Source organism: Osmerus eperlanus, chromosome 4 (genome assembly GCF_963692335.1).
Source record: "Osmerus eperlanus chromosome 4, fOsmEpe2.1, whole genome shotgun sequence".
NCBI classification, from domain to species: Eukaryota; Metazoa; Chordata; class Actinopteri; order Osmeriformes; family Osmeridae; genus Osmerus; species Osmerus eperlanus.
In genome coordinates, this window is record NC_085021.1 from 19,477,152 (window position 1) to 19,545,023 (window position 67,872).

The 67,872-nt window shown below is 47.8% G+C and overlaps 8 protein-coding genes and 1 non-coding gene across 24 annotated transcripts in view; 5 read left to right on the top strand and 4 right to left on the bottom strand.

The window, feature by feature from the left end:
* Window positions 1-2,656, top strand: part of LOC134019278 (nucleolar protein 4-like) — a 4,410-nt gene extending 1,754 nt beyond the window's left edge. Inside the window, exons 2-3 of the mRNA XM_062459986.1 lie at window positions 513-717; window positions 960-2,656. Of these exons, the coding sequence (XP_062315970.1) occupies window positions 513-717; window positions 960-1,177 (423 nt within the window). The 3' untranslated portion in view covers window positions 1,178-2,656. The remainder of the gene's footprint in view (window positions 1-512; window positions 718-959) is intronic.
* Window positions 2,657-7,501: 4,845 nt separating this feature from the next.
* On the top strand, window positions 7,502-14,000 carry srms (src-related kinase lacking C-terminal regulatory tyrosine and N-terminal myristylation sites). The gene is given in 8 exon segments (XM_062460009.1): window positions 7,502-8,315; window positions 9,558-9,678; window positions 9,888-10,054; window positions 11,071-11,227; window positions 11,308-11,466; window positions 11,738-11,919; window positions 12,181-12,337; window positions 12,633-14,000. Coding segments are annotated over 8 exon segments (1,494 nt in total). The 5' UTR covers window positions 7,502-7,964; the 3' UTR covers window positions 12,833-14,000.
* Window positions 14,001-14,694: 694 nt separating this feature from the next.
* On the top strand, window positions 14,695-20,959 carry LOC134019284 (protein-tyrosine kinase 6-like). Of its 3 annotated transcripts, none has more exons than XM_062460004.1 (8): window positions 14,695-15,193; window positions 15,998-16,119; window positions 16,583-16,743; window positions 17,811-17,976; window positions 18,442-18,603; window positions 18,767-18,948; window positions 19,538-19,691; window positions 19,801-20,959. In XM_062460004.1, exons 1-8 carry the CDS (start codon window positions 14,790-14,792, stop codon window positions 19,983-19,985), a joined length of 1,536 nt encoding a protein of 511 aa, XP_062315988.1. In that variant the 5' UTR covers window positions 14,695-14,789; the 3' UTR covers window positions 19,986-20,959. The 3 variants fall into 3 exon arrangements, with proteins under 3 accessions (XP_062315988.1, XP_062315989.1, XP_062315990.1); XM_062460005.1 differs by having other exon boundaries at window positions 18,442-18,600; window positions 19,801-20,957; XM_062460006.1 differs by lacking the exon at window positions 16,583-16,743 and having other exon boundaries at window positions 15,053-15,193; window positions 19,801-20,957.
* A 9,212-nt stretch (window positions 20,960-30,171) lies between these two features.
* ppdpfb (pancreatic progenitor cell differentiation and proliferation factor b) lies at window positions 30,172-32,157 on the bottom strand. Of its 2 annotated transcripts, none has more exons than XM_062460002.1 (5): window positions 31,983-32,157; window positions 31,389-31,480; window positions 31,169-31,246; window positions 30,710-30,809; window positions 30,172-30,586 (listed from the first exon to the last, which is right to left on the bottom strand). In XM_062460002.1, the coding sequence occupies exons 2-5, from the start codon at window positions 31,441-31,443 to the stop codon at window positions 30,481-30,483; spliced, it is 339 nt and encodes a 112-aa protein (XP_062315986.1). In that variant the 5' UTR covers window positions 31,444-31,480; window positions 31,983-32,157; the 3' UTR covers window positions 30,172-30,480. The 2 variants fall into 2 exon arrangements, with proteins under 2 accessions (XP_062315986.1, XP_062315985.1); XM_062460001.1 differs by having other exon boundaries at window positions 30,172-30,589.
* A 265-nt stretch (window positions 32,158-32,422) lies between these two features.
* On the top strand, window positions 32,423-32,494 carry trnae-cuc (transfer RNA glutamic acid (anticodon CUC)). Its single transcript has one exon. It is a non-coding gene; the product is annotated as a tRNA-Glu (tRNA).
* A 654-nt stretch (window positions 32,495-33,148) lies between these two features.
* On the bottom strand, window positions 33,149-45,313 carry tpd52l2b (tpd52 like 2b). 13 transcript variants are annotated; one of them, XM_062459990.1, is made up of 10 exons: window positions 45,049-45,313; window positions 43,108-43,259; window positions 42,605-42,753; window positions 41,975-42,034; window positions 39,907-39,954; window positions 37,708-37,809; window positions 37,093-37,119; window positions 36,676-36,717; window positions 35,583-35,631; window positions 33,149-35,099 (listed from the first exon to the last, which is right to left on the bottom strand). In XM_062459990.1, exons 1-10 carry the CDS (start codon window positions 45,065-45,067, stop codon window positions 35,019-35,021), a joined length of 729 nt encoding a protein of 242 aa, XP_062315974.1. In that variant the 5' UTR covers window positions 45,068-45,313; the 3' UTR covers window positions 33,149-35,018. The 13 variants fall into 13 exon arrangements, with proteins under 13 accessions (XP_062315974.1, XP_062315972.1, XP_062315973.1 ...); XM_062459988.1 differs by having other exon boundaries at window positions 33,149-35,105; XM_062459989.1 differs by having other exon boundaries at window positions 36,676-36,720.
* Window positions 45,314-45,415: 102 nt separating this feature from the next.
* LOC134019283 (tripartite motif-containing protein 55-like) lies at window positions 45,416-54,381 on the bottom strand. The gene is made up of 11 exons (XM_062460003.1): window positions 53,733-54,381; window positions 51,047-51,201; window positions 50,583-50,757; window positions 50,358-50,453; window positions 49,980-50,213; window positions 49,858-49,880; window positions 49,609-49,730; window positions 48,938-49,302; window positions 47,347-48,615; window positions 46,588-46,736; window positions 45,416-45,969 (listed from the first exon to the last, which is right to left on the bottom strand). Exons 1-9 carry the CDS (start codon window positions 53,904-53,906, stop codon window positions 47,731-47,733), a joined length of 2,229 nt encoding a protein of 742 aa, XP_062315987.1. The 5' UTR covers window positions 53,907-54,381; the 3' UTR covers window positions 45,416-45,969; window positions 46,588-46,736; window positions 47,347-47,730.
* Window positions 54,382-54,713: 332 nt separating this feature from the next.
* dnajc5ab (DnaJ (Hsp40) homolog, subfamily C, member 5ab) lies at window positions 54,714-59,518 on the bottom strand. The gene is given in 5 exon segments (XM_062460008.1): window positions 54,714-57,744; window positions 57,932-58,103; window positions 58,541-58,754; window positions 59,343-59,417; window positions 59,419-59,518. Coding segments are annotated over 5 exon segments (591 nt in total). The 5' UTR covers window positions 59,448-59,518; the 3' UTR covers window positions 54,714-57,643.
* A 5,759-nt stretch (window positions 59,519-65,277) lies between these two features.
* adrm1 (ADRM1 26S proteasome ubiquitin receptor) overlaps window positions 65,278-67,872 on the top strand; it is a 3,179-nt gene continuing 584 nt past the window's right edge. The window contains exons 1-8 of the mRNA XM_062460007.1: window positions 65,278-65,389; window positions 65,778-66,023; window positions 66,112-66,228; window positions 66,366-66,489; window positions 66,641-66,727; window positions 66,844-66,925; window positions 67,021-67,286; window positions 67,639-67,796. Of these exons, the coding sequence (XP_062315991.1) occupies window positions 65,814-66,023; window positions 66,112-66,228; window positions 66,366-66,489; window positions 66,641-66,727; window positions 66,844-66,925; window positions 67,021-67,286; window positions 67,639-67,796 (1,044 nt within the window). The 5' untranslated portion in view covers window positions 65,278-65,389; window positions 65,778-65,813. The remainder of the gene's footprint in view (window positions 65,390-65,777; window positions 66,024-66,111; window positions 66,229-66,365; window positions 66,490-66,640; window positions 66,728-66,843; window positions 66,926-67,020; window positions 67,287-67,638; window positions 67,797-67,872) is intronic.

Below are 67,872 nucleotides of genomic sequence, written 5' to 3' on the forward strand. Positions count from 1 at the left end.
AATTACGCCCCAAAACTATGGAACAAATTACCCATAAATATTAGGGAAGCAAACACAGACATTTTTAAAAGACAGCTTAAAACCTACCTTTTTACCGAAGCATTTAAGTAATTTTATCTCAAAAGGGTTTTCCTACTTTTATTAATTATATTATTGTTACTTTTAAGATGCATGTTTAAAGTTGGTTTCTCTCTTGAACAGAGATCTTATTGGGATTTTTGTTTGAATTGTTTATCACTTGTATTATTGTTTTTATTGATTTTATGTAAAGCACCTTGAGCTGCAATTCTTGTATGAAATGTGCTATATAAATAAAGTCTTACTTACTTACTTACTTTATTCTCCCCTCTTCCCCCTCTCCTTTGTTCCCCCCTCTCCCCCTTCTCCTCTTCCCCCTCTCTTCTCCTCTCTCCCTCTCTCCACCTCTCCTCTCCTGTCTCTCCTGTCTCCTCCCTCTCCTTCCCTACCCCATCGTACCACCCCCCCCCCCCTCCCCCCCCCCCCCCCCCCAGGAGGAGCAGATTGCCCTGGACAAGCCTGTGTGTCGTGAGCCAGCCTCCCTAGCCCACTCTGCCTACTCCCTGGCTGCTTCGGCCTTCTCCCAGGACCAGCTCTACATCAACGGCGGCCTCAACTACAGTTACCGTGGTTACGGCGGCCTGGGAGCCAGCATGCAACACCCGGTCTCCCTGACAACAGGCACTGCTCAGAGCAACGGTGAGAGACTTGGAGAAAGGAAGAAAGTGTTTCTTTCTTTGGCTGGTAAATGGCCATGTGGACAGTCTGCCATAGGCCTGCTCGACCTCCCAGCCTGAATAGATGTATTTCTAACAGGGAGACCTACATACATACTGGTGGAATACCAATTGTGTCAGACTTTCACTGTGTCTTGACACAAGTCTGTTTGTCTTCTCCTCTTCTCTCTCCCATTCTTCCTCCATCTCTCTCCTTCCCTACAGGCCCAACAGACCTGAGCATGAAGTCTCTGGGCTCCAACTCCTCCTCCTCCAGCTCTAACAGCCACGGGGCCCGGGGCGGCGGCGGGGCGGCGGGCGCTCAGCTCAGCCCCACTGAGGTCACGGCGGTGCGCCAGCTCATCGCCGGCTACCGTGAATCAGCAGCGTTCCTGCTGCGCTCAGCCGACGAGCTCGAGAGCCTCATCCTGCAACAGAACTGAGAACGGAGACCCTCACCTCCCTCCCCCTCCTCCCCTCCCACCCCCTCCTCCCTCCCCTAACCCCCCCCCCCTCCCCTCTCACAGCACCAGACCTGCTCCCCCGTCCCCTGCTCCACCAGGCACCACGTCCATCCTCTCTCTCTCTCCCTCTCTCTCAGGGGGCAGGCCCACTGCATTCCATCACCTGTCTCACCCCTCTCACTTTTCTCAGCACTCCTTCACCCAACACCCCCCCCTCCCTCACACCTTCACCCTTGTCACCAAAGCTGCTGTGAGGGAAGGAGCACAGACGAGAAGAAGAGGCAACAGGAGGGCGAAGAGTTGGACAGAGAAGATGACAATGGTAGAACACTACAAGGCTGTGGTGTTTCTAGAAGAATCTATAAGTGACTGGAACTGGATGAACCAGGGCAGGGGGATAAGTTGGATAGACCCCCCTCGCCAACGACATCCCATAAAAAACTATGGAAATATAACTGGCTAACTAGTACAAAAAAATTGTTAATGATAAATATGTTTGATTTGAAGGTAATGTGTTTTGTTTGGAAATCTACTGAGTTTCTCCGATCGCGCGCTACTGAAGAAGGTGTCGGACTGATCCAAAACACAGCTCCGTTTTGTGAGCAGACGCTCTGAACAGAGGCTGAAGAAGAACGAGAAAAACACAGAGGAGAGGGGAGGCAACCTGCGCTCGCTGTAAATAAGCTATCCGTGTCCTACAGCACTTTCCCCACCCCCGCCTCTCCCTCTCCTCCATTCCCCTCCTCCTCCTCGTGGTGCATCACTCCAGGGAGACACCTCAGACACCTCCTTCCTGTCGCTCTGCACCCCCTCACACACACACACACACACACACACCCCACACACTCCACACCCCATTCCAGGTGCCAGACAGCCTCTAAAACCTGCCTGGTGTTTTCAGGCTTGTCACACACACAGCCTTTCTACAGCGAGACAGGTCGATGGTGACCTCAGCCTCAGTTCCTGTCCCTCCCTCCCTCTCCTGCTTTCCTGTGTTGTGTGTTCGTCTGCGCCTGTCGCCATGGAGATACTTTAACCACCATCAGGACCGCTGACGGATGGGCGGACGGGAGGCAGGGATGGATGGAGAAGAAGCGGGATGGATGGATGGATGGATGGAAGGATGTCATTTCTGAGTGGTCCAACATGTTGACCAACCACCCAGACTCAGTCTTCGTTCTTTATTTCTCTCTCTTGTTCTCACTGGTTCTGTGTTCCTCTGCTCCCTATGGACCTGTCACCCTCTGCTGTGTATCCTGTGATCCATGCCCAACGCAGCCCAGCTGTCAGGTGCTGTCCAGCCCAGGGTGGCCTGGGGTGAGCCTGGGCCCAGCGGACCTGGGGGTGGGCCTTGGCCCAGCGGACCTGGGGGTGAGCCTGGGCCCAGCGGACCTGGGGGTGAGCCTGGGCCCAGCGAACCTGGGGGTGAGCCTGGGCCCAGCGAACCTGGGGGTGGGCCTGGGCCCAGCGGACCTGGGGGTGAGCCTGGGCCCAGCGGACCTGGGGGTGAGCCTGGGCCCAGCGAACCTGGGGGTGAGCCTGGGCCCAGCGAACCTGGGGGTGGGCCTGGGCCCAGCGGACCTGGGGGTGGGCCTGGGTCAGGGAGGGACCATGTGTTTGTCTGTAGACTCTTTGGAGATGGCCACGATTCCTCCTCTTCTTGTTCTCCTAACATGGACCCGTACTGCTGCTATGAACCGGACCTTCTGCCACCGACCTGAAACCTCAAGCCAGGAGGACTCCTGCACAACCACAGCACCTCAACAACCACAACAACAGCCAACAATAAACAGGAAGTCGTCGCAGGAAGTCTCACGCGGGCGGCTGAGTCTTCATCTCACGGGTACTCTCTTAAAAAAGAAAAAAAACCACGCCATCGTGTGTGGCCATAACCCTGCTGTCTGGTTGTTTGACGTGTTCGTTATGTCATATAGGGCTGTGTTTCTGTTTCCTACTGTCAACCTTCTTCTTTTTTTTCGTTTCTACTCCTGGGCAGAGCCTCTGGGGGCGTCTAGGGGACGAGCGACGAGCTCCTCTCTAATCCTCACACACACACACACAAACAAACTGTGCGTCCTCTTCTTACGGTGCACATGCAAGTAAGCGTCTGGGAGCGTGTGAGTGAGTGGGGGCGTGAGAGGGAGAGATGCACCTGTTGTCTCCCTGCGAGGTGGGGGGGGGGGGGCGCTGTAGACCACGCTGCACCTCTAACTCGCTCCCTTTTGCACACTGAAGTAGCAGAATCTGTGACGGGGGAGGGGCCACCCCCCCACCTTGCACTGGTCAGGTGCGTCCTTCTGAAGGAACCAGGAAGACGTTTTGCAATGCAGTCGATAATCATCACCCTGGCCCATGACGACGGCACGCTGACCGAGAACACACACAGACAGACAGACAGACAGACAGACAGACAGACAGACAGAGAACATGAGCCTACCACTAACACACGTTGTACACACACCCGCAGCAACAAACCTCTGGCCGATGTTCCGGCTATTTATGAAAAAAATTTGGACAACTTGTTTAGTAATTTAATTTATTCAAATAACAATTTTTATTTAATGATAATTGCGTATAGAATTGAACTCCCAAGTCTGTCAGGGCTAACGAGCTCCAGGATTTAGTTTAGCGGCTCCAACCAACAAGAGAATTATGCAAGGTGTCCCCAGCCGGCTGCTCCTCACCCTTGGCCTGTCTGCAGGCTGTCAGGACGGTGGCTTCCCGGGGTAGGTGACGTCCTCACCAAAGAGACGTCACACACCTGGCTCCAGACAGAACCTGTGAGCCCCCCTCTCTGGAACCCTCTGAAACTCTGGCTGCCAGGGAAACAGAAGTTCTGGGTAGAGTCTGATTCCGTCGTCTCTGAACCTTCCCCTCCATCTGTTCCTTGTCTGCTGAGAGTGAGTCTGCAGCTCTGTGTGACCTGGGGTCTACACGGACCACCGCAGCCAGAGTTAACCTCCCTCGCCCCCCTCCCAGCTCTTCTCTACTGTGTAGGTCTGACAGCCTCCCAGAGGATCTCACTCTCCTGTCTTCAAGCTGCCTTGATGCTCCTGCTGGCCATGCCCTCGGGATAGCCAGGAGACAACACACAGTCCTGTGGCCACATAACTGGACACAGATGTAGTCATATACCTCACCATATGCACACAGTCAATACGGCCATATACCTGGCCCCACTGTGAGCATCAACATAGATTTACAGTATACCTGTATAGGTGATACAGTATACCTGTATAGGTGATGAGCTTGGAGGTGTGTGGGTGTGTGTGTGTGTGCGTGTGCGCGAAATTGCGAGTGTGTATGTGTGTGAAAGTGCAAGTGTGTGTGTGTGTGTGTGTGTGTGTGTGTGTGTGTGTGTGTGTGTGAGCAAGGGACAGAATGCCCCTAGTTCTTAAAAAGACCGACCCGTCAAGCGCTGCTCACCTTTTATAACGTCACACGCCACAAAACGTTGCTTTGTTGACAAAAACAAAGAAGATTGTGATATAGTTATGCATTTGTATTATAGACAAGGGACAATTCAATGTACAGTTCCAATATGACGGTCTTAAGAGGAGAGATTGTTCTACAGCAGAGGCTCTCGCTAAATCCTACTCCACCCTCTGTTTGCACCTCTGGGGAGTCAAACCAACAGGACTACAACCCATAACTAGGCAGATGACAATCTTGGAAAGGTGTAATTTGCTCACTGTTTGATTTCCATTCCTTTTCTGTGTGCAGCTGTTGTATACAGAGTGTGTCTGGGAGGTGTCTGGGAGAAGGCAGTATTTTAGCCATAATCAGAGCATTCTTACTCAGCCTCCTCAAGACCTGCGGCAAGCTCACACAGGTGCCCACGGTCAACGCATTTATATCTGATTTATATTTTTATTATTATTAATGTTATTATTTTATATATATTTTGTAGTGCAAGTAAGTGGTCTTTTCAAATAATATTTTGTACAATACCAACAACTCAAGTGAAGTTCCTCTGTATGCCTATACTGTACATTCCATACCAGGATGTCAACAAGTTTAACAAGCAGCTTGGCTTGCATCACACCCGGGGTGTGCTGTCTTACGCTGCTCCTGATGAAACACGCTCCTCCACAAACAGGAAGTGCTCCACAAACAGGAAGTGCTTCCAAACAGGAAGTGCTCTACAAACAGGAAGTGCTCAGACCGTCTTGCTCTGGCGGCTGCATGCCCGTCCACCACTGCTCTGATGTGACCTCTTTACACCTAGAACATGTGCCAAGCACAGACCAAGCCTGCAGTCCTAACCGTGTTCTTCAGTGAAACTCCCTAGGTTACTGTGACTGACCTCTCTTTTTCTTTCACTATCTGTAGTTTCTCTCGTCCCCTGCTCCTTCAGTAGCCAGGTGAACGAGTTCAGCACTTCAGTATTCTTAACATCATGTCATCGTACTGCATTCAAAGTGTGTGGCCGCGTCATCTGAGTTCACCTGTAGGGCTGCGGTATGTTTTGGTCCGTTCAGACAGGAGTAGTGTGATGCTGGCCTAGACCCTCCGCAAATGAACACACACTTTGAAACGTATTAATCTGCTTTGGTCAGATGTATAGCTCAACAAAAAAGAAGGAAAAAAAAAAAGAATAGAGAAAAATAATTGAACCTTTTATTTTTCTATCAGGGCAGTGTACAGCTACAGTCAAATCAATATCGTCCTACGACCATCGTCAGTTTTTATGTTCAAATTTTGTGGTGCTTTTCTGTCTTAGTTTGATTTAGTCTTCACCACCTCCTCCTTTACCAGAAGCTGATTGTCTTTTTCCTCTCCGTTGGGATTTGAACCCAGCACCAATGTGAACCTGTATTCTCCTCATGATTTTGGACTCAGTGGAAGTGTGATGTTTACATGTACAGAGTTTTGCAACTTATTTTTTTTTTTCTTTTTCGTTTGTCTCATTCCCTCATCTATCAGCCATCCCTCCCTGTTTTAAGTTGATACGTAGTAGTACATTGAAGGGAAATGGGACCGGGTCTAGAGAAAGTTAATGTCATTTATTTACACTGTAAAAAAACTAAAAAAACAAGCTGAATGTTGGGAGAGCTGAGTGTCTGCCTGTTTGGGACTCTCCTTTCATCCACAGCTGCACACGAGCCACTGGCCCCGAGTGAACTGGACCTGGTGGGGGTGGGGGGGGCACTAACTGAAGAGGGAAGAAAATTCCTCAATGAATGATAAGCCATTGACGTACCCTGTGTTGGGTTTTCAAGTCTATTCGTGTATTTAGCCAGAGAGAAAAAACTGAAGCGCAGCCACAAACCTCAGGAAAAAGGACATCACTTTTATAACATGTCCTATTGGAGGCCCATTTCCCTCTTTGATACCATATAAATTATATCAAAGGATTATTCTTTTTATATTTATTGTGTTATATATATAACAGTGGATACTTTTTTTTCCAGTACATGTGGCTAAATATTTTGATTCTTTAGAAAGGTGTTGATAATATATATGTAAAGCAACTAAAAGACTGAGGAAAAATATGAAGAAAAAAAAAACGTTCTTTCTGTTTGTTTACACAGCATGGGCGGTTCATTGACTTAACATATCACTTTGATTTATGACAAACCAATGATCTGAGATTAAGCTTTTTTCAGTGTAATGTCACTGCTAAGGTAAAAATGTTTCCAAAACTTCAAAGTTGTGACTTTTTTTCTCTCCCCAAGCTGTACGTCACAAAGCTAAATATACTAATAAAAGTGTGCTATCTATCAAACAGACATTTCAGTGTTTTTGTTTTCTGTACTAGGTTTGCTTGTTTGAGATACTTTTACGCTTGTGTGCCACTGAAGGACATTGGTGAGACTCCTCACTGCAACCTCAAATCAAATACATGTTATCATTGTGAAACAGTAGGAAATAAATTACTTACAATATAGTTTTATGATATTTATCAAAGACACTGAAATAAGTAAGGGTGTTTTCATCCTTGATTCAGTGACTGTCTGGCAAAATTATTAACACTGTCAAACTGTTTCAAAATAAATGTCAAAGTGTTTTCCACACAACAGTGAAAATATCCCAAATATTTTTTTATTCATTGTTATTATATTCAGGCTGTGTAGTAATATATATATATATATTAACACAAAATGGTTATGAATAGGCCTAATTTGACCAATTCTGGCAAATAAGCTACAAAGGAGAACACATTCAAATTGCCAAGGGCATATGGACAAAACCTCCAGTTTGTTTACATTAGGGCAAAGCGTAGGGTTTACAGTAAGTGCTGTGTTGAGTGGAAAGGAGACAGGTGTACGGAAAGCGGGAGACGTCCATCGCGCCAACTCAAAACAACAGTCCATGTGCTTTCTGCTTCACCATCCTGGCACGAAGCCTGCTTGATAGACTGAATTGTTAAGGCAAATGTGTAGCCAAGAATAATGTGATGAAATTATCTTTAATTTGAGAATTAACTAGTCTAAGTTGATACTCGATCGCTGGAGGTTGTGTCGCCTCCTCGTCAATATGTCGTTTCCGCATTCCCACAACCCTCGAGTTCCAGCCGAATATCCAAGATCCATCTCCACACTAAACCGGTTCCTCCTGAATATCTGCCCCGTTAGCGCTGGCGCTGCACATTATGTGTGCTGTGGGTGAGACAAGAAAGAGCTAAAAAGCAAGGCGTACCGAAACTGTAGGCAACTGACCTATTTGGAATAGCAATAATTGTGGCGTCGTAGCCTATTGTTGTAGAGTGCCGAACCCCTTAAATTTTTTATCCTGGAGTCCGCGGCTCTGCGGCAGGTTTGGGATGGAAGGCTGTTGTCGTACCTGCATGCCATGTTTGAGTCGTTTATGGAACTGCATATGGCCCGAACTCCACTACCCGAACATCACAAGGCCGGCGGAGATCCCAACCGTTTCAGGTGATATCCGTGTCCCGACCCCGAAGAAGAAACCCAATCAGCTCTATGCTGCTCTATTTGATTTTGAAGCCAGGAGCGAGGAGGAATTAACTGTGAAGGAAGGTGACAAGCTGTCGGTCATTGAGAAAAGGGGAGACTATGTCCTGGCCAAGAAACTCACAGGCACGCTGGAATCCGGTTTGATACCAGCTAACTATGTGGCACTTCTACAGGACGAATTCGCTAAATACAAGTGAGTGCTGTTTGATTGTCTATGCGGGGGCGGTATGCGGTATTATGTTGAATATGCCTAGATATTATAGCCTTATTTATCTCTGTTTCACAGATTTCAGATAATACATTGTACAAAATCGCATACATGAGACTTCTATAACACGAGCTGTAGCCTTTGTGAACCAGCATAAATGATTTATTATCAACTTGGCCAAGTGACGATTTGATCTTTAGACAGTAGAGATAGACCACGGAGCTCCCCGTGGTGTGATCTTTTGAGTTGCAATGTCTAAAGTTTTTGGGCTACTGTGGTGTAGCCCACTGTGTGTGTGTGTGTGTGTGTGTGTGTGTGTGTGTGTGTGTGTGTGTGTGTGTGTGTGTGTGTGTGTGTGTGTGTGTGTGTGTGTGTGTGTGTGTGTGTGTGTGTGTGCGTGCGTGCGTGCTTTTGTGCGTGCGTGAGTCACTGCAGCAACCCACTCTAATAGGGCAGCCAACACATTGTTGTTACAGTAACAATGCCTCTGTAAAATGACTACATGTATTACGTTTCTGTTGGCTATCTATTAGAAAATACAAAAGGTCCAGGTTCAGTTTTTAAATTTGTATAAATACGGAATTAAATTAAAGTAATAACAGGATTTGGAAATCCCAAAAATTTGACATGTCCTCATCATAACCGGTACTTGACCGTTTAAGTTGAAATGATCGTCATGGAAACACACCCAACACCAACTATCCACAAAGCAGCCGCACCCTGTGACTGAGTAAATACGAGTTCTGTCCAAGTTGATAACACACTTTAAATGTCACCTTAAACTTCATACTTAATTAAGATTGTTTTGTTGATTGTTAGATTAATTAAATGAGATGAAGATAAAGTAAATATGCATTAACTGGGCGTTTCATTATGTGAAAACAAAGGGATGTTTGAGAGATACATTGTTCCCTGATATTTTGTATTGTGTTGCAAAATTTTCGTCAGCTTGTCATGTGCTTAATGTATGCTTAATGTTTAGTTGGTGTTCAGTTAGTGCCCTGTGCGTGTGTGTGCGTGTGTGTGCGTGTGTGTGCGTGCGCTCACTCACTGTGCACAGGCAAAAGTGGCATATCACGTGTCTGCTTGTCCATATGAACATGCTTGTCTCTTTCTGTGTATTTGTTTCTTTCCCTGCCCCATCCATCTTTCCACCCAATCTCTCTGTCCATCCGTTGCTCTCCGTGTGTGTACGTGTGCTTGTGTGTGTGTGTGTGTGTGTGTGTGAAAGTGGTACTATGGAAACATCAACCGTTTAAAGGCAGAGAAGCTGCTCCTGGCTTCCCAAAACAAAGATGGCTCCTTCCTGGTCCGTATTAGTGAGAGCCATAGTGACGAGTACACCATCTCAGGTAGGCTTTCCTCTCTCTCTCTCCCTCACTCTTTTCTATATCTCTCCCCCCCTACACCATCTTATGCAAGCAGGCCTCTTTGACACATTCTCTCTCTTTCTCTCTCCCTCATCCCTCACTTCTGTCTCCACACTATCTAAACCAAGAGGTCTGTCTTTTATGTATTTATTTATTTGTGTGTGTGTGTGTGTGTGTGTGTATATATACAGTCAGGAGTGAAGCAAAGGTCTTCCACTTCCGTATCCAGCGCTCTGTCATCGGAGCCTACTTTGTGTCTGACAAGGTGTCCTTCGCCACGCTGGGGGACCTCATCAAGTTCTACCAGAACAACTCCAAGAGCCTGGGGGTCCTCCTGGACCAGCCGTGCACACAGAAGGTGGGTTTCAGTCCACATAGACACACACAAACGTCCACCTACCCAATGGGGAGAATTTCACCCAAGCAAGTTGAATAGACCTAGAGTAGAGTAGAGTACAGCGGTGTAGAGTAGAGTAGAGCAGAGCAGAGGGGTCAGAGGTCAGGGTTCAGGAGTGACTCGTAGGTAGTTACTGGAGACATCTCAGTGATTCCAGACTCTTCTCTCTTTTTTTCCAGCGGAGACAGTGAATCCCAGGCCAGGACAGAAGGACTGACTCACATACACTCTAATATGGCGCTTATAGATACATACACTCAGATTGTTTTTTGAATTTCACTGGTCAACTTTTCAAATATGCAGATCGTTTTTTTTTACATACGTTGCCTCTGTTTTTGCAGCTAATTTATTGAATATTTAATCGTTTTAATGCACTGTCAGTGATTTGTTAATTGTTGATTCTAGACTGACATGTTTATGCCTCCAGAACAAAATCAAGTGTGTTATATCCTATTATTTCAAGAGTTTTGTTCTTGTCACCAAAGTTGTTTTCACATTTCAAAGCACATTTCACATTGATTTAATTGATTTTTGTCAGGTTTGTGTCAGTACCTGCCATATTTATAGTCTTGTTTTCACAGTTTAGTTATTCATTCTATGTTTTACCAGATCATTTCGTATTCTGTGTTGCACTTTATTATTTAAAATAAATAATATATTGTACATACTAGGTTGTTTTTATTAGATGTAAAACCATCCCAAGCCATTTGAATATTCATTCATTCATTCATTTTGTTTCCTTCATTCATGAACTATATACTTTACTATAATCGGATGTCAACTAAACTATTTATCGATATCAAAATGAAAGCTTGCTGGACAGTCTGTGTAAACGTCTTTGCTAGACCTCTAATCTTGATCTGACTAGATCTGTGAAGGTTTTTTTCCAAATGACCAATAGAATGAGTGAGCCTTCTGTATTTCCTTTTGGATGCTCCTTGATTTGACCTCTCTGCTGCGTTCCTCCCTTCCACCAGAGGGAGCTGTTCGACATGGAGCCATGGGAACGGCCGCGCGAGGAGTTCAAGCTGCACAAGAAGCTGGGAGAGGGGCACTTCGGAGAGGTGTGGGAGGCAGTGTGGTCCTCTGGGCCCACCCCCAACCAGAGAGTGGCTATCAAGATGCTCAAACAAGGTGTGTGTGTGTGTGTGTATGGTAGTGTGTTTCTGTGGGAGAGAGGTGCCATCTTATCTTCCTGCTGCTCCCCCTTCCAGAGGACACCAAGCAGGATGACTTCATAAAAGAGGTGCATGCGCTGAAGAACCTCCACCACCCCAAGCTGATCCAGCTGCTGGCTCTCTGCTCCAGAGGAGAACCTGTCTACATCGTCACAGAGCTCATGACCAAGGGCAGCCTCAAGTCCTATCTGACCTGTAAGCAACCTGCTTCCTTGATCCAACTCACTAGTCCCCCCCATGTTCCCTAGCCCTCTACTCTATAGCCCCCTATTCCCTTGCTCCCTACTTTCTTGCCCATTACCCCTCAACACACCACTTCCAAGACCCCCACTCCTTAGCCCCTATCTCCTTGCACCCTATTCCCTAGCCCCTATCTCCTTGCCCTCTACTCCCTAGCCCCCTATTTCCTTGCTCTTTCTCCCTAGTTGCTCCATGACATAACAAGCGTCCTTGTGCCCCCCCCCAGCTCCAGAGGGCCACATGCTGACCTCGGCCCACCTGATCTACATGGGCAGCCAGGTGGGCGAGGGCATGGCCTACCTGGAGGACCGCAGCATCGTCCACAGAGACCTGGCCGCCAGGAACATCCTGGTGGGGGACGACCTGGTCTGCAAGGTGGCTGACTTTGGACTGGCTCGGATCATAAAGGTTTGTGTGAGCGTGTGGATATGTGTGTGCCTGTGTGTGTGGATATGAGCTCTGTGTGTGTGCCTGTGTGTTTGGATATGTGTGGCCCTGTGTGTGTGTGTGTGTGTGTGTGCCCCTGTGTGTGTGTGTGTGTGTGGGTGTGTGTGTGTGTGCCCGTGTGTGTGTAGGTGTATGTGTGTGTGTGTGTGCCCCTGTGTGTGTGTGTGCCTGTGTGTGTGTGTGCGTGCCTCTGAGTGTTGGTCTCTCCCCCTGGCTCTCCAGGACAGTGTGTACACGGCCAGTCGCAGCACCAAGATCCCTGTGCGCTGGACGGCCCCGGAGGCGGCCTTGTATCAGCGCTTCTCCGTCAAGTCGGACGTCTGGTCCTTTGGCGTGCTGCTATATGAGATGATGTCACGGGGGAAGATGCCATACGACGGTATGCCAACACACACACAAACACCCACACACAAACACCCACCCACACACACCATACACTTACAAATGGACCATTTGTGCTTATGTTTCTCTCTCCTCTTCTTTTCTCCCCTCTTCTCCTCTCCACTACCCTGCCCTTTTTTCTCCTCTCCTCCCCTCCTTTCCTCCCCTCCTCTCATCCTATCCTATCCCCACTCCTCTCCACTCCTCCTCTTCTATCTCCACCCCTCCCCTCACCTCCTCCCTTCATCTCATCCTCTCATCTCATCCTATCCCCTCTCCTCCCTCTCCTCCAGGAAAGACTAACAAAGAGGTACTGGAGCTCCTGGGTTCAGGCTTCAGACTGCCCTGCCCCAACCGCTGCCCCCCCAACATCTACCACATCATGATGCAATGCTGGAACCCCGAGTGCTCCAAGAGACCCTCCTTCCACGCGCTGCACAGCCAGCTCGACAACATCTACTCACGGATCTACTTCAAGACCATCGAAGTGTAGAGCTGAGCTGGGCGTCTGTCTTAACGCAGGTCAGGCGAGCGAAGCATCGGACTGGGTCCGCAGCTAGGATGGACAGCTGTTCCCCACCATAAGGAGGAAGCGGAGGAGGAGGGGTGAACACGGAGGAGGAGGAGGAGAGGATGAGAGCTGAGAAGGCTGGCAGTGAAAAGGAGAAGAGAGGAGGGTTGTGTAGGTACCAAACACTCCAACAAAGGCACTGAAGAACCAGGAAATGCCATGAAACTATTTTGGGCTGAACTGGGGTGAGGGGGTTCTAATGGAGGAATAAGGGGGGCTAGAAGAGGATGACATAACAGAGGAGGAAGAGGTGGAGGGGAAGAAACATGCTACTAGCTGCCCCTGACATGGTTATTATGACTAAACCACAGCAGAAAGAGAGCCAAACTGTTCAGGATTTCTGTTGATTACTGTCTCTTTGTGCCAACTCTTGCAATCAATATTTTGTTTTGTCACGTGTATTTTAGAATTTTGCTGCTCCCTTATGAATTGTGGTTTTGTGCAATATAATATCCCTTCTTAAACGGTGAAGACTGGGAGTGACAAGAGGCGAGCAGGGTACAAGGATAGAGTAAGAATAAGAAAAGATTGATTCAAAGATGGATCGACTGTTACAGGGCTCTGGTCTTGTAGCATACACAGGCAGCCAATCACACGTAGGCCATGTAGGCCAGACGGCCAATCACAGAGTCACAATGTTTACACTACAGAGACTCACCCTGTAAGACCCAGTTTAAAATCATAACATCACTTTTAGCTCTCAAAAAAAAAAGCCCACATTTACATAGCCAATGGGTCCTATTGTCTTGCCTTGCAAAGCCATTGGATAAATGTGGTCTTTCAAAAAAAATTACAACCAGGGGTCTTACAGGGTTAAAAAAAAATACAAATATGGAGGATGCCATGGTACCTACAGACTGAAGTACACAGAGGACTTTTACAGCAGATTTTACCTAGTGACTAGTATGACCATGTTTTTAAATCCAATGCTATGTTTTAAACCTGATGCATGACATACTTATAGCATAGGACTTCATACTTGAGCCATACCATCTGGATATAGTTCCTTTTTAATTTACCAGACATTACCTTGAACACACCATCAGGTACTTAATAACAGATATTGTGCTAATAAAGTATTTTTTTGAAAAATGAGGTTGTATATGTTTGTAGTTTGCATTTATAGTGTGTGCGCGTGCGAGTTGAGTATGTGTGTGTGTGAAAGAGAGAGAGAGTCCTTGGTCTTCCAGATGCAGAGAGAAGGTATTCAGAAGGTATTCATTTACATTTAGTCATTTAGCAGACGCTCTTATCCAAAGCGACTTACAGTAAGTACAGGGACATTCCCCCGAGGCAAGTAGGATGAAGTGCCTTGCCCAAGGACACAACGTCATTAGGCACGGCCGGGAATCGAACCAGCGACCTTCTGATTACCAGCCCGATTCTCTAACCGCTCAGCCACCTGACTCCCCAGTCAAGCAGGAGGAGATACTGGTCTGATAGTTGTTCGTCTTCAGCCTTCCTTCGTTTAGTTTTATCATCAGCAGAGATCTCATTGAGGGCCTTGACCTCTTACTTACGGTGGAAGACGTAGTGAAGACCTACTGGAGGACGACATGGAAGAAAACCAGATTGCACAAATCTGGAGTGATCTATTTGTATTACTTACAGCTCTTCGGGAAGGAACTTTCACCGTCTAAGAGTAGGAGAGTAGTGTGGTTAAAACTGAAGTGGGCTGGCTGGCACGCAGAGGATTTTGTAAGGGCGGGGAGTTCGTTCCGTTCGTACTCGAGGAAGTTGTAGATTTGTTTTTAAAGCACAGAAGGCGCTTTCGTTTTGCAAAGAGTACATGCGCTTGGACGAGTACCTGTAGGACAGGTGCATTCGAGCTAGTGCGTCACCACTTTATTGCGCGCTGAGAGATCATCAGGCCCGTCTCATGGCGGGTAAATATTGGTGTACATCATGTTCGTGTCTGGAGATGATTCGGGACGGGCTCTTTGGTAAAAAAAACAACCACCAAGTCAAGAAAGGTACCGGGAACGAGAACGATGCCGACCAGCCTGTTGATTTGGATAATGGGTCTTCCATACAGTACAAGGTACACCGCGAAGCGCTCCAACCTCCCAAAGCCGCAGAGAGTGCCATTTATAAGGCTCTTTGGTCGTTCGTTGCCCGGGCAGACGATGAAGTGACTTTCAAGGAAGGAGATCTCTTCAAAATAATCAGTCGGAACGGTGACTGGTGGACCGCGCAGAAGATAGATAAGAATGGGAGATGTTTGGTGACAGGGATCGTGCCAAAAAACTACCTTGCCCGAGGAGAATCTGTTGAGGCACAACCGTGAGTATCTTTGTCTCAATGTTGCCCCCCGCTTACTTATTTCAAGTTAATTTGTATGACGGTGGAGGGAGGGTCGGTGAGGAGGTTTGTAGTTGATTAGTTCAGAGCTGACAGTTCAGAGCTGACAGAACTAATCAACTACAACAACTATATTGCTTATCGGTCTGCTTCTGCGTTGTATTGTCAATAATAGCAACGAAAATGGAAGCGTGAATACAGAAGAGATAATTCTAAGAGAGGAAGTGATTCTGACAGTTAAGACATTTTGGAATTCCACAGAAACTTGGTTGGGTACAATCTCAATATGTTCTAACGTCACATATTATTAGTGTTTTCTACTATCAAAATACAAAGGGTTTCATTGAAGATCTGTGTCTTGGCTCTAAAAAATGACAGTCTTTCTGTTGTTCTCTATGGTTTTCTCTGATAACCCTTGTCGTTCAGAAGACTTATCTCGCTTTTTATCACAATGCTGTAGTCTGCAACACAGCAAGACTACAAATCTGTAGATAAATGTTTGAAATGTACATGAATCCAAACACATGAACAGTTATCTTTCAACTCTCTCTCTCTCTCTCTCTCTCTCTCTCTCTCTCTCTCTCTCTCTCTCTCTCTCTCTCTCTCTCTCTCTCTCTCTCTCTCTCTGTCTCTCTCTCTCTCTCTCTCTCTCTCTCTGTGTATATGTACATTGTATAGTATATCTGCATATGTTAAATATTAAACTCCTCTATAACCTGCATAACTTGTTATATAATCTTTCATGATGCTGTTGTAACCTGTGTCTGTGCTACGTCGCATGGCCAGCTGGTATTTTGGGAAGATGGACAGATTTGAGGCGATGAACCTTCTACTGTCTCCGGAGAACGCGAAAGGAGCTTTCCTCGTCCGCCTCAGCGAGAAAGACAGCGTGGGACATGTCCTATCAGGTAAAGAGAGAGATGGAGAGAAGGAGGAGGAGAGAAAGAGAGAGGGGAGATGGAGGATGGGGACTCTGAAGCTTTCCACGAAAGAGAGGATCAAATACAAAATCTCCCGATGCTTTATGACTATACAAAATTCCTAATTATTGCTATAGTCAACTCACATTCAGCTCTACCATACATACCTGCCACACCAGATATGGCACTGCTGCTGTTCTGCATCAGCTAATGAGGATCTTAACTAAATCCATCTGCATGTAGAATATTTCTGGAACTGTGTGATCTACAGCTGGTCTATCCATATCCAGAACAGCACTTTAAGGAACTTTCAAAGCATTTAATTTAATCAAACTTTTAGTCTTCATTCTGCTCATCTAATTTGGTTTGTGTGTGTGCATCTGTGTTTTGTGTGGATGTGTAATTGCATAAATGCAACATGGGGTGTGTGTGTGTTTTATTTTTTATTCAGTGAAATATGACAAACAGGTGAAACATTTTAAAGTGGTTGAGGAAGGGGAGCAGTTTCACCTGGACCAGGCCAAACACTTTTGCACTTTAATGGATCTGGTGGAGTTCTACTCAACAAACAACCTGGGTTCTCTGCTCAGGCTGAGACAGCCCTGCGCCAGGGTGAGGACACACACGCGCACACACACACGCGCGCACACACACAAGACTTGAGAGAACTAGCTACTCTGACTCAGCAGTGACTTACTCGTGTTCACTATTGCTTACTTTCACATGTGTGTAAGTGTGTGTATGTACGCACAAATAAGTTTCCGTTGCAATTTGGATTAATAAACAATTAAACATACCATAAATCTATGACCAAGGGAGACCAAGAAGGGCCCCTTAGTCTCTCTGGTTGTGACATGACAGCAAAGTTGACTGTAGGTCTCTCTGTATCTCTCTTTACGGTTGGTGAAAGAGAGGAACAGAACACAGGCTTAACATAGTCATACAACAGGGAAGTGTCAATGGGTGTTCTGCTCCTCTCTTTCACCAACCGTCTCTGGAGGAGGGGATCCCTCACTGAATTGCTCCTCCCAAGGTTTCTTCAATTTTTTTCTCCTCTCCTCTTTGTCTTCCTTGAGGGTTTAGGTTGGTTGAGGGGCAGTTCTATGGGCGTATGTGAAGCCCTCTGTGACATTGCTTGTAAAAAGGTCTATACAAATACATTTTGATTTGATTGTTACAATTATTCTTACTTCCTCTTTGTCATTTCTCCTCTCTATTTCTCTATTCAGTCAAGTTTTGGGAGAAAGAGCGTCTGTTTTGACCTTACATGTCTTGTAATGACAACTAAATGACTGCCAAGTTGACAGGCGTGGACAGTGAATCTGTACCTACTGAGCTGCTGTTAAAGAGACCTGCTGATCTCCCTCATGTCTCAGTGCATCTGTCTTTCTCCCTTTGTCTCTCTCTCTCTCTCTTTCTCTCTCTGTTCTCTTATCTGAAATAGGAATAAGAGAAGTTAACTGTGGGACTGTGGTCTTTAGTTTCTGTGGTACAAGACTGAGGGTTGAGACAGGACAGCTGGTTGTGTCTGTGCGCATAGCGGTGTGTGCATGTGTCAGTGTCTGTGTTTGCATCAGTTTGTGGCTAAATGTCCAAGAGTGTGTGTGTGTGTCCTCCCAACCTCCCCCCTCCCCTCCCCCACCTCCGCCTTCCAAACCTCCACCCTCCCCCTCCTGCAGAGTGAGCCCAAGCCAAAGGACCTGAGCCACAGCACGGTGGATGGGTGGGAGCTGCCCAAGGAGGAGTTCTCCCTGGAGGAGAAGCTGGGCAGCGGATACTTCGCTGACGTCTTCAGGGGTCAGTGGAAGAAGCTCATCAACGTGGCCATCAAGATCCTCAAGAACGGTACACTAACACACAAACGTTCCTGTAGGGGTCGTTCTTCAGCCGGTGTGTGTTAGGAGCAGGGGGGACACAAATATGAACGCCACACAAGGATTAAGAATTCTCAAATGAACTAACAATGATTTCATGACTCGCACACACAGAGCAAGTGGTTCCTCCAGTTCTGTTAGGGTTGCCTGTCGTCATGGCTCCTGACACTAAACTGGGCCGTATCATGACTCACGAAGACACTGAAAGACATTCTTCAGGAACCATATGCTGTGTTGCTTTACTTACAGAACGTCTAAGTTATCTGGGTAGAATCTCTGTTTTAATTATAGCGTCTTATTACACTCCAGTTCAGTGTTTTTCACGTCAGCTGTTGAAACTATGACATCAACAAGTATGTTGCCGATCCTGTCTTTTCTCATTCATTTATGACATGTTTGAAATGTATTGGCAACATGTCTGTGTGTGTGATCACAGATGAGTTAAACCACAAGGAGTTCCAGCGGGAGGTGCAGATGATGAAGAAGCTCCACCATCGTCACCTCATCTCGCTGTTCGCCGTCTGCACCGCCACGCCCCCCTACTACATCATCACCGAGCTCATGGAGAAGGGCAACCTCCTCGACTTCCTGCGAGGTGGTGATATCATTTCCTGTTGTTTTGGTCATTTTGTGTTCCTCGTTTAGCCACTCTCCTTCCTGTCCTGGTTTTTGTTAAGTATCTTCTGATTGACTTCACTTACCCTCCACTCATTGGCAGTGTGTGTGTGTGTGTGTGTGTGTGCGTGTGTGTGTAATCGCAGGTGAGGAGGGTTCATGTATGGACCTGGTGTCTCTGGTGGACATGGCTGCCCAGGTGGCTGATGGGATGGCATACCTGGAGGAGCAGCAGAGCATCCACAGAGACCTGGCAGCGCGGAACGTTCTTGTTGGGGAGAACAACATCTGCAAGGTGGCCGACTTTGGGCTGGCGCGGGTCATCAAGGTAGCTCTGAAGCAGTGTGTGTGTGTGTGTGTATGTGTATGTGTGTGTGCTTTTCAAAATCCCTGCATTGGGGGCACCCTTGTAGCTCACCGAATGCGTGCACGTGCCATGTAGGCTGAGGCCTCACCTCTCTCTCCTGTAGGCTGAGGCCTCACCGCTCTCTCCTGTAGGCTGAGGCCTCACCGCTCTCTCCTGTAGGCTGAGGCCTCACCGCTCTCTCCTGTAGGCTGAGGCCTCACCTCTCTTTCCTGTAGACTGAGGCCTCACCTCTCTCTCCTGTAGGCTGAGGCCTCACCGCTCTCTCCTGTAGGCTGAGGCCTCACCTCTCTCTCCTGTAGGCTGAGGCCTCACCTCTCTCTCCTGTAGGCTGAGGCCTCACCTCTCTTTCCTGTAGACTGAGGCCTCACCTCTCTCTCCTGTAGGCTGAGGCCTCACCTCTCTCTCCTGTAGGCTGAGGCCTCACCGCTCTCTCCTGTAGGCTGAGGCCTCACCGCTCTCTCCTGTACTGAGGCCTCACCTCTCTCTCCTTTAGGCTGAGGCCTCACCGCTCTCTCCTTTAGGCTGAGGCCTCACCTCTCTCTCTCCCCAGGAGCCTTTCTACATCTCTGAGGAGAAGAACATCCCTTTCAAGTGGAGCGCCCCGGAGGCCATCAGCCACGGAAAGTTCTCCAACAAATCTGACGTCTGGTCTTTTGGCATCCTGTTGTACGAGATCCTCAGCTATGGATCGGTGCCCTACCCAGGTGAGATTAACATGTCCCCACTAAAGAAATATTTTTAGTTTCTGTTTTACATTTACTTTCAACATCCTCTCCTCTCTTGTCATCTCTTCCTTGCTTTTCTCTTTTTCAGCCTTCAGCAACTTGGAAGTCTACAGCCAGGTGTTCAATGGATACAGGATGCCGGCTCCGCCCAAATGCCCAGACATCCTCTATGACATCATGCTGTCCTGCTGGAAGGACCTTCCCTCTGATAGGCCAGATTTCAAGGACCTGAGCCCCTGGTTGGAGAGCATTAACTTGAACGAGGTGGAGTGACCCTGTAGCTGAAGTGACAGGTGCTGACCACCAGGGGGAGGTGGAGACAACATGTTTCTGAAGAATGTTTGAGAGGTGGTAATAGGTAGGACCTATGGGACCATGCACCTAGCAGTAGGCAGTTAGAATAAATAAGCAAAATGCTTATCTGATTAGCATTTGAGTAGCCGGCACAAAACTGACTTCAAGCAAGTCGGAAAATTCAAGAACACCGATGGTAAAGGACAGGCAGAGATTGTCTGAGCATCCTACTGCTGTTAGTCTGTGTTGATTGTGTCTTTGACTGACCAAGGTGTTGATAGAGAGAGGAGAGGACCCCTATACCTGCAGTCTGAGCCACCTGCTTCTCTTCTGACCTCCCCTGTTTCCATTCTGGAACAGGGAACACTGCTGAAATCATCCTGTGGAATGTTGTTGCTGTTCTTTCATATGTTCTTTTTCTCCTTTCATTCCATGTTTGTATTTAAGTATATACCGTTTCCCCACGTGTAAATGCTTGATTGTCCATTTTCATCATCATCATTAAGTTAAATCATCAAGGTTAAGTGTGTGAAAATGTTTTGGGGTTTTTTTTCTGTGAGAAATGTTCCACTATGTGTGTGTGTGTGAATGGGAAAGATACAGACATTTTTTGTAAAGACATTCAGTCATCCCAAAGGTCAGTGGTGTGTGATGTTATGCAGGTGCTGCATTCCCCCGTCTCTTCTGGTAAACTAGGTCACTGGCCATTTAGTGTATACACGCGCAGACACACACACGCAGACACACACTTGCACACACACTTTGTGTGTATTAAAGCATTTGTATTCAGGGAGTCAGGTGGCTGAGCGGTGAGGCAATCGGGCTAGTAATCCGAAGATTGCCAGTTCGATTCCCGGTCATGCCAACTGACATTGTGTCCTTGGGCAAGGCACTTCACCCTACTTGCCTCGGGGGAATGTCCCTGTACTTACTGTAAGTCGCTCTGGATAAGAGTGTCTGCTAAATGACTAAATGTAAATGTACATGTAAATGTATTGGGCTGTGTGTGTCTGCGTGGCTGAGTAAGTTACTGTGTTTCTCTGTGTGTCGAGTAGTTGCCAGAAAAAATGCTGCTGTGGATACCCTGCTAAATAGATACCTGGTCAAAAGAGGTCAGACCACAGAAATAGATGCACCCTCTCAACCCTACACCCCAGACTGGCAGGTCGGTTTACTGGCTGGTTGGCTGACTGGCAGACTGGTGTACTGGCTGGCTGGCCAACTGGCAAGCTGGGAGACTGGTGGGGTGGCTACTTAACTGGCTGACTGGTGGTCAGGCTGTCCATCTGTCTGGTAAAGGAAGAGAGGCTCTGCTGGATTTTTGCAAAGTCATTGCGCTGGAGTAGTTCACCTCCCAATCATTTCCCCCACTGATACCTGTCTATCGAAACAGGACAGCCTTTGAATGCACACCTCAAAGGGGGACCTCTTGTGGGCCTACCAGTGTGTATATTCAGACTCCTCCTTCCTCTGAATAATTTCTTCCTGAGTCAGTAGTCTATATGCAGGCCTGCAGCAGTGTGCATGAGGTTATGTGGTGGGAGTGCACGTGATGGAGCGTGCCTGGGTCGTGCAGCCTGCATTCCTCCTGGGGTGGGGGTGAGGAAGGGGGGGGGGACCCACTGGTCAAGGAAATGGGAGGTCTCTCTCCTGCTGCTACCACTGTACTCTACTGCACCACGGGAGAAAAGGAGTTCAATGTAGAGTGAGAACACAGGGTGGGGTTCAGTAAGAAAGGGTGATAGACGGACAGACAGAAAGACTGAGAGATGCAATGCTCAAATGTGTGGAGCTGCTGCACTGTCATTAACAAGCAACAACCGCCCCGATAACCCAAGATATCTACACATCAGCAACTATTCACCTAGAGAACTAGTTACTTCTAAATGCACTTCCTTTGGACGGGACCTGAAAGACACACCTCGTAATCAACACCTCATAAATGTTGTCCCTCTCCACCCCCACCCCCCCACTCCCTTCTCTCTCACCTCCTTCCCTCCCTTTCTCTTTTTCTCTCTGTCACCTTTTCTTATCTCTCTTCTGCTCCCTCCCTTCGCCACCCTGTAGTGATCAGTAAGAAGCAGAGACCAGTCAGCTCGCCTGGTTATCATTTCCACTTTAGACCAGTGGTACTTAACCCTGGTCCTCAGGGAACCCCTGTCCTGCATGTTTCAGATGTTTCCCTGCTCCAACACACCTGACTCGAATGAATGGGTCGTTATCCAGCTCCGTAGAAGCCTGGTAACGAACATGCATTTGAATCAGGAGCCGAGAAACATCTAAAACATGCATGACAGGGGTTCCCTGAGGACAGGGTTAAGAACCATTGCTTTAGACGGAGGGAGGGAGGCATGGAAGGCCTTTAGCCTACTCCTTACCCCCAACCCCACCGGATGTCTCTCCTTCAACTCCTCTCAAGTTTTCCCTGTGTTTCTTTTTGTTTTTCTCTCACCCCTCCCTCCATCTATGGAGCAAGAATCCTTCACGAAAGGTCAAGGAAGGGGGGAGGAGGTGGTGCTGGCGGCAGGGGTGGGCAGGCCTGCCTTCTCAGCCAATAAAACAGGAGTGCTGGGTGTCTGGAGTTCTGAGTGTGCAGAGTAGAGCAGCCTCATGTACATTTCTTCTTTTGGAGCGGCGTCTCTGTGAGCCTGCGGAGCCTCACCATCGCTGCATCCGTCAGTCACACATCCAGCCTTCCAGCATCCAGCATTCCCTCCGTCGGCCTTCCCAGGCTCCCGTCCGTCGAAGGAGTCCTTTGTCTTCTGCAGGCCCGGCGTCTCTGCTGACAGGAGGGTACGCTGTGTGAGACTGCGAGAGGTAAGACCCTCCAGCAGCTGGTGTCTCCCAGGGTTGGTTGTTGTTTAAGAAAGCACGAGTGACTTAACGACTGTAATTCGTTGAGAAGTTAGCGCGCTATGACTACAAATGTGTAGTGGAGTGTCTTTGATAAGGATAATTTTTTTAATAGAGGCACAAATCATTAGTGAGTAGTTGTGTGTGTGTGTTTGTGTGGCTGGCTTTGGGGCCTTATCTGCAGGTCTTTGTCTGCTGACTCGGTCAAACAGGAAGGATATTACAGGCTCATGGACCCAAGGAACTGGACAAAGTCTTTTGTTATATGAGACGCCTGATTTGGTTAGCAGGACTGATGTGTTTACACCATACTGTGCATGTTCAGGCTGTAGGAACACTGATAAAGGTCTGTCTCTTGTGACCTGAAGCAGCAGTTTAACACTAACTGAGTAGTTCATTAGAACAGGAATGCTTCAGACTTAAGTCCTGGGATGTGGACAGCAGTAAAATCCTCTGGTTTCTACAGCTGGCATTTAGAGGCAAAGCCATACGAGATTTTAATCAAAAAGCAAGCTTCCGGGCTGAATGAAGTAAAAATAAATCTAGAGATGTATTTAGAGTCTGTGAACCATGTCTTTCTCTCAGACTGCTCAGACCAAGACGTGTGATGCGTTGTGTTCCGTCCTGTGTTTGAGATTTGGAATGTGATTGGGAAGCTGAAAGGATAGAGAACATACCAACCATCACACTAACATGTAGCGTGTCGGTGTTGGTATGTTGAAAGGATGGCGTGTGCGACCCACACGCATGTGCGATGCTGTTCATCCTGAGGGCTGATGAGACTGCAGAACCAGAACCTCACTCTGGCCTCTCTGCAGAGAACTAGGTCAGAGTGTATGTGTGTGTGAGAGGCAGGGGGGCACAAGCTAAGCTATGTGCTAAAATCTCAGTGTGGCTATTTTAGGCGCCGAATGAAGATACTTGGAGGGAAACATGAACCTTACATTTACATTTAGTCATTTAGCAGACGCTCTTATCCAGAGCGACTTATAGTAAGTACAGGGACATTCCCCCCGAGGCAAGTAGGGTGAAGTGCCTTGCCCAAGGACACAACATCATTAGGCACGGCCAGGAATCGAACCGGCAACCTTCTGATTACTAGCCCGATTCTCTAACCGCTCAGCCACCTGACTCTCCTGAACCTTCCTCTTCATTACAACCCAGATAGAGATGTGTGCTGTGGAAGGAAGTGGAGCAACTCTGTTAGTTCCCAGAGAGCCTGTTCCCAGCCGGCCTCCCTGGCAGCAGAGGGCCTAGTGTTTCCCCAGCCCTCCACGCTCCACACAGCCTGTCTGTGTGAGGCATAGAGGGCTGGGATTCTGTGAGCTTAGTCTGCATCTTGGGAGCGTTCTCTTATGTAAAGCAGAATGGCAGGTGTTGCGCAACACAGGAGGCCCCTGGGTGAAAACGTAAAGTGTGTGTGTGTGTGTGTGCGTGTGTATTTGAATGCATGTATGTGTGTGTGTGTGTGTGTATATAAGAGTGCATGTTTGTATGTGTGAATGTGTGTGCATGTGCATGCATGTTTGTAGGTGAATGTGTGTATATGCACGTGCATGTTTGTAGGTGAATGTGTGTATATGCACGTGCATGTTTGTAGGTGAATGGGTGTGCACGTTCTTTTATCAAAACTTCGGAGGTGTCTTCCTGTCACAGCATGAAATGTGCTGGCAACGGGATTGAGAGCCCACGTGGATGTGGAGTCAGTACCAAACGATAGCACTAGGGGGAGACCGCACCACAATAAATTGCCGGGACACATTCACCAAAATTAATCAATGGACTATATGAAAATGTTCCAGATGTTTGATTTAGAATAATTGTTCCCCTACTTGCTTGACAGGCACCTGTTATACCTTGAGGCTTCATCAATGGAACACTTACGTAATAAAGCTTTTTGAAGAAGTAACTTACATGTGAACTGTTATGTGACAGGTGGACAAATCAGATATCAGTATCAGATATGTACAGAATAGAGTAAAAAAACACATGGAATTCCTTCAACTGAACTGCACCGTGCAGTTTTGAGCAATCCTGAATCCTTCCTATTTAGTTGCTGTTTTTACCAGAAATCTGAAGAAAACAAATATTTTGCATCCTGGTCCAGTTCTCGCTCTGCGCTCCATTTAATCTAGAGTCAACAAAGTCGTCAGATAAAGCAGCCATATTTAGCAGAAGACTGGGTGCTGGTACACCAGCCTTGAGCCGCTATGTCCTCTGTGAGGGAGAAGATCACACTGAACCCATTACACCCCTACATCAACAACACAGGACACAGTCTAAACACCACAGAAGACAAACATGTGGTGTGCTTGTAAACGTTTGTGTTTGTGACACAGATATGTAACAAACTTTGTCTCTGACTGAAAACTATTCACCAGAGATGGCCAAAGTACAAACATCCTCCAGAAAAAGTACTTCAAAGTGTAGTCCACTTTTTCAATTAAGTTAAAATACAGAAGTATGGGCTCTGTAAAAAGTAGTCATTACTACTACCTGTTTTAGTGTTTTAGTAAAAGGTTGTCAGAAAAATTGTGAAGTACTGATATTAGAAAAACCTACTTCAGTGCAGTAACAAAGTATTTGTACTTTGCACAAATTACTTTAACTGGTAATAACAACAGAATAACAGTGTACTAATAATATAATAACAGTGTAACAACAGTGTAATAACAGTGTAATAACAACATAATAACAGATTCTCAATTATAGCATCTCTGCTATTCACAGACACAAACTTCCATCCTGGATAGTTGCATTTTCTGGATTCCACTTTACTGCTGTTGGATTCATAGAACTTGTTTCTCCAGCAAAACACACATTGACAGTCTGAATAGTCAAACATTGATTTAACACAAAGTAAGAGCATTTTAGAAGCAGAATTTGCAAGGTTCAGTGAGTAACAAAACCACAATAACCCTGACTTGGCCACGTTGACACATCAGGATGCATTGCTACAGCAGTCATCTGTCCACTGACCACAGCTGAAACACTGAAGTGTCTTGTCAGATCATTGATCCAGGCCTTCCTGTGGAATCTGAGAATTTATACCGACATCCAAATGTGGCTTGTCTGGTACTTTCCAGTAATACTGAATCTGCTGGAAATCATCAACCGTATGTCTTAGGGTCAAGAGACTTTTGTAATGAGAATTACAGTGTTTGGTTGTTGGTGCGTTTGTTCTTTTACGTCAGATGCTGATTAGATTTCTGTCGTTCTCTCCCTGATTGAACATCAGGGAGAGAACACTGGATGTGTCTGATACAGCATTGTGATTATGAGGTCTGGTGATTATGACAGAACAGTCCATTCACTTCCCTGCCAAATGAAGCTGGATTACATTATTTTATATTATCATGTAAAATGTATAAAGTGTGATGCATAATGACAGACATACACACACACACACAAACATACACACACACAAACACATTCCCAGACTACACACAGTGTTTCCACATCATTGCTTGAAATAGAAATGTTACCACATTTTAAGTAAACTGTCCCTGAGTTCAAAGCTGAGGGACCTCCATCCTGTATGGTCTTATCAGTTCACCTTTACCCACAATGCCCCTGCTCTCTGTCTCTTCAGGGAATCCTGAAGAGTTCCAAGGTGAACCGTTTTCAGTCAACATGACCAGTGTCAACTCTCCAGCCTGCCTGCTGGCTCGGAACCACTTCTACAAAAGTAAGGATGAGTCCACAAAACCGACGGACGACAGCACTATTTTTAAACCTTGACTTTGTCCCTGTGCTATTAGGCAAATGTTTGACTTGAATCACCAGCGGTATAGACAGGGGACTTTGGGGCGGGGGATCATGTGAGAAGTCACCTGTGTATACCGTGTCACTTTTCCATTAAGTTTAAACTGTGAACTTACATTTACATTTAGTCATTTAGCAGACGCCCTTATCCAGAGCGACTTACATTAAGTACAGGGACATTCTCCCCGAGGCAAGTAGGGTGAAGTGCCTTGCCCAAGGACACAACGTCATTTGGCACAGCCGGGGAATTGAACTGGCAACCTTCAGGTTACTAGCCCACTTCCCTACCCGCTCAGCCACCTGACTCCCTGTACTTCATGTCACAGCCTGGAGAAACACGTTCTTTTTTGACAGCGTTCGTGACTCCACCGCAGTTAGCTTATCAAAGGGTATGCACAGGCTGTTGTTCATCTAATAATGACCTCCACTGTTTAGCATGGAGGCATTGTGCAGCTCTCCAGGGGTGACGGGCAGAGCCAGCAGGGCTTGGTGCCATGTCAGCCTCTAGAAAAAAACCTACTGGCTCACAGGCTTAGTCATATGGGGAGGCCTGCCAGCTCCTCAGGCCGTCTATCCACACTGCCTGCTTCTGGCTGAGAACTGCCCACGTTGGTTTCTACCACATGCAGCCAGACCTAGGCCCCACACCTCTCCCTGGCATGCAGCATAGGAACAGCCCCACATTCATGGACATGTTGAACACACATTTCCTGTGATTGTGATTCTGTGTAGACAGCAGTCCTACTGAGAGCGCCAAGTCAGAGTTCAGTCTCTCTGAAGGCCCCTTGCCACCCAGACAGAGACAGGTGACCGTCTGGGTCACCATGACAACACCGCCAGGTAAACCAACTGTGCTGATGATGACGTTATTGATGATGACGAGAATGATAAAATATAATAAAATGTATAGATAAAATTATAGTTCATGTCCCCCCTCTCTCTTTCCTCTACAGGGTTTCCTGATGGGATAACCAGGGGTTGCTGGGTCAGTATTATCCTGGCTAGCCCCTTCAGCCAGCCCACCCCCAACAAACATCCCCGCCCTGCCAACAGAGCCGTCAAGTAATCAACGCCCCAACATCCAACACTATTGGTTTACATGCTGGAGAACAGGACAATGTCATCATCGAAATCCTCCAATTCCTCTTCTCCCCCCCTCTTTGCACACAAGTATATACTTGATCAAGCCAGCCAGTGTAACTGGGTTTGGTGTTTTATAACCCTTTGTGCAACAATTAACAAAGACACAAAACTCAGCCTTGCACTGCCAGGAAAACCTGTTTTGTTTTGTGCAGGCAGACAGCAAGACATGACTTTCTCTAAAAAGTGACATTTACTGATGTAAGCCAAAAGGCTATGCAGACAAATAGACAAATGACAGGCACACAACTTATTTTTATACTTTTACTTTCCTTTACGTTCACTTCATTCCCCAGCTTTTAGAACGTCCCTCTATGTGGAACAAATGTAAAGAACAAGATGTTCCTTTCTGTCTGTTCCGCTGGATGGTTGCCAGGCAGCAGCTGAGAAGTTGTTGTCTCAGTTCTGCGTGCAGATCTCCTGTGTGGATCCTGTCTGAATCTCATTCCCACAGATCTGAGGTCAGAAGAGCTTCGCTTAGCTTTCTCCCATCAGGACTGTGAAGGAATAGAGTCCGAAAAATAAAGAAAAGAGGAACTTTGAACATGAAACGTTTAGGAATGATTCCAGCCCTAGTCCACGCTGTTCCTCCACGCCCAGACCTGTTGCTGGGGCAAGACTAGACACAAGGTGCATGATGGAAAGCAGAGCCAGCATGTTGGCTGGATGAAAGGACTTTCCAACCAACCAACCTGACCGCCTACTCGCTGTGACTAACCAGTGACCTGGAAAAACTGTACACCAACAAAAGGGGAAAAAAAGCGTGTCTGATAAGAGACGCTAAGACAAATACTGTTTTCAACTCCGGAGGCCATTTTGTTTCCTTAATTGTGTGTTTTGTCCATTTGTCTTTGTGTTCCAGCTTAATGGTCTAGTGTATATAGGGGCGTCTGTAGCAGTTACTACATAACCTATAGCAATCTCACTCTCTGGTCTATGCTGTCGGCTATAGACTACATGCAAATACATTTACATTTATTCATTTAGCAGACGCTTTTATCCAAAGCGACTTCCAAGAGAGAGCTTTACAAAGTGCATAGGTCACTGATCATAACAACGAGATAGCCACAAAACATTGCGAGTAGCCAAAACATGAACCATACATTGTGAACAACCAAAAAAAGTGCCAAAGGGAAGAACCATAAGAGCATGTAGTTAAACAAGTTACAATTAAACAACATGAACTGCTATAAGTGCAAGTGTACCTGTGGAAAAAAAGCAAGCAACAATAATAAAACAATATATCACAGCGAGTACAAAAATTTAAGTCAGTTACCACAAACCACAAGAGCAACAAGTCTCTAAGCAAGAGTCATTGTGATCCTTGAGGAAACTAACATCGGGTCAAGCGAACCATTCCTAAGTACCGTTGTACTCCCGGAACAAGTGCGTCTTGAGCCTTTTCTTGAAGGTGGAGAGACAGTCAGTGTCTCTGATGGAAGTGGGGAGTTGATTCCACCACTGGGGGGCCAGACAGGAGAAGAGCTTGTGTTGGGACCGGGCGGTCTTGAGCGGTGGGACCACCAGGCGGTTGTCTGAAGAAGACCGTAGGTGACGGGTGGGGGTGTAGGGCTGCAGGAGAGACTTGATGTAGACGGGTGCAGTCCCGTTCACTGCTCGGAAGGTCAATACCAGGGTCTTGAATCTGATACGGCCATGATAGGTAGCCAGTGGAGAGAGATGAGGAGCGGGGTAACATGGGAGTGTCTGGGTAGATTGTAGACCAGGCGGGCCGCTGCGTTCTGAATCCTCTGAAGAGGGCGGGTTGCACATGCTGGGAGACCAGCGAGCAGCGAGTTGCAATAGTCCAACTTGGAGAGGACAAGTGCTTGGACTAGCAGCTGGGTGGAGTGCTCAGACAGGTATCTCCTGATCTTCCGGATGTTGTAGAGGGTGAATCTACACGACCGGGAGACCGCAGCAATGTGGGCCGTGAGGGAGAGCTCGTCGTCCATGGTAACCCCAAGGTTCCTGGCAGAGGATGAAGGGGTCACCGTCGCAGATCCCAGGGTGATTGAGAGATCGTGGGAGATGGAGGGTTTAGCCGGGATGATGAGAAGTTCTGTTTTGGCGAGGTTCAGCTGGAGATTAATTATTACTGCTGTATTTGGAGATTTATCAAATACAGCAGTACTTTGATGTTCAGTTCTAGACCAAATGAGGAAGAGCTCATGTATTCCTAGTCTACCCTTGAATTGGTCTTTCACACCTGTCATGAAAAAATAAAAGCCAATAAAGAAAACCATGCTGAATCCGAGTTGTTAGAATGGAGTAAAAACACTAACGTAACCATGACTACCAAGCTGCTGATTATGAGAGAAGAACAGGAAGCTCTGCCTGTTATACAGTTGGTTGTGTATTGTTCCAGGAATATTCAATATTTCTAAATGAGAAGCCACACAGATAATAGGCTGCAATAGACTACTTTAATCTGTCATCACAAGGAGACAAGACCAAATGGCAAAAGGTAACAAACATCACCATTGTACTACACATTAATAATACAGTACAAACATAGAAAATGGCATTCTTGGTTTCTTGGTCTTTTTTATTTTTTAAAAGTTTTTAAGTTTATTCGGTGAAATATAAAAACAAGGTTAAAAAACAAAATAAAAAGACTTGTACAGCCTGTTCTATAAAATAAACCAATTTATAAAAAAACAAAAACACACACACAGGGGCCTTCGTCCCCTAGCGTTGGCCCCGCCTCCTGAGCTCAGGAAGAGGGGGGAGGACTCCCCACCTCGCTGGACTCACTCGCCTGACGCATCACCATCTCCCTGGCAACGCAGGTCACCTGGCCGTTGGTGACAACGCCCACCCTGCTAGAGGAAGGGGTGTAGGTTAGTAAGCATGGTTCTCTTTCGGTCAATAAGTACCAAATTATTATTACGAGAGAATTCGGTTTTGGGAAAAGTATCCGGTATTCCAGTGTGTCTACTTACTTCATATTGGCTTCTTCAGCCAACGTGGTCATCCCTGGCTGGTTCTGCTTGCCGAAGAAGAAACTGGACCACCAATGGCCAGAGTCCTGCTTGGGAAGACCTGAAAACACAACGATCAAATGATTTAGTATATATCACAGCCACCACAGTCCAGTGAGAGTTAAAAACCATGGTCTTCATATTAAAAAGAAATTTGATTGAAGTAGAGGATCTCTGGTGAACCGCATGGTGTTATGTAAACCCCAATTACTCATATCCTGCCTCACCCCTAACCTCTGACAAGCCTTAGGCATAACGCTGTACTACAAGACTGACAAAGTAACATTTCAGGAGTGGAACCTTCACTGTTCTTATGCAACATTAACAACACCCCATATTTACATAATTTGACTATATACACACACAACCACGGCCGATCAAGACGAACGTGTACTTGTTTCAAATGCCAGCTTCGCTCACCTGGGTGGTGTGGAATGACTTCCCCACTGTACTCCGAACTACCGCATGAGCTGCTACTAGATGTAGAGCCTAGGCGCCCTGAGAGAAAGAGAGAGACAGTTAATACTGGAAAATATAATTCTTATGATAACAGGCCAATACCCTACACACAGCAGACAATTAACATGACAAAGAACGGGGTTAACACTTTGCGGCTTTAAGATCAAGACATTCTGCTTACTTCGGTAGTAATCGTTCGTAGCAACGAGTGAGCCACCTGCTGGGATTGCTGCCATCTTTCTGATTGTTGTTAAACCTGTTTTGATGGAAACCCTGGACAAACGTGCGAAAATGGAAGAAAAAAAAGTGATGAAAAGCTGTCAAGTAAGAGATGCTGAATCATTAAAGCTGTATAAAGTGGCATAAAATGGCTACCAAATTAAAACAGTGTAGGAAAAAAATTAATCTGCAATAAGAATGTCTACCCTACAGTAATGGTCAAGGTTAGCCATTACCTACAGTACAGTATAGCCATTCGAAATGCACCAAAAGGATAAACAAAAACAAAAAATAATTTTGCTATTCTTCGTGACATGAAAGATACATTTGATATGAATTCAGGACTTCCAAACGTATAGTGGTCATTACTGTTAGCAAAGCCTAAAATCGAACAAAACAACCTTCGAATGTCTGCCATTTTCTGTGTTACTATTACGAGCAACTGACTGTAATGCATCTGCCCTAGTCCTTAGCAAGCTAGGCTAATGTTAGTTGGCAAGCCCCCGCAAAGACAGCAGTTCAATAGCAAAAACAGTAGCCCTTTTCGCAAACTTACTTTCTTGTTGTTCAGACAGATGTGCTGATGTTCCGTAGCACCCAGTTTACGCAGTCGGCCAGGCTTGGGGAGTTAACGCTAGGCGACGGGGCCCATTTGAAAATAAGGTTTGGGTAAATAAAACCCTCCACGTCCTTCTGATATTGCTGCAGTATTTCTTGCTGGAGTCAACGGGTAATCATGGTACTTATAGGCAAAGGTGACGTCAACAACCTCTCCAGCGAGACAAGGCGGGTCTAATCTAAACTGGTTACGACCGGAGACAAGCGGTTACAAAAAAAGAAAACACCAAGCACTGATATTTTGTGACGGTCAGGGTAATGGGAACAGTAAGCCTATGTGTATAAAAAGTAAAATATAGTGTATGTAAATATATAGATTTCATCAAACGATATAAGATGAAGTAAGATAGTGACACATTTGAAGAACATTCTCGTGTCTCCCTGGTGGTCTAGTGGTTAGGATTCGGCGCTCTCACCGCCGCGGCCCGGGTTCGATTCCCGGTCAGGGAACTTGTTTTTACAGTTTCTCCATAGCAAACCCAAAATTGGGGTGTCAGAAAACCAGAACAAAGCAGGACTCCCCTGTTAACTCACTGGTTTAGTGTGCATGCTCTTTCAGACATGCTGGTGCAGTACTGCAACAGCCTGAGATCAAAATTTTAAATTGTTTATTTTAACTTATGTTACATTGTGGTCATGTGAGATGTTGGTCTTCACCTTTAAATAATTTCATAAATATAATCGCTCTCCTCCACCAAACGCTTGTTAATTTCAGTAAGATTATCTTTAGTTTAGTTTGAAACAGAGATAATGCGAATTATACAATGATAATCTGGGGGTTCAGCTTCTTCTCCAGGGCGTAAAGTAATATTTACGATTAAGAACGATATATAAATGTATCGATCCCCCCAACCTGTTGTTTTTACCTTTTCGGGGGCGTCCAAGTCTTAATTAGGGACACAGGGACCCCCCCACGTTTTAAGGCCTTAAATTTAAAGTTCTGAATTTTACCCCAGAATTAAGACCCCGCAGGAACCCTGCAAACCTCTTCGAAAACATTAAACTTATTAAAAACTAAAATTATATGTAGGCTACAAAGTGACAGAAAAATCTAATAGAAAAAAAAACATAATATTGCACCCATTTCCAATGAAAACCACACAACACTGTTTAAAGGAATGCTTTATTGATACCCAAACATATACAACAAACTAAAACATTTTAATTTGTCTGCCAATAACTCCTGTCTGCTCCCTTTATATACACTACTAGTACTACGACTACTACTACTACTACTAGGCTTACAACCTAATAAAGCTATATGGTGTAATCAGTCAACTTTTATGAATAGGCTTGCTGGCACATAAAACCATGCCCTTATATCGTGTTTCACAAATTCCATTCATGGCGTCCCAATATTGTGCATTTCCTCCTCCCCAAAGCATATCGTAAGCTCTACAAAAGCAAAAACTGACATCTGTCTTTTCATCTTGCCATGGCACAAGTCAGGGATTTCATCAAGGAGGCAGGACAGGAAGAGAGGCATTGTAACAGGTATCAAATATTGGCAATATTTCACCTATGGCAATTAAATACAAATAAACTTTGAACTGCACCCGAAGAAAAAGGGAAAACAAATCGATACATCATCGAGTCTTTCACCATAACGGTCAACACAAACACATTGATTTAAAAAGAAAAAGACCCACAAAAGGCAAAAACAATCACCCCACTCCCAGGGCAGGACACCAAGCAGGGCAACTGTACACAACTTCATATCCAGAGTGACAAAGTGGCGGTGCTACCTGACTCATCACAGATCCTTTTCCTATGTCATTTTACTTTTGCGGCCGGGTGGCTGTTTCTGCTAGTCAGTCATTACTAGTGTGTAGGCTGGATAAGTGCAAAAGGTAAAAAGAGGAAGTGTACAGGGTACTAACGGTATTGACTGTGTGTGTGTTGCAGTAGATGTAATACAAATAAGGTGGGCTGAGTGTTTTGTGTTGGGTGTGTTAAGGATTGGAGGCATGGGAACAAATCTTTCTAACTGCAGTAGAATGTTTGTATTTGAAAATTATTCACTTCAGATGTGGCACCAGAAAAGTAAGTGTTTACCCTAAACAGAACCGGAACCACTTCCTTCCTCACACCCAATAATTTCTCCCCAGTTCAACTTCAGAGACTGAAACAAAACAAGTCTAACATGTTATCTACTACCAGAAGGAAACAAAAAATTAAAGTAGAGGAATAGTAAGGCCGATAAGAGTTCCACATTCACCAGAGCAAAGCATTGCTTCACATTGTATTCTGTGTAAAACATAAAAAATAAACGACAATGAACAAACTGAAGACTATGCTGAAGGTAGAAACAAGGATCAATAGTGTTTTTTTTCTTTTCTCTCCCATTTTAAAGTTGTTTTGCTTTTTGTTTTGTTTTCCAGTCCCCTTACCTACCGATGAATGCCAGCTGGCAAAATCGTTTACAATATATTTATTCATATATATTTATACGTATAGATAAAAGTTATGTAAAAACATTATGCAAAGCCGTGTAAAATAGTTTATAATACAAAATGGTTTTTAAGGTTTAAACTATTTTTTATTTGTTTGTTTTTTTACAACCTGTGGTATGGAGAAAGTGACCTCAGGTGTCGTTGCTGCGGTGGTGTTTTTGTACAGTTGAGATGAACTGTCCGTGCTCGCACAGCAGAAGGCTGAGGGCAGGAGGGAGGAGTCAGAGTAGATGTGACAGGACCGGGAGACAACACACATGCACCTTCCTCATCAGAGAAACTACCACCTCTGCTTAGACCCATCTAGTCCTGTGAGATCTCCACTGGTGTGAAGGGGGGGGGGGGGGGTGGTTATGCCTGGAGGGGAGAGAACTAGCTGAGAGGAGATGGGGAGGGGGGGGGGGGGGGTGGTGGGGAGCGGAGTGTGGCGATGTCAGGGGTGAAGGGGTCAGGGGTCACTTGGTGATGAGGCGATGACACAGTCAGTCCCAGGGATGCGTGGCGTGGAGGGGGGCGGGGCTTCAGAAGGGGGCGTTGTCCTGAACGGGGTTGGCCTCGGTTGGAGAGTTGGCGACATCTCCGTTCCCTCTGGCCCCGACCACCTTGTACTGGACACACGTTCAGCACCGCAGGGAGGAGGAGAGCGAGAGGAGGAGGGAGGGAGGGAAAGAAGAGGAGCAAGAGGGATGGAAGGAAAAGAAAGAGAGAGAGAGGGGAAGGAAGGTAATAGGCAGAACAGAGCATGGGTTAGTGAGGTGCATATAAGAGTGCTTACACACACCTCTATAAAAAGTTTCTAGGTGTTTACATCTAAACCTCTTCCATAAAAGCTCTCAGACCCTCTTGTTGCCGTAAGTCACAATGTGTGCCTCCAATGACAACACAACTCACATCCTCTCAGTCACCAACGTCAAGGCCTTTCAAGGTTTCAAACTAATCAAGTTGAAGACACTAATGGTATTTACAGATAGGCAGGAACTTTGTAGTAAGACTAAAAGTATGTTCTCCTGGGAACATTCCACTAGTGTCGAGCTGTGAGGAGCCATGCCGGCACACCACAGGTCGCCGTGGCAACAACCTCTCACCTTCAGGTTTCCAACTCTGTCCTCGAAGGATTTGAAGGTCTGCGAGTTTCTGTTCAATCAGATAACCCATGTCAGATAATCACAAATAATACAATATGACACAACTACATTATGTAGAATTGTTTTCCACTAGTAACTGAAAACACTGGAAATCGTAAATCTTAAAGCCTTCACACTAATGACAACGTCAATCTCCCCATCAGCTCTGCCCAGAGACACCACTCAGACGCTAGGAGCGTATAACACTCTAGGAGCGTATAACATGCTAGGAGCGTATAACACGCTAGGAGCGTCAGATCAGAATCAGAAAGGGTTTTAAATCGCCGTAAAAGTTTGCACAGACAAGGAAATTACTTTGGCAGGAAGGTGCATACATTGTACATATAGGAATACAGCCGGCAAATAAGTTTAAACAAGTCTAACTATACTAAAAGGTACAAAGTCTAAGGTACAAAGATAACACACACATGATACTTCACTGGTCCCCACAACTCCCAGTACAATAGTAGTTCTATGTAATAATGAAATGAGGCTGACTAATCTTTTAGTCATTCTATTAGTCATTCTATTTCATAATTTAGACACTTTAGACATCCTGAAGTGTTTCTGGGCAGAGGGAAGTCAGGATGAGGTATAGACACAGGAACAAGCCCACGATCATCTTGACAGCTCTGGGCTTAGACACTCAATCTCCAACCCGACCATGGAGGAACCTGTGGAATATCCCACATGCACGCAGGACCCACCCCCACGCTCCAACCTGACAAAGCATCTACTGTTTCCAGTCAGTATGCAGCTTACTCAAAGACTGAGTAAGCCTAGCTTGTCTTTGTTTTTTTTGTTTTTTAATACAGTCAATGGAAGGTCTCGGGTAGATACTAGTGTATCCTTCACAGGAAGATATGCGAGCGGACTCATCTAGGCAACACGTTGTGTCCTTGGGCAAGGCACTTCACCCTACTTGCCTCGGGGAGAATGTCCCTGTACTTACTGTAAGTCGCTCTGGATAAGAGCGTCTGCTAAATGACTAAATGTAAATGTAACATTTGAAGAAAATATTGAGAGAAAGCTGATCCACTCAGTGTTACTTTACCTCATAGCCGGCATACTTATCGAATGGCGAATGGAGTAGTTGCTACTTTGTAAGCATTAAAGGAAGACAGAGAGGTGTCAGTGTTAGATAGGCAAGCGCAGTGAAACTAACACACACACACACACACACTCAGGTAAAGCAGTGAGGCCCTCTGCTGGTGCAGATACGTCATTACAGCAGAAACACAAACACACAGGAAAAGACAGTACTGCCCTCTGGTGGTCAATTAAGGAGCATACAATCTCTCTGAAATTGGTCTCATTCCCAAAAGTCGTTCCAAGCAAAAAATTCACACAGAAAATAAGCATTGGGCTAGAATGGGCAGCGTTTGGTTTCAACTCAATAAAAAAACTTATTTTAGAGAATAAACAGACAAGGAGGGTTGACTTTAGACATACAGGTGTTTTAGTCGCTTACCCAAAGGAGTTAGAGAAAGGCAGGGCTCTGCGCAGCGATAAAAAAAAAATGAAACAAAACAGGTAAACTAGCAGGCAAGAAACGAGCAGAATCTGACAGAGTGGGTAGTGACAGGGGCCAGGTCCTGATGCTTCAAGGAGGGCATGCATGGGTTGGCCTGAAGGTCCTGGCCACACACACACACACACACACAGAGGGAGAGCATGCAGGCTGCTGAAAGGCCAGGAACAATAAAGCATACCGGGACGCAAACAAGGGGATGGCAACATAAATAACACACACACTTCTGAAGTGGACGCGAGGCCAAACTCATGTTAAGGCTGGTATGACTGACAGAACATGAGGGAGTTAACGAGGAGGGAGTTAGCGAGGAGGGAGTTAGCCAGGAGGGAGTTAGCGAGGAGGGAGGGAGTTAGCGAGGAGGGAGGGAGTTAGCGAGGAGGGAGGGAGTTAGCGAGGAGGGAGGGAGTTAGCGAGGAGGGAGGGAGTTAGCGAGGAGGGAGGGAGTTAGCGAGGAGGGAGTTAGCGAGGAGGGAGTTAGCGAGGAGGGAGTTAGCGAGGAGGGGTCAGAGCTCCAGGAGAAGGACCAGGGAGGATCCTCCAGGATAGGTTTACCTCATGTCTCCCAGCCTCCTGCTGATGGCTGTGCCCACCGTGGACAGGGCTGCAGTGGTCTTCTGGCCCGCCTGGGACAGAGTTTCCTGAGTCTTCTTATACCTGGAGAGTGGGGGAGGGGCAGAGGGGTGGAGGACAAAAAGAGAGCGATGAGGACATAGTGATAAGGGTGTGAAATGACCCCCAGCTGGATGAGTAGCTTCCTCGACAATGACAAGCAAGCAGCATTAAACCACTAAAGGGTTAGTAGAGTCGCCCTCAAGGTTCAAAGGTCAACTACAGAGGTCGGGAAGACAGTGACCCTGTCCAGAAACACCTCTCCAGCTCTGGAGATCATATCTGCCACACCCTGGTCCTATAGCTCTCCACCTCTAGCCCCCAGATTAGATCAGAGGGGACTCAGTAGACTCATGTCAATATAGCAGACATGTCTTCCAGCTCATCTGGCTGCTGTGTGAGACTAGATCAACCAGGTCATTCAGGTTATCAGTGTGAGGGAGCTGGGGGGGGGGCTAAGAGCTGATTCTGGAGCTGGAGGATATCTGCAGAGAGAACGGCAGGCTAACACACAGGAGCTAACACACACACAGTCACACACACACACACACACACACACACACACACTAAGGCCTGCAGTAACCACAGGATCACTGTCTGTAGTAAATAGGCCAGGTCCCAGCAGCTTACGTGAACCAGGATAGGAGAATAAACATAAACCCTCCACATCACACTGCCAATACGTGTCCTCTATGACATGATGTGTCGTAATGTGCAGGCCCTGCTTGACCACTAGGGGCAAGGGTAGTGATGGTGCGTGGCCTGTAGCTCCACTAAGCAAGTTAACCCTCGTGCTGCCTTCGGGTCACATGACCCAAAGGTTCATAACGAACCATCGTTGTGTTTACCCAATTTTACCCAATACAAAAACAAATACAAATAATTTTCTTTTAACCATTCCAATGTGGGGGGTCTGAGACAGCCCGACAGTTAAAAGAAAATGCTTCACTTTGTTTTTGTATGAGGTAAATTTGTCGCAATACGACGGTGGGTCACAATGACTGATGGGTCAGAATGACCCGAAGATAACACAAGGGTTAATGCAGTTGCAAGATATGCAGGGTGTGGTGAAGGAATTTTAAGTCATTGTTTGCTTAAGAGACGGATATGGTGATATGCTGTTAGGCAAGACCTGGTGCAAACTTGCTAGAGATCAGACTAGACTAGACTAGTAACCGTCCAATGAACTATAACATTACCACATATCAACACGAGTGGCCTTGAACAGTAATGTTCCATTGGGAAAAGCGTGTATAAAAAATAAATAAAACAACAGTAAACAGTTGTTTGGCAGATCGGTGAACACATCCAGCAGCCTGCTATGACATCATCCTCTCCATTCACAGCACCTGTCAGCCCAGAGCCCTGGACTCTACACCACAGCATGGACCTCTGATCAGACAGACTATCGATAACTGATCATGGAGAAGGAGACTGACTGCGTAGGGAGGTAGTTCATCAATAAACAGATATGATACCGGCCTGGAGAGCAGAGTTCATAGTTGAGAGGAAAACACCTGAGCATATTCAGGACATCTCACTAAGTCCACGATGTCCCACACACCCCCTCCTCACACCTCCTCACCACCCTAGCAGCCCTCAGTCTCCCCCCACACCAGCCCTCAGTCTCCCCCCCCACACCTCCCCCCCTCACACCCCCACACCAGCCCCCAGTCTCCCCCCCCACACCAGCCCCCAGTCTCCCCCTCACACCAGCCCCCAGTCTCCCTCCTCACACCAGCCCCCAGTCTCCCCCCTCACACCAGCCCCCAGTCTCCCCCCTCACACCAGCCCCCAGTCTCCCCCCTCACACCAGCCCCCAGTCTCCCCTCACACCAGCCCCCAGTCTCCCCTCACACCAGCCCCCAGTCTCCCCCCTCACACCAGCCCCCAGTCTCCCCCCTCACACCAGCCCCCAGTCTCCCCCCTCACACCAGCCCCCAGTCTCCCCCCACACCAGCCCCCAGTCTCCCCCCTCACCAGCACCACACAACAGCTAGAAGCAGTCACACACTACAAGAGACCCCAGCGCACCACCCTCCCCCCCCCCCCCACCCCCACACACACACACACGCACACATCTAAATCAACTATGTCAACCAAGAAGCAGGCATGAGTGTACGTATGAATGTGTCGACTCACGCTTCAGAGCGGGCTATGTCATCCAGGGTGGCGGAGGCAGACAGATATCTACGGACACACAGTGTGACAACAACATGACAAGCCTCTCACTGTACAGTTGGGGGAAGGGGGGGAGGAGAAGAAAGCAGGTTAGACTTAACACTTTAAAATCACACACAGGCCAGGTTTAAAAATATATATATATATATCCAGCATGGCACAGCTAACCTACAGACTTGTCGTCAAGCAGACTGACCGCAGCGCTCGTGTTAGCGGCCCCCGGGACAAGCTAGGCAGATCAGGCGGCTCCACCAGCCTGCTGTGTCACCTCACGTCCTCACGCATGCAAAAGACAACACGGCCTCGCCCCGTCTCCCAGTCTCTCTCCATCTGGCAGGTAGAGAGAGACTGGCTCCCTGACTGGAGATGGACTTATTAGGGTTTAGGAGGGGTCAGGATATGAGCACCACTGCGGTCCCAAGCGTGGTGAATGAGGGGTGAGTGAGTCCTTGAGACGTAGATGAATCTCCGAAAACGAGCACTTTTCGATACGGTTAGAGTAGCGGCAAACCGGGACGGCCTATTTGATTAGTCATTAAAGCTAAGCACACAATGCACTGCCACATGCCCACACACACACACACACACACACACACACACACACACACACACAGTCACACACACTAGTGTTGACAGGATCCAGCAGGATACACAGAGCTTCCTGGAATGAACACATGGCACATTCAGCTGCAGGTTCGGGGCTAGCTACCGATGCTACAAGCAGAGGAGGCGGAGCTTACTGCTGACTGGGATGAAAGAAGATAAGTAGGGAACATGGCTGCAGTCTGTCTTACAGATGAGTATACAGGTTCTGCCATACTATCTGCTCTGTTCTCAGGCACACTGTAACTCTGCTCTGCTCTGGGGCAGAAGGCTGCCTGCACTCTCCCTCTCGCTCTTTACATCAGCTCCACTGGAAGCAGGACTAGTCATGTGACCAGGAAACAGACAACCTTTTTTTTGTTGTTGTGCCAGATCACTCCCATTCTTTTCTCTTCTATTTATCGGCTTGTCTTTCTCACATTCCACTCTCCTGCTCCTATTATCAGGCGGCCGGGTCTGGGCTGTTTGTCTGGTTGCAGGTGTGTGTTTGTGTGTATGCATATGTGTGTGTGTATGTGCGTGTCTCAGCTTACTTGCCAGAGCAGGGTAAACGCCTCGTTTCACATGACTCTGGCCGACACTTTTAGCCCCATGAAAGCAACCCGGAAGCTTCCCTGTCATGTTGGCCACCCAATCTCAGCATGCTTGTAACAGCGCCTGAATCCCCTTCTGTGCTTTCATCCCCATAACTGTTCCCGAATCAAATCATCATATTGTGTGAGTCCTTCTCCGATAGAGGAAGTGGAAACCAGCATGTCACGTTGGCAGGGAGGGTAGGTCCGCTCACTCAGAAGAGGAAACACAGTCAAAGCGGTCTACACAGCTGCTGTTCTGAAGCAGGGACACGGTCATGTGAGGGAAGCCAGGCTGCCGCGTTAAAGGAGCAGAGAGAGACGAGGATAGAGAGGGACAAAGACAAGCAAAACAAACCGAATGCTAAATGGATCGAAAATGTCAATGAATAAAATGGCGAGGTAATGAGAAAGCTTCAGGGCCATCTGATCCTCTTCTCATCCCTTATCCCCCCCCTTACAGCCTCAAACAGTCCCACTGAGCCACGCAGACACGACCAGCTCTGGCTGCTCCGGCCCAGGGCTGCCCCACACCTCCTGCTGTCTGAGCGGGTGGAGGAGAGGCCTGTGTCAATGTTGCTGATCAAACAGCACAGAACAGGAGCCACGGAGACGGGTGAGACAGGCTATGAACGCAAACATTCCTGATGAGTCGGATTCAGCAGGCAGGTCACAGTGCAGTGAGAGAATTCTGGCCCGGGTTCGGGCTTGGAGAGGACGTGAGAGACGGAGAGAGAGAAAGATGGAGAGAAACACTGTGGGAGATGGGGAGAGAGAAAGGTAGAGAAGAGAGAGAGAAATAACACTGCACACGTTGCATAGTAAGATTGTGCGAGCAAACACAGTCGACTCACAACTGAGAGCCAGAAAGCTTCTCGTTCCACTGGCCCAGTTTCTCAGTGGTTTTCACATAGCTGGAAACAGAGACTGGGGTCAGCTACAAGCACTCAGCCACCTCACCACTGCACCTCAGGTTCCCCCCCAGGGGAAATAGTCACTTCTATCCACACACCGTCTAGTACACCGTCCATTTTGTTCTATTCCACTCCACCATCGTGGAAGGCTTGCGTCTGATTCTGGTCATGGATCCCTGGACAACAATCCAGAACAGACACTACCCTGTGAACCAAGGTGCACCGTGTCTAGCAACAAGCCCTTATCTATCTTCCTACCTCTACGCTTATGTGTAAACAGGCCTTTCATCAGAGCCTATGTACCAAGGCTTGTTTCTGGACTAGGTCTGCTTGAGAGAAGTGAACACATCTACACTTTATAGGTCAGATCATATGAATCAGAACAGAAAAAGGACCCACATTCATCCTCAATTCAAAAGAATTGGGTTGGTATAACCTTAATATAGACTAGCCTTACTTAAACTGTCTGGACTCTCTCTTACACCGGCACATATTAAAGTCTAGAGGTGTACACGTGTCCAGGGCAGAAGGGTAGCGTAGCTAGGCAGAGTGGACAGGAAGTGGACGTACGCGTTGGAGGTCTGGACATCCTGCCAGCCCTTGGTGATGTTCTGCTTGAGCTCGTTGAGAGGGCTCAGGCCCAGCTTTCTCTTCAGCTCGGTGGCGTGCTTCTCCTTGGCCAACAGCACCTGCCGCAGGGTGTTGATCTCCTCCTCCACCTGGAGACACAGCGGGGGGGGGGGGGGGGGACCAGGGGGGGGTCTGGGTTCAGGGTCTCTGAGGGTGAACTAGCTTCCACTCTGGACCAAGGGTGGTTCAGAGGGTGAGTCATGTGCAGACACTGATATGGAATGCTTGACTGATGGGTTAGATTACCACTGAAGCCAATCGGTTGCTTCTATAGATGAAAAAACGCACATGACATTACTGTGTAACGTACCAAGACCTCCCCCTCCCCCTCAGCCTCTTATCATCACGGAGGCCTGTATGAAGGCATTACTGTCTGAGAGAACCCTCACAGACCTGGAACTAACCTACTGGGTCTGGTAAGCGTCTGTTGCGTGGTACGATACCTTCACGAGCTCAGTACGGAGTTCCTCAGCCTCCTCCTCTGAGAGGCCAGGGGGGAGGACGTGGGCCGCATTCCCCACCGCCCCCTCCGCAGACATGTCGGCCAGGGCCTCGTTCCCTCCCAGGCCCTTGTTGGGGGAGTTCAGGTTGATATCTAGGCAGAGAAAGACAAGAGGAGGTGGGTGGGTGGATGGCATATTTATGATGGAGCAGTTACTCAGCCACTTTCTTTTGGTTGCTGTGGCTGCTAAATGCCTTCTTCTGTAGAGGCGGCCATCCTCGACCATCTTCCACCACTTACCTCCCACACACACACACACACACCTCTCCTGATGACAAGGAAAGGATGCTGCCAGAAGGTTTCCGGCCAGGGAGAGCAGCGCAATTACAGCCACTCAGACAGTAACCCAAGACGCACACCATGGAGGCAGAAAGCTTTCTAGTGGTCGTTAGAGCTCTCACTTACTGTCATAGGGTGAGCCAAGCTCAAACGCTAATGTGTATATATAGTGTTTATATGCGTTTGTGTGCTGCAGGCCTTACCAATAGCCAACTGCTCCTACTGTACACTGCCTAACAGTGAATCTGTAAAGTGCTTAAATAGCCCATTGTTTTCTGTGCAGCACCCTGGGATGGGCTTACTAGAATAGGACAATCAGTGACACTGACACAGTCCATTTGCCTTGCATAATATCACACCCACATCTGTCGACGGCTGACTGACCGGTTGCGGTGCATAATGTGACTTAAAAACATTGTGGTTTAAATTTGGCAAAGAAGCAAAGAACGAGGAGTGGTTTGTTTCTGAAAGGACAGGCACCCGACAACATAACTGAAGGTTAAATTATCCCACTTATGAGGGTCTATCCGAGGGACACAAATCTTTTCCGATCGTCAGGGACAACGTGGAATAAACTTAACGAAAAGTGGCACCCGTCCCACATAACCACCAGAAACCAAGATGTATTTCCTCAGTTCTTGATAAATGTGTTACAGACAGATTAAACTAGTAAACATGGCTGCAAAACATGACGCCATTGGAAATGACAGCTCTCGCGCGTCATTCAGCTAGTTTGTCTCACTGATCATTATACATTTATTTAGCCAGCTGATTAGCTCTAACAGTTGGGCAGAAAAACACAATTAGAACAGTTTTACTTCCTAGCAGCATACGTGACCCACACATTTAGCTACTCTCCTTTATTGGCAAATAGGGTGTGTTCCACGAGTCGACAGCCATTTGTGGCATAATTCTGATCGAGCAAGCTCGCTTACTACCACCACCACCAACCAGCTGAGCTGCATTCTTTGATAATGATGTTCGAGCTAGCTAAAAATGATACCTAGCTTAGCTAACTACCTACCAGAGTAGCTAATAATAGATGGACAGTTAGCTGTTGCTAACTGCGCTAACGTTGGACAGTAGCTAGCTCTAGCGTTTGACCATTTCATATGTACTGTACAGTAGACTTGCTGTTTGTTTACAAGCCTACGTTGACAATGTTATTCGTTCATGTGGTGAAACTGATTCTTCTGTATACAGTCAAACAGTAGAGTACGGTCTCAAGATAAAAACAATTAGCTCTAGCTCTAGCACAACGGGGAATCTGACAGTTGATGGTCAACTATGCGCTAAACTATACGCTAAAGCTCGCCCAGTCATGTCCTTCTTTCTCTTCTTGACTTGTGCACCTGACATTGGCAAACGGCTGTTCCGTCGGGGCCTCGTCTTAGTTCTGTACAGTTGGCCCACAAGCGAGTCATTAGAAACGAACCTGTAAGTACTTGACGAGCTAGCTAACGATGACCACACAATAAAACGAGTTTGACATTCACTAACAATGTGCTATTTGTTCAATGGTTAATATTATAAACATAATGTAAACAAAACATTTACCAGCTGGGTCACAACAATCAACGACGTGCCAAGCTACTGTAGTTACCTTGATTGGCGGTGTCCATGGCGTCGAAGAAGCCGTTCGGTCTCTCTCGCTAAAAAGCGATGTTGTTCAGTAATAGGAAAAGATGGATGGCTAACTTGCTAGGTGACGTGGCACCAGTTATCGCAATCAATCCCGCCGTGAACTAAAACTCCTGTCGTGTGAAAGGATTGCACTACCAACCTCGTCGATCCAGACACTCACTTCCACCAAAACAGCCAGCTCAGCGAGATGAACTTCCAGCCTTCCACTTTTCCGGCGTGTACGGATGACGTTGTCACTGAGCACCCCCAATGCTCCAACAATTAAACACGTAAAAAAAAACATAAGCCTACATTAACACCCCCATAATAATCTACTTCAGACTAAACAGTACTTCACGTGTTTTATTCAATTTTAATAAAGTGCAGAAACGTTCATGCAATAATATGTCCAAGTCCTTCACCAAACATACAATATTCTGTTTTTACAGTAGGCTACATTCTCTTCAGTAAAATAGGCCTGTAGATAAAATGCAGTCACATTACAATCAAATTCATAAAATAAAAAAGACAAAGTCCTTGAGACATATGCAATCAAACTCAACTCTTTCACAAACCTCTACCATTAAAAATACAACTATAGCAATTAAGACGTGCGAATTCTTTCGATTCAAATTCGTGTGAAGGGGATTGAGACTGGATATGTACGGTACGGGCGGACTCAGGTCTGCTTATTTCCCTTAAAACCAGGAGGCGAGTTTGACCTCCAACTGGGCTGTGGGGCCTCCGCTTACTTTTTCTTCTTGGAGAGGGCATTGAGCCAGGAGAAGGAGAAACTGAGACGAGGCGGGGTCTCGCTGAGGCGAACGGGGGTCTGTATCCCACCAGCGGGGGTCGCGGGGGAGGGGCCTGTGGGACTGTTATTCCCCAACCCAGATCCAATCTGGAGTGGGCAAGAGATGGGCACATGAGCCACTAAATCTACAGCATGTATTGAACTGATCTGAATAGAAAGCTTAGCGAGAGATGCACGTACAGGGACGAATGAGTCATAAAGCACACAAAAGCAGTCATGCTCACAAGCTATTTTCATTCAGAGAAAATTGTGACGCATCAGCAGTTGCAAAAGCTAAAACTGCCCAATGATTGTAAAAAGTGCGTCTAACTGAACTATTAGTTAACTGTTAATGAAGTGTTGAAGAGGATACAAGTGTAGCCTAAACCCTCAACTGCAGAAAAACTGCATTTGAAGCTGTTATAAAAAGTTGCCCAAACTGTTATCATAGAAGGCTGGGAGATACGAAGGGTTGAACACCAGGCTGCCACATATAGGACCATGCATGATCTTGCTTAGGCCACTCCGCTAAAGTATATTAAATCGCATATGCAGTCATCATGTATCTTCTTGCCGTTCTGAACGTATACTAAATGTAAAAACTCACTCCCAATAAACAAATGAATCCAAAATAAACATCCAATACACAGCAAATAGTAAATGATTTAAGGAAATATCTGAGGAGGATGATAAGTGACCTTTACACAATTTTTGACACCTACACACCTGCCTGCCTGCCTGCCTGCCTGCCTGACTCCCTGACTTTATACATCCATCCACCAGGGGGCAGTAGAGTCTGGGGTAAAGAAGTTTGTGTGTGTGTTCTGCTCCGCCCCTCTCCCGTCCTCCTGGGGTGCCACTGAGAGGGGCTGACTCTAGAGGAGGGGAGAAGAGGAGACAGAGATTGATAACCAAATGAGGATGACCTTAAGTTTGCATCCTCCAACCTTTAAGATCTTACCTTGTCTCTAACTCTCTTGGTCTCTCAATATTTTTCTCTCTCACTCTCCTTCTCTCTCTCTCTCTCCAAACTGGGCAGCCAACAACTAAAATTCTGACTAAAAAAGCCAGTCTACCCACAAGCAGAATCTCAGACACATACCAATAGAAATGAGTTAGCATGAGAGTGAGTAAAGATCAATGGTGCACATAGAAAGAGCAGATGCAGTGTTAGTCTAACACACAACCTTCACCTATCCCCAACGTCACTGAGCCACATTCAGACCTGGGCTCAAACATTAGATTAGACCCTTTCAAATATCATTAACCTCTTTATGGAGCTTACCTAGAAAAGCTTTCCAGACTCATATAAAACATTCCTGTCAGGCTACAATCACCACTGAAAGGATTATTTGACCCAGGTCTGCCCATTGTAATTCTCCAGACACATCCACAGAGATGTCTACTGAATTATTCAACCACTGCAGCAGGATCACAAAATACAATCCCTGCAGAATGACAGCAAATATCTCTCTATGGACACACCTGATGGTTCCTGAGTGTGGACCCCAGGGAGAGCGGCCTGCTCTGTTATATACATATGAAGCAGCCGATACAAGCCCAGACCCTCTGCAGGATGACCAGGAGCACCACCAGGTAGAAGAAGAGGGTGACCGCCTGGGGAGAGATGGGGGGGGACGGGAAAACAAGCCTCAGAATGGCAAAAGTGGACCGGGGGACACGGATGGAAGGATCACTCGTGTGATCACCGGTAGTCCGGGCAACAGACGATAAGAGCTGATAGGGACAGTCCTTCTCACTGGTCACCTAGCCTGGAAGAGCTGGCTCATAGGAGACATTATGGTCTGGATAACATGTGCAGTTTTCACTTTACCAACATGTTTATTGCATCCCCATAGGTGTACCTGATTATACTGCACTTGTCCATATGTATATTTCACTACCCCTTAACCAAACATACACAACAAAACCTAAAGAGTGTTTTCTATAGATGAAGATGACAGTTTCAGACATGGCGTAGAAGATCCCTTCCCTGTGACAGACAGAGAGAGCAGTGACACAGAGACACATGGTGACGAGGGTGACTGAGCGAGGTGGGGCAGCGGCGGCCATGACGCAAGGGTGACATGAGGAGGAGGAAGTGGAGGACACATCAGCAGCAGCGTGGGACACACGGGGCAGGAAATGGCTGCTTGGATGGTGATGGAGGCTGTGACGGCGACCTTTCTGGATCAGACTGACCTGCTGTGGGGTGGAGGGCCCACTGCCAACCCTGCCGACAGCACTCTCCTCCAGCCCAGGGACGCCCTCCCTAACTTGGGTGACACTCACTCCTAGTCCAGGGCTATCTCCCTCAACCCCAGCCTGGGACACACACCCCTGGTGACCTCCTGTGGATGTAGACCCCAGCCCTCCTGCTAACAGACTGGCCTGGTCAACAGGGGGAGACGTGGCGAAACTAGCTTCCAACCAGCGAGGTGTGGGTATGGGTGGGGGCTGCTGGGATAGAGACAACTGCTGAGGCTGAAGTTGAAGGGGCTGGTACTGGGGTAGGGAGAGGGGCTGGGGCTGAAATGGGGGTTGGGGTCCCTTATTTAGTTGGGGGGTGTTATATGGTACTGCCAGTGGCTTTGTTTTGGCAGCTGGACTGGGGCTAAGCCTGTGCCAGCCGTTGGGAGAGTACCAGCTGGGGTAAAACCTAGTTTCCTCTTCTCTGGCCCCACTCATCGCCGTTCCCTGGGCTGCCCAGGCACCTGAATCAGGTTCACCCTGCTGCCCCCACTCTGGCTCAGTCTGATAGAGGGAGACAAGCACACCTAGATCAAACACTTTATGCACTTCGTATTATTCAAAATCTAAATACTTGCCTACTGCATTTAATCAGGCTTCTCTGGAACATGCAAAGCTACAAAATACAAGCTAAATCAAGGGCAGAAGTGAGGGAAAATGTTCAGTTTCGGGTTCAAACCAGACCTGGAAACAAGACCTTCATTAATCTGTGGCTTGACTCTCGTTGACTCACCAGTGATAATAAGTGGGAAAAAGTAGATTTTTAAAAACAACAAATACTCACAGTAAGAAAGGGGATTCATTCTGCTTCGGATGCTATCCATACCTGCTGTATGTTCATCCCATCAGCTTCACACAGGTTTTCTTTATAAGGGTCTGCAACACATCCTTCTGCCTGCCCCCTGACCTTCTCCTCTTCCTCCTCTTCCTCCTCTATCTTCTCCTCGTCTTTATAATCAGCTCCAGGGTCCTTCAGACTCCATTCTTCAGACTTCAGTCTGACCTCAGTCTCCTCTGGACTCACAACCAGGCTGGACACTGGGACCCACACTGGTGGTGGTTCTAGAACCAATACGGATTCCAAAACAGGCTCTGGAACTGGAAAGGGTTCTATTACTTGTTCAAGTTCTGGTTCTGGCTCTGGCTCTGGTTCAAGTTCTGGTTCTGGCTCCTCTGGAACCTCCTCCTCAACTGTGGAGAACAGCAGTTAGATTCTCTTTTGTCTGTTAAGAGACATGTGAATGATTTTTGTCTATTAAGAGAATACAGTATAACATATTTTTTTCATATACAGGAAAGTCTAAGAGTCTATCAGTGCAGAAGATGACTGAGGCAGCATGCTACCTAGACTACATGCACAATAATAACTTCACAAAAGCTTTCCTTCACCAGCAAAAATGTATGGTAACTGCATATTTACTTTTTCAACAAAGGTGATTTGGATTTGAATAGAGTTTGCACTACCATTGACATCCATTCTAATGGGGCCTGGAATACCTTCAAAGTCCAGTTGGTAGAGAGTCCTTTCCTCTGCATTGAAGTCCACCTTGTAGTGGTCCATGTTTTCATAGCCTGGCTCCAGGGTCTGAATCGTAGTGGACTTGGTCGCTTCTAGCACCCTTGGCGAACAGAAAATAAGAAAATAGAGACAGGGGAGGTCAGAGAGAATAAGAGAATGATTAGTGATGGTAGAAGATGGATCCAAAGGGTTTAAAGAGGAACATTTTTGCTTCATAGTATACTCACTTCTCAATTAGCGCTCTGGAACTCTGGGAAGGAAACAGAGGAAATAGTGTTGTAAGTCAAGACTCATGGGGCTGCTCGTTCTACCAGCAGGGATCTTACCTGCACGAAGGCAGCAGTCTTACCTCCACGAAGGCAGCCATCTCAGGCTCCTCCATGATCCTTAGAGCCGTCTCCACCAGTTTAGTGTTGGCTTCGACGTTCTCCCCATTGGAGCGCAGCAGTTCCTGAGTGCACCCCATCTTCTCCTCCTGCTCGTAGCTGATTCGCTGCGTCATGATGTTTCGCCTCTCCTCCAAGATGGCGTACATGCGGTCGAACTTGTCGCACAGGGCCCGCTTCTGTGTCTTGCAGTTCTCCTGATGAGGAGGGGTGGAGGATGAGGGGTTTGGGGGAGAAAAAAGAAAGGCAGAGGAATGAGGGACATTCAAACTCTGTGCGATGTTACAGTTGTCCAGGCAAGACACAGGAAGTGAAACAGACGTGTTGGAACGGTGACTCACCTCAATGTTTCTACAGGTCTCCTCTAGCTCACTTATGGAAGCCTGGACCCGGCTGTTTACTGACACCAGCGAGCTGATGCCATCAGTCAGCTCCGACTGTGGAGATTAAACACAGAATCCATCAATACAGAGGTCAATCAAAACAAGCCAGCCACTTGTACACATAACCCACACACATCCCAATGTTTAGAACCTGTGATGTCATCAGTGTGAGCCCCAGCCTACCTTCTGCTGCTGGTACACCTCTGGCAGCGGTGCCACCTGGCAGGCCTTGTGGGCGCCGAACACCTTGCAGAGGGAGCAGGTCGGCTTTTGGCAACTGAGGCAAAAGATGTTCACCCTCTCACCTTCGTGCTCCTCGCAGGTCACATGGTCTGAGGACTTGGGAGGCGGGCGAAAGCTTCAGACACACAGAGGGGAGATGAGTGGAGTTTGTCATTATCCTTAGTCCTGTGGTATGTGCATGCAATCTGGAATAAGGCTTGCATTATTAGAGCTAACCACCCCTCCCGTGTCATTCCTATTCCTTCCTTCTTCACTTCCCATTTCCCTCTCCCCCTCCTCCCTCTCTCAACCCCTCATATCTCTCATCCAATCCCCTTTTCCGCATCTAAACCTTCATCTATTTCTCCCTCCCTCCTCCACCCTCTTTCCCCTGTCCTATCCCTCCTTACTCCTCCCCCTCTCACCTAGTGGCCTCCTGCTTGTACGCGTCGATAATATTCTCCACCAGCAGGTTGCGCTGTAGGCCATAGACTCCATGGCGATCTAGCACCACTTCCTGTCGGCAGGAGGGGCAGCGGAAACGCCCCACCATGTTGCTGCGGGTCTGAAACAGAGAGGGCTGCACCTCTTACTCAGCAGGAAGTTCATCCAAACACCATTTCCTGTTTTCCAGGACACACAATGCTGTGCTGAACTTCACAGACGGGGCAGTTTGTGAGTTAAGGCGATGACATAATTTCTCACCGGCTCAGTCTCTTGCTGTCCTAACTCATCCTACAGAGTGTGTTTCTCTACAGAGTGTGTTTCTCTACAGAGTGTGTTTCTGTGTGTGGCGGTGTGTTTCTGCCTGGGCCGTGTGTTCCAAGATGTACCCTGATCTGTCAACAAGAGGATCAGCATCTGCAGAAGAGTGTCAGTGTCTGGTCTGGAGGATTCGCCGTTCATCTGGGATCTCACACTTTCAAATGAATCCAAACCTCCCTTGATACAAAACGGTTCATATTTGGGGTCTGTTGCTGAGGGCAGAATCCTATCTTAGGCAAACAAACATTCCCAAGTCTCTCCTTCACTCCTTCTCCCAGTCCACAGGCCTGGTTGGGTTATAAATACTGCAGAGATAAAGCTGCAGTGCGCCTCCATGATAAGCAAGGCCTGGCCCTGGAGGTCCTGATGCTCTTTACTGCTGGAGAGACCGAGTGCTCGCAGTTGCTTTTGCCTGTTTCCCTCAGGAGCCGAGAGAGAACAGACGGTATGGCAGGAGAGATCACAGAGTGAAAGACGGGACAGAGGAGAGTACCCTGAAATAGTTTCTCTTTAATAAGCCACAGCTGCTGCCGTGTCTGAAGGGATCAGGGGCCTCCCTCAACTGGTTAACAGAGCCATGGCTGGAAAGATGAGGCTGTAGTTGGGGGGCTGGGGGCTGAGAAGCTGGGGGTGAGGGCATGGAGCTACTGGAGGTACTGGGGGGCTAAGAAGCTGAAGTCTGAGATGCTGGGGCTGGGGGGATGGGGGTCTGAGAGGCTGGGGCTGGAGGGATGGGGGTCTGAGAGGCTGGGGGCCTGAGAGGCTGGGGTGCTGAGAGGCTGGGGGGCTGGGGGTCTGAGAGGCTGGGGGAATGGGGTGTCCAAAAAGCTTGGGGTCTGAGACACTGGAAGACTGGAAGGCAGGAAAGCCAGAACCTGGCAGCCACAACATCCAGAACATGCAGGTAATCTGAGAAGTGACCGCTTGTGGTCATGTCGGTGTTGATGTTGTGGTCATGTCGGTGTTGATGTTGTGGTCATGTCGGTGTTGATGTTGTGTAGGGCTGAAGCACCAGCATCTGATACAACAACAATGCACAATGCTCATATTCATGACCCCTGACCCCACAGCCAAGAGGGCCAACAGGGTAGCTACCCAGTCTGGCCTTTAGACACTGTAGACAGAGGTGATCAGACATACCAGAACACTGACCTAATGGCTCTCATCTACTCCTGTTTCTGCAACTCGGATGTTCATCTTGGCATTTTGACCACTATGGGGCCTATAAACATTAATTCCTACACTTAATTTAGTGATTCATTCATGATCACTGCACAGAAACACTGTTAAACTCTCTTACACAACTCTGACCTTTTCAGAGCCAGGGGCTGAAGAGGGGCTGTCAGAGTAATTTAAGGGTCTGAACCCTGGCTATGAGTTATGAGTGCGTGTGTGGGCAGGTGGGTTTGTATCTTTGATAGTTCTGGAAGAAGGGATTTGGCAATAATGTGTCTGTTAAACACTGTGTTCCACAAGTGCCTCTGGAGCCGAGCCAGCAACTACACTCAGATCAGCTGTTCCACAACTCCCATGGACCCTCTGTCTTCCAATGTCCTGCACACGGAGCCCATGGCAACAAGGAAAATGAGACAGAAAACACCTGTAGGCTTGATTCCATGGTTACCTTTTGTAATTATTCTTCTCATATTATAATTCATTTGATCCTGCCTTGTCCTTTGATTGGCACGTGACTCAACAAACTCAACCAAAGAATGTAGGCTGTGACCTGTATAGCAGCTCTTAAGAGTCCAAGTTTAGGCATTGATAATCCACACGCACCTGTTGGGGTGTGTTGTTCTGTACATTGTTGTGAACAGGCACGTTTGTCACTGTGATTCATTTGAATTGGTGTGAACCAGTGCTTCTAGGATTGATATGCTGTTAGGGTGATGAGCCAACCAGGGCCTGGTGTGTGTGAGAGTGTGTGTGTGTGTGTGTGTGTGTGAGTGTGTGTGAGAGTGTGTGTGTGAGAGTGTGTGTGAGAGAGTGTGTGTGTGAGAGTGTGTGTGAGTGTGTGAGAGTGTGTGTGTGTGTGTGTGTATGGGGGGGGGGGTACAGTGGATGATGGATTTGTGTGTGAAAAGATTGAATCTCGCATGTCGTCCTCATGACTCCAAGACAGGAGCCAGCTAGCTACAGAACATGAGTCCCAGTCACTGGGTTGGCGAAAAACACTAACAGATCTTCTTCCATGAGATGTGCTAACAGTGACTGAAAGTCATAAGATAAGCAAGCACACCAAACAACATAGATGGACCTTGCGTAAACACAATGAAGGGTTATTGAAAGCTCACAAACACAGACCCTTCACCTACCCACACACACACGCACACCTGCCAAGCTCACCTGGTAGAGGTCGTTGGCACACTTGCGACACAGGTTGTGCTGGCAGGGCAGGATGACCACAGGTTTGGTGAAGACCTCCAGACAGATGGGGCAGATGAGCTGCTTTTCCAGGGTGTCCAGAGCCTGCTGGTCTCTCTGAATGGAGCTCAGCTCCAGCGGAACAGACATGCTCATCCTTGGCCTGGCTACCTGGACGCCTGGAAGTAAAATAGTTTTGTCTGTCTGCCTGTATGTCGGTCTGCCTCTTTGCCTTTCTGCCTCCTAACCTGCCTTGTCACCAATCTGTCCGTTTATCAGTCTGCCTGTCTTGCTACCAGACGGTCAGTTTGCTTGTCAAGGTGGAATACCAGTAAGATTATCCACGTTTTTTGTAGTGGAAACAGTCTGTCTCCAGGCTATCCTTCCAGATCGTCAGTGAAGCATTCAGTACATAACCCCCCTCTCAGGAGAGGGCAGTGTTGATCTGAGCTCCCAGGACCGCAGGACTGTGGTACTTTGGTCGTCTCCTGGGGCTGCACTTCCTTCTCTTCTCATTCTCTCTCTCCGACCTCAATCCTGTGTTCAGTCACCCTCTCTCTGTAGTCATGTAGCTGCTCTTCAGTACCTGTACTGGTGGTCTGGACGCAGATCCTCAGTACCCCGTCCTCTGCTGCGTCTCGTCCGGGGTCGCAGCATTTGACGTGGGGGTGTTGGGTTTCAGTCGGGGGCTGCCCCTGCCCCCCTGCCTCTTCCCTCCTCCAGGCCATATAGGGCAGCAGGGTGGTATGCAGGCAGATCATGCCATGTCAGTGGTCTTTCTACAGTTACACCCCTTCTTACCTTCCTTCTCTTCACAGCCTTCCTGTATCATGCTGTCTGGACACCAACCAGCACCAAGCACATTCGACTCCATTCAATCCTGTTAAATCGTCTCCAGTCGAGTGTGTCGTCGCCAAGCATGTGGGCTTGTCTGTCCCGAATATCCATAAAAACAGACAAGGAGACAGGGCTAAGCATCAGAAACATTTATTTTACAACAGCACATTAGATAAATGACCCATGTCGGTTCTCCACCAGACACACTGTGGACAGATCCATGCTAAAACAGCAACACTAGCTTTCCACCCATCTACTAGCTACTACCCCTTCAAACCCACAGCAGAGCTCTTCATCGCCTCTCAATGGTCACATCTAGTTACCGGTACATACTATTTATAACCATCTATAGTCATTCATTAAAAAGATAACAAAAATAAAATAAATAAAATAATGCTTCATCTTATTTTTATGTTGTTTTGCACTTGTGCACTAATATATTTTGTTGTTTTGATAAGTGTTCTCAAATTTTTTTTTTTTTTTTTTCTTGATCCAGTATGGTTCTGTTTAAACATTGCATTCACTCATACACAGGGAGACACAGGGGAAGTAACATATAGGATTGGCATATCAATGGCCTTAAACATATGGAACCAATCTAACCATAGAAAAATAGAGTGGGCAGGGTTTAGATAAAAGCATGTTTTAACCAGTTAATACGGACGACGTGATTGGTTAGTTTTCTTTCCAAAGTTACTTGAAGAAAAGACGACAAGTTTTAAAATCTTATATCATTTTCTTACAATGTAGAGTTACAGTTGCAACAGTGAACAAAGTGTTAAATTGACAATAAGAATTAAAAAAAGAGTGATAATTAGTGATAAAAGTCACAACAATCAAACGGATGTAGAGCTACAGATCATAGACACTCACTGCTAACCCAAGTCCTACTCTCAGATTGTCAATTGAAGGGGGTTGTTAATGGGCTACTGTACTGTCATAAGAGTTCATAGGAGTGGGTTACTGTACTGTCATAAGAGTTCATAGGAGTGGGCTACTGTACTGTCATAAGAGTTCATAGGAGTGGGTTACTGTACTGTCATAAGAGTTCATAGGAGTGGGCTACTGTACTGTCATAAGAGTTCATAGGAGTGGGTTACTGTAGTGACAATTACGTGTTGTAGCTGGCTACATCCTTGTTTGATTGTTGTTGCCTGTTACCATGCTTAGTTGTGATTATCACTGACTACAGTGCTGAAATTACTGACATAAAATCATGACTGGATATCAACGAAATCCTCCCTCATCGTCAACAAACATAAATAAGAAAACAAAAACAATCATCTACTAAACAAAAATAGAACTAAACAAACCTTTTCGGTTGTACAACTCAAATATACAACGTAAAATCTAAACATACATTTACATATTTTAGGTTCTCACACAGAAGCAGAAACTAAAAAGCTGTCCTCTATGCATGTGTGTGTGTACGCCCCCAGTGGGATATATGTACTGTATATTGAGAGGTCAACGCATTGAGCCTGACACAGAACACCAACACTAAGACATATAGGGGCCCACCCACAACACACACACACACTCTCATGCACACACACACACTGTGGGGATTTGCTAATAGACTATTTCTAGTTCTGTTTATAATCCTTCATATCTGAAACGGAGCACAAGCCTGGGTTTAGAATAAAACAAAAGTGGCTTGGAGGGGCAAACCAGTGCAAAGGGAGAAAGGAGGTGAGGAGAACGAGAGGAGTGGAAGATACTGTGTGTCCATGTCTAATGCTGTTCTGTCGTATTCACCGGAACGGAAAAATAATCTACCAGACTGGAGAACTAAAGTGACCCAGCGCAGGGATGCCCACCTCCTCACAGCTGACCACACATGTGCCGTTATCACGCTAGCTAGCTACACTCCATCGTTTAGGAGCTCCAAAGCCCCTCTCCACATGCATCCAGAAGTGGTGTCAGTCAGTCACATGACATCTGCTGTTGAAAGGTGAGACAGCTTCAGTAAGGGGCCTTACTGTCCTCCACACCACCCATACACTGATGCTGACCAGCCCCTGTACCCACACAGAGCACAAACACCAACCCCCTTCAGCCCACCCTGACCCACTAACCCCTCACACACCTGTTGTGCCGATGCAGTCAAGCCCATGTACCCACAAAGACCCCCCCCCACCACCACCAGGAACCCCCCCCCCCCTCCTAGCGTACAGGGCTGCGTGTCTGCCACTTCCAGACATAGCCAGAGAAACCCTAGCCACCCTAGCCACCCTAGCCAGCCTAGCCACCCTAGCCAGCCTAGCCACCCTAGCTAGCCAGCCTACACAGCAGGGACAGGTGTATCCTCTCCAACCACCCATGATTGTCCACAGTACAAGGAATGTTCAGAAACAAAACAAACAGAACAGTGGCCAGACAAAAGGGGGGGGGGGGTGGTGGGGGGAGGAGACAGAGTGCTTGTAAGTGTTGAGTTCCGCGGTGACGCACGTGTGTGTGTGTGTGTGTGTGTGTGTATCGTCTATGAGCCAGTGACTGTGACTAGGCCTACCCACGATCCATACAGTATTTTGGCAGGGTTAGAGGTTTGAGGCTACAGTTCAACTAAAACAGTTTTAAATCATTCAAACAAGCAGTATAAGAATGCCATTTGTTACTTATGGTGTGTGTGTGTCCGCACGCATGCGCATGCATGGAGAACAGACAGCCCCCAATGATGGGGTGTGTGTGGTAAACAACGTTTTCCTCCTATGTATGTGTCTCTTTTCCAGTGTTACATACACATCCTTCTCAGGACAGTTTTGTGTGTGTGTGTTGGGGGGGGGGGGCAAGGGGAAGACAGGTGTGTATTAAGGGGGTGTAGTGTTGGGGTCAGAGGTTAGGTGGGGTTGAGGAGGAGGACCTAGCTCTATCTGTGGTAGAGAGACTTGCCAGGGTGCAGTGTGTGTGTGTTTGAATCTTGGGGAGGACAGAGTGGTATGAATGGCATGGGTTATGTTGGGGTTAGGCCAGGGTCACCGTGAGGCTGAGAGGAGTGTGTGTGCGTGTGTGTGTGTGTGTGTGTGTGTGTGTGTGTGTACGTGTGTTGTTGGCGTCTAGTAGGCGTCGGTCCGGTAGCTGGAGTGGTGGCCGTCTGAGGTCAACTGAGTGTTCTCTGTGGCTGATGACGGCTGCATCATGATAGGCTCCCCACCATCTGAGGGAAAACACACACACACACACACACACACACAGCAACCGAGTGACACAGTGAAGTTCCCGAACACAGACATTTGACAAAAGGGTCAAAAGTAAACGCATCGCTTTCAGCTAATCCCGATGGTGACCGGTGTGTGACGGGCGGCGTGGGCGGTGTGTGTGTGTGTGGGGGGGGGGGCCTCTACCTCTCTCGTCTGTGGTCATCTGAGCCTCCAGGTCCTCTGGGGACACGTAGAACTCGGGCTCATGCTCCATGGGAGGACGGGGTTTACACTTCCCACAGCAGCAGTTACAGCAGCAGCACAGGCAGCAGCAGAAGTAGCAGCCTGTCGCCACCCCACAGAAGACGAACAAGGCCTGGGGGGAGGAGAGGGAGGGAGGGAAGGAAGGAGGAGAGGGAGGGAGGGGGGGAGGAGAGGGAGGGAGGGAGGGGGGGAGGAGAGGGAGGGAGGGAGGGAGGGAGGGAGGGGGGGAGGAGAGGGAGGGAGGGAGGGGGGGAGGAGAGGGAGGGAGGGAGGGGGGGAGGAGAGGGAGGGAGGGAGGGAGGGAGGGAGGGGGGGGAGGGAGGGAGGGGGAGGGGGGGAGGAGAGGGAGGGGGGGAGGAGAGGGAGGGAGGGAGGGAGGGGAGGGGGGGAGGGAGGGAGGGAGGAGAGGGATACATGTACACACATACAGGTGTTATCAATCTCCGTTCTCCACTGCATATTGTTCTGCCATGTTTAGTCTAATAACCTACAGCATATTTCATTTCCATCCATCCCATCACCCCTGCCACCCTCCCTCCCTCCTCTCACCTTGGCCCACCAGGAAGACAAGACAAAATAGGTGTTGACGTTCTCCTCTCCAAACTGCTCGGCCACGTAGAGCCCCAGGGAGCCGTACTTGTCGTAGATGTTCCTCTTGGTGCAGTCAGACAGGATGGCGTGAGCGTTGTTGATCTCCTTGAACTTGTCTGCAGCCTCGGGGTTGTCGGGGTTCTTGTCTGGGTGGAACTTCAGAGCCAGTTTCCTGGTGAAGAGACAAGCGCAATCAGAATGAGGATGAAGAACTACAATCCCCAGGCAGACACCTGAACCTGTCTGCTACACACCCACAACTGTTTCAGTGCAAAAGCACTGCTGTAGCGCACCCTAGTGGAGGATTACAGGGCGAGAGGAACACAGTGACAAGGAAGTCTGGCCCAAGCATCGTTGGTCTCCTTACAGTTACATTGAAGTGAACAGCTCCTGTTTCTCGGCCTCAAAAAACAACCCGTCAGCCCTGTCGCTATCAACTCCGACCTAACTTTCACCTCCTTCCCCTCCTTCCCTGCCCAGCCTCCCTCTTCCCTCCTCTGCCTCTCCCCGGCCTCTAACCCCAACCTGGCACCTGTAGCGTGTTATTCCTCTCGGTGATACTGAGGTTGTGGTGTAGCATAGCGTGATCTTCTCTGAGTGATACTGAGGTGGTGTAGCATAGCATGATCTTCTCTGAGTGATACTGAGGTGGTGGTGTAGCATAGTGTGATCTTCTCTGAGTGATACTGAGGTGGTGTAGCATAGCATGATCTTCTCTGAGTGATACTGAGTTGGTGGTGTAGCATAGCGTGTTGCTAACCTGTAGCACTTCTTGATGTCTTCGGGCGTGGCGTTCTTGTCCACCCCCAGCACCTGGTACAGGGACTCTCCTGAGGGAGAGAGAACGCTGTCTCTGCTGCTCCATGACTGCTCGCTCTCCTTCTCTTTCTCTTTCTCTCTCTCTCTCTTACTCCTTCCCTCGCACGCTCACAGCCTCACCCTGAAGAAAGTGCTGCAGGGGAGAGAGAGGCACAAGGAAGAAACCAGCGAGTCAAGAGACGTGAACCAGCAGTGCTTGTATGGCCCATCATGGCATCTTGTCTGGTCTTGCAGAACACACACAAACACACAGTGAGAGAGGATGACATCGTGGCTTTCCCCATACCTCACAGACACAGGAAGTCAGATCAGGGGGTAAAGTCGCGTTGCTAAATGTCTATGTTGTATCCCTGTGTGCTAGGGTGTGTTAGGCTGAGCTAAACCCAGCTCGGCGCGAGGAGCAGTAGGCTGGATTAGAGAGAGAGAGAGAGAGAGAGAGAGAGAGAGAGAGAGAGAGAGAGAGAGAGAGAGAGAGAGAGAGAGAGAGAGAGAGAGAGAGAGAGAGAGAGAGAGAGAGAGAGAGAGAGAGAGAGAGAGTGTCAGTGTTGTGGTGTGAGTGTAGTCAGCCACAAATAGAGTGAAGGAGCGAGAGGTGAGCAGAGAGGAAGAGAGGGATAGAGATGAAAGACTTAAGGACCCTGTAGCCCTTGACCCATGGGGGAGACAGAGAGGGTGGATGTGGGTGGTGGGGCTTGAAGTTCCCCTGGTGGTAGGGGTGAGGGTACGATAGCCAGCTCTCTAAACACGGGTACATCAGGAGACAGGGTCTATCACACCCACTGACACCCCCCCCCACCCCCACCACACACACAGGGTCCACTCTCACACAGAACCGGTCTAAATAAACACACAGCCTCCTCCCACATCACACACAGCCTTGGCCCCTCCTAGAGATAATCTCACAGCTCTACTGTCGGAGGAAATTAGCAGCTTAGCCTTAGCCAGCAGGGCCACAGCTAGCTACGTGTGCAGGGCTATTTTAGTACATAGACCACAATAGCGGACAGACCCTTCACTGAGGTAAGAGGAGGAGAGCGAGAGAGAGATGGAGACAGAAAGAGATAGATAGACAGAGAAAGAGAGAGACAGAGTATAGTCAGCCACAAATAGAGCGAAGGAGCGACTTACTGACGAAAGAATCCAGAGGAGGGTGCACAGTGCCCTGTCGTGAGAGTCACAAATAGACAACGTGTGAAGTAAGAGCACGGCCCACAACATTAACATGGCCATGTCATTTCACCGTCAAATTCTGTCTGCTGGCCAGGCTGCGTGACGGGGGGAGAGGACAGCAGGGAGGGAAGGGGCCACTGGGTCAGGCCTCCACGATGCAGCCGCCCCCCGACACAGCTAGCCTCACTGTCAGTATCGCTCCACAGTAAGTTCATAAGAGAAGCTAAGTGAATCGGAGGGGTGGTCTCTAAATGAAAGTCTCCGGCTGCCTAACTAACCACAGGCTGTGGGGATGAAACATTAGACAGTCTGGTCATCTCCTGTGTCAGCCGATGTGACTGGTGAAACCTGGAACCCTGAAGGGGAATCATCAGAGGATGAGGGACATTCTCTTTAGGTTCCTCTGTCTGTCTGTCTGTCTGTCTCACACACTTCTCCCTGACCTCCTGTCTCCTGTCTCCTCCACTCAGCCTCCAGTCTTCCCTCCTGTCGTCCCAGGGGAGGGGCAGGAGAGGAGAGACGGCGTGAAGGAGGTGTGTGGGAGGGAGAAGAAGAGAGGAGGCTGGCGGAGATGCACACGGTCGTTAAGACTGATTAACAACAGGGTTCCCCTGACTGCCAATGGCCAGGGGAACGCAGGAGCGCAGCCCTCCCCCCCTCCCCCCCCCCTGCCCCCCTCCTCCTCCTGTCCTCCCTCACATCACAATGCACCATATGGAGCAGCCAGGCTAAATCTTCACCTCCCCACTCGAGCTCCCTCCCTCCATCCGGATTTATTTTTTCGGGCCGACCATCTCTTTCTGTTTTTCTCTCGCTCCGTGTCTCCCTCCCTCCTTCCTCTCCTGTCAGGTTACGCACACGTGCTCGCACTCACAAAACAAAGCTGTGCACACACAAACCTCTACACACAGACGCGCACACAAACCTGTACACACATCACGACACTGGGGATTAAGGGTAGATACTCTTCAACCTCACATGTCTAGAGAGCAAATAACAGGGGGAAAAAAGAAGAAAAAAATAGAAAAACAGAAGGATGAGTAAAGCAGGTCTCACACATGAATCCCTGGTTACCGAGGCCAGTTGCCACAGCTGCCATTAGTGGGCCGTAGTCTGGTCTAAACCCTCCACCAGATGGCTGGCATCGTCACGGTGACCCTCGCCAGGCAAAACACACCTGATACAGCCCAGCTTTACAAATCACACTGCTGCTCACCAACACAACCCTCCCACCCTGTGGGATAAGCCAATCAAAATCTGAATCCACAGCGGAGGCCAGTCACACGTAGACATTCAGAGCAGGGTTCAATTCGGCAACCACTCACAGGACAGATTAGTTGATGGTGATTTAAGGCAGGCCTGAAGGTGTGTGTGTGTGTGTACAACATGCCTTTGTCAGACTCAGGTGTGTCTATTGTTGCATGACAATTTGTTCCTATTTAGGAAAGCAATGTAGCCTATTTATAGACTCCAATGCAGTCATTAATCCAAATATGACCCTGCCATTCCATTAGAGTCTTAATTGTGTAACAGAGTGTGTGTGCATGTGTGTCAGAAGAAGCAAGAGCCCAGGTGAGAAGTGCTAACAAGGGCCAGCTTGTCTGGAGGGCTACAGTACAGCAGGGTCAGCCTGTCTGGAGGGCTGCAGTACAGCAGGGCCAGCCTGTCTGGAGGGCTACAGTACAGCAGGGCCAGCCTGTCTGGAGGGCTACAGTACAGCAGGGCCAGCCTGTCTGGAGGGCTACAGTACAGCAGGGCCAGCCTGTCTGGAGGGCTACAGTACAGCAGGGCCAGCCTGTCTGGAGGGCTACAGTACAGCAGGGCCAGCCTGTCTGGAGGGCTGCAGTACAGCAGGGCCAGCCTGTCTGGAAGGCTGCAGTACAGCAGGGCCAGCCTGTCTGGAGGGCTGCAGTACAGCATTGGGCAACAAACAAAACCAAATGCATGCTGCTACATTAGATGACCATAATGACAAACATCCAAGTTCACCAGAGCAATAACCCCAGGGCAGCAGACAGGAGAATGGACAGGGCCACTGGAACAGACACACAATAACAACCTGCCCCCTCCCCCCCTCCCCCATATCTTCCATCTCTCACGGACCCCACCCCCAAGCCCTGGTCATGCCACACATTAATGACCCTCCTCCAGCTGTCAACATGCATTGGGGCTGACATGGGTTAAACGCAAGTCGAATATCGGGGCAAACCCTGGGTTCTTGACATATATGAGGACTCGGCTTCTTTTAAACAAGTTGGGCTGCGACACATCTCACGGTAGGTTGAGATGAGCGGGGGAGGGGTGCCAGACTGCACATCAACGCCTTAACGATGAACAAACGTGTTAATGACGTGTGTAGGATGCATGAACATGGACACACACATCTTCAATTTCAGCGCTGAGGTGTGTGTGTGTGTGTGTGTGCGAACTCACACATTAGACACTCACATATCCTGCTGTGCCCTGCTTTCCAGCAGATGAACATCTGTCTGCTGTGCTGAGATAATCACACCACCTCCCTCTATGGATACAAGCTTACTTTCTCCTGCATCCTTCTTTAAGCTTGCTCTAAACCTGAGGCGGAATACTGGAGACCATTAGTTTATACACACACGTCTGAATGTTATTGTTTTGTTGATTAGGCTACGGTTTATTATACGTTCTATCTGGCGGCATAAAGGTTAAACCACATTTGGGGAGTCAGGTGGTTGAGCGGTTAGGGAATCGGGCTAGTAATCAGAAGGTTGCCGGTTCGATTCCCGGCCGTGCTAAATGATGTTGTGTCCTTGGGCAAGGAACTTCACCCTTCTTGCCTCGGGGGGAATGTCCCTGTACTTACTGTAAGTCGCTCTGGATAAGAGCGTCTGCAAAATGACTACATGTAAATGTATTTGGAGTTATAGACAACTGATAAACGTGTAGCCCGTGATGTTTGAGTGAAAGTGAATGGGATTCTCTCTCAAACCAGGTTTTGACAGCCCTGGCATCCCCAGAAGACAATGACTGACTGGTAATATGAACACACAGCTATCACCACTGAATAAATACAGCTGCTAGACCCACAGACGTGGCCTTGCGCACAAACACTAACACATTTATCTCACCCACCAAGCCCACACACAAGCGCAACCCCCCCCCCCCCTCCCCCCCTAATTCTTTACTGCTATCTACAGCATATTGGAATAAAGTAAAAGCTAAGCATCCAATTAATCAGCTAATGTATAGTTAGCCCTTCCTTGTTTTCTGAATGGGATGCTTATGGTGCAGTGTGCTACTCTCTTAATGGATCTGGCTTAATAGACATTCTGATCCTTTCAGAAGCAAGCGTACTTTTTGGAAGCACGTTTAGGGACAACTTAAATCACAAGTGATCAGGAGATGAACAGAAAGCATGGGTGAGGACCATTGCCATGATAACTCAACACCACTTCTATGCATCAGCAGGATTAAAAAAGCAAACAAGATAGCTAATATCCGGCCGCTCACGCCCTGAGTACATCTGCAGTATTAAAACAAAAACAGGCCATCTAATATGTGGTTCTCTCACCCTCTTATTGAAGAACCAAATATCAGACTGCGGCGTTTACAGTACATGCTCATTTATATACAAAAAGGGCAACGCGGGCTCAAATCCACTTATTCAGTTTGTGCTGTCTAGTAGAGACGACATTTAGACATCCCTGGATCCTGTCAGTAAACTATTGTGAATTTTAATTCAAATGCGTAGTAACTGAGAACGTCCATTGCATTGTTTAGTCGTTGTGCCGTTAACCTTTAAATATCTAATGTTAAAAGAGTAACGCAACCGTAGATGAGAACATCGTATGTCACCCTCTTAGCTTGCTAGTCGCGTCAATGGATAGCTAGCCAATGGTGGTCACTAGCTAATTAAGCTAGTGCATTGGAAGGAGAGCTACATTCAACCTGTTGTGTTACATTGGATGTTGGCCTTGTGTGAGCGAAGAGTTTTAGAAAGACAGATATTGCAATTGCGAGGTGCAAAACAGTTAACATAGCCTAGCTAGCTCGTTGGTTTATTTATGACGACCAATTACTCACTGTGGGAATTGCTAAATGGACAAACTCTGATTCTGACATTTTGTGTCATGGTAACAAAAAAACAACGTAAGCTAAGAAGACTGGAAAAAGGGGAATCTGAATGTGAAACTAGAAGGGACAAGCGATTAATCTCCATATTGGTTTAGCAAACGTTGGCTAGCTAGCTAGCACAACTACTGCCCTACAGCGGCTGTACCATCGCTACCGGGCTGGGAAACTAGGTTGAGTTAAGAGAAGCTAGTTAGCTAGCAAATGTGGCAATCTCACTAATCCAAGGACAGTCCGTGGTAAAGTACCGTAGCCGACGTTAGCTGTATTATTACATGGATGCAATTCTTACCGTTTTCCTGGGCACGATGACCTGCTTTTTAATCTTCCAGATCGAAATATAAAACGTTGACTTTCTACACTGCTTGCATCCCAATCAATGAGTCGGGTTAGCTGACCACTTTCATTCAAAACCACGTAGTGATTTAGCCTGCTAGCTAGCTAAAGCCGGAGGAAGCTAACGGTAGAAATTTCAGTCCGTAGTCGCGAGACAACACTCCCACGTCTACGTCGCGCTCACTAGCCTCGACGTGCGCGTTCCCTCACTGGTCAGATGAACAGTTAGCCTAGGTTCCAATAGGTGGCGTACATTCCTAAATCAAGTCAAACTGACTCAAAAACCCTTACACGAAGAAGGTCTAACAAGGACCGCAGCATTGCTGATACCAGAAACAACTTTGTCATTCCCAACTAGCTATAGCCAAACTTCAGGTAATTGATAACAAGAGAAATAGACTGTGTGGTTTAACGTGTGTAGACATACTCTCGGATGTAGAATTGTTAGTTTTAAAATAGGTTCGTAATGTTTACTAGTACAGCTATAGCCAGTGGTCTTATCGTTTTGAATTTAGCGAAGTCATTGGCTAACGTTAGCTAGCCTCTCCATTGTCAGCGACTGGGGTACAGTAGCTAGCTCTAGCTAACATCGTCAGTCGATGATGAGACTAGGCTCCTGAACTGTCATTTCGTCTATTGTTCGCTGAAGAAAAACATAGACCATGATCATATCAACAAGGCTGCTCATTCATAGCTAGAGCTATCTAAATAGCTTTGTGATGTGAAATTGCATTCCAACCGATCCCTTGTTTTGTTTCTCTAGCTCTACTCCAAACAGGAAAAAAAACAGGATTCAAAGATGTCGTCAGGCGCTTTATTTCCCAGCTTGGTGTCGGGCTCCCGAGGCACCTCAAGCAAGTACCTGGTAGAGTTCCGTGCCGGTAAGATGACCCTAAAGGGTAGTACGGTGACACCAGACAAACGCAAGGGGACGGTGTACATCCAGCAAACGGACGATTCGCTTATTCATTTCTGCTGGAAGGACAGGACCACGGGAAACGTGGACGACGTGAGTGGCTGACCGTAAGGCATCACGTTGAAATGGGCGCAGGTGTTGTTTACTGACCTGTGAGCTTTCCTCTGGTTTCACCCTCCAGGATCTAATCATCTTCCCAGACGACTGTGAGTTCAAGAGGGTCAACCAGTGCACCACAGGACGGGTGTTTGTGCTCAAGTTCAAAGCAGGATCCAAACGGCTCTTCTTCTGGATGCAGGTGAGGGATGGAGGGAGGGAGAGAGGGAACAAACATTTGGGAAAGGGGTTAATGGAGATTGCATTGGACTGTTTCCATCGTCCGATAGGACTTCTGTTCAATACCCAACTGTCCATCCCGTCCTTCTCTGTGACCAGGAGCCCAAGACGGACAAGGATGAGGAGCACTGTCGCAAGGTCAACGAGTTCCTGAACAACCCTCCCATGCCTGGAGCTCTGGGGAGCGGGGGCAGTGGCAGCCACGAGCTGTCTGCCCTGGGAGGTGAGACTCGTAGCCGTGCATCTCAATACCCATCCATACAGTCTGTTCACTGCCCACGTCCTGTATCTAAACACTCACTAAACGATGCTTACTCATACGGGTGTCCAGTTAAAGTACAGAGCTCTTCACTCACCCTCCACCTTTTCCTTAGGTGAGGGCGGCCTGCAAAGCCTCCTGGGTAACATGAGTCATAACCAGCTCATGCAGCTGATTGGACCATCAGGACTAGGAGGGCTTGGTGAGTAGCCCAGAGCATCTTGATTAAGCTGCCATTGGGCTTGGCCATGACACACTGCTGTGTATATAAGTCATTTTCTAGTTATGAAAAGAAACTCAAACTTTGTCTGTGTGTAGGTGGTCTAGGGGCCTTGGCTGGTCCAGGGCTGGCTAGTCTTCTAGGCAGTGGAGGTCCAGCTACCAGCAGCTCCTCATCCAGGTAAGCCTGAACATAACTCCTCTCCCTGGCTCCTCTTATAAACTAATAAAGCTCTAACTTTCATTAATACCCCCTTCCCTCCGCCATATATCCAGCTCCCGCAGCCAGTCTGCTGCCGTCACCCCCTCCTCAGGCTCCGGGACGACCAGGATAAGCTCAGCCCCGGCCCCCACCACACCCGTGACCCCTGCTGCCCCCTCAGCCACCTCCCCCACGGTGACCCCCACCACCCCCGCTGCCGCCCAGACCCCCCTGGTGCCCGCGGCCGTGGGCAGCCCCACCCAGCCCATCCAGCTCAGCGACCTGCAGAGCATCCTGGCCACCATGAACGTACCCGCCATGGCCGGTGCAGGACAGGGAGGTGAGGGAGAAGCGTGCACACACACACTCACACACATACTGTACTGAGCAGGCTGGGTCTGTCTGAGCCTGGACATGACAGGGAGATGCTGGGGTAACTAACCTCAAGTCTAGAATGTTCTGTGGAGAACACTGATGCAAACATGCCTTAACACACACACACTGCCATGGCTGGGTACTGTATGTATGTGTACATGTGTGTTCAAAGCTGCCTGCTCAGGAAACTGGGCAATGAGACTGGCCTTGTCTTCTTGGAGGGTTTTAAGGTTGGTTTAGGTGCAGTTCTATGGGCATATATGAAGCCTGGATGGTTTGAGTTGGACGTGTGATCGTCTTCCTTCTCCCCTCCACAGTGGACCTGGCCAGCGTGCTGACCCCAGAGATCATGGCTCCCATCCTGGCCAACTCTGAGGTCCAGCAGAGGCTGATGCCTTACCTGCCCTCTGGGGAGTCCCTGCCACAGAGCGCCGACGAGATCCAGAACACACTCACCTCCCCGCAGTTCCAACAAGTAAGACACACACTCACCTATCTTACCTGCTGAAACTACAGGGATGTACTACACAAACTATTTCAAGTTTGATGAA

Excerpts from the sequence above, each read along its gene's own strand:
- LOC134019284 (XM_062460004.1), top strand. The coding sequence starts at position 14,790 with ATGGCGGGTAAATATTGGTGTACATCATGTTCGTGTCTGGAGATGATT. Across the intron at positions 16,744-17,810 it reads TGAGACAGCCCTGCGCCAGG|AGTGAGCCCAAGCCAAAGGA; the intron begins GTGAGGACACAC and ends CCCCTCCTGCAG. Across the intron at positions 17,977-18,441 it reads CATCAAGATCCTCAAGAACG|ATGAGTTAAACCACAAGGAG; the intron begins GTACACTAACAC and ends GTGTGATCACAG.
- ppdpfb (XM_062460001.1), bottom strand. The coding sequence starts at position 31,443 with ATGGCAGCAATCCCAGCAGGTGGCTCACTCGTTGCTACGAACGATTAC. Across the intron at positions 31,247-31,388 it reads TACGAACGATTACTACCGAA|GGCGCCTAGGCTCTACATCT; the intron begins GTAAGCAGAATG and ends TCTTTCTCTCAG. Across the intron at positions 30,590-30,709 it reads GCTGAAGAAGCCAATATGAA|CAGGGTGGGCGTTGTCACCA; the intron begins GTAAGTAGACAC and ends CCCTTCCTCTAG.
- tpd52l2b (XM_062459987.1), bottom strand. Across the intron at positions 42,754-43,107 it reads TCCGTACTGAGCTCGTGAAG|GTGGAGGAGGAGATCAACAC; the intron begins GTATCGTACCAC and ends CTGTGTCTCCAG. Across the intron at positions 37,120-37,707 it reads AGGAGGCTGGGAGACATGAG|AGCCCTGCCTTTCTCTAACT; the intron begins GTAAACCTATCC and ends ATCGCTGCGCAG.
- LOC134019283 (XM_062460003.1), bottom strand. The coding sequence starts at position 53,906 with ATGAGCATGTCTGTTCCGCTGGAGCTGAGCTCCATTCAGAGAGACCAG. Across the intron at positions 50,758-51,046 it reads TACAAGCAGGAGGCCACTAG|CTTTCGCCCGCCTCCCAAGT; the intron begins GTGAGAGGGGGA and ends GTGTGTCTGAAG. Across the intron at positions 49,303-49,608 it reads CTACCAACTGGACTTTGAAG|TTGAGGAGGAGGTTCCAGAG; the intron begins GTATTCCAGGCC and ends TGTTCTCCACAG.